This window comes from Coptis chinensis, chromosome 5 (assembly GCF_015680905.1).
Source record: "Coptis chinensis isolate HL-2020 chromosome 5, ASM1568090v1, whole genome shotgun sequence".
NCBI lineage: Eukaryota > Viridiplantae > Streptophyta > Magnoliopsida > Ranunculales > Ranunculaceae > Coptis > Coptis chinensis.
Window position 1 is genome coordinate 8950596 of NC_141460.1, and position 72089 is coordinate 9022684.

General features: G+C 36.1%; 3 protein-coding genes and 2 long non-coding RNA genes across 6 annotated transcripts; 2 read left to right on the forward strand and 3 right to left on the reverse strand.

Annotated features, from left to right (window-relative positions):
• Positions 1–33900: 33900 nt before the first annotated feature.
• Positions 33901–36253, reverse strand: LOC147496546 (nuclear polyadenylated RNA-binding protein). The gene is made up of 3 exons (XM_086559535.1): positions 35309–36253; positions 34902–34966; positions 33901–34321 (listed from the first exon to the last, which is right to left on the reverse strand). Exons 1-3 carry the CDS (start codon positions 36123–36125, stop codon positions 34124–34126), a joined length of 1080 nt encoding a protein of 359 aa, XP_086415661.1. The 5' UTR covers positions 36126–36253; the 3' UTR covers positions 33901–34123.
• A 66-nt stretch (positions 36254–36319) lies between these two features.
• On the forward strand, positions 36320–41525 carry LOC147496547 (uncharacterized). 2 transcript variants are annotated; one of them, XR_015194821.1, is made up of 3 exons: positions 36520–36676; positions 39138–39292; positions 41126–41525. It is a non-coding gene; the product is annotated as an uncharacterized LOC147496547 (long non-coding RNA). The 2 variants fall into 2 exon arrangements; XR_015194820.1 differs by lacking the exon at positions 41126–41525 and having other exon boundaries at positions 36320–36676; positions 39138–39579.
• Positions 41526–44721: 3196 nt separating this feature from the next.
• Positions 44722–46029, reverse strand: LOC147496548 (NAC domain-containing protein 83-like). The gene is made up of 3 exons (XM_086559537.1): positions 45554–46029; positions 45189–45457; positions 44722–45084 (listed from the first exon to the last, which is right to left on the reverse strand). Exons 1-3 carry the CDS (start codon positions 45738–45740, stop codon positions 44794–44796), a joined length of 747 nt encoding a protein of 248 aa, XP_086415663.1. The 5' UTR covers positions 45741–46029; the 3' UTR covers positions 44722–44793.
• Positions 46030–56069: 10040 nt separating this feature from the next.
• Positions 56070–57103, forward strand: LOC147496549 (uncharacterized). Its single transcript, XR_015196604.1, has 2 exons — positions 56070–56348; positions 56671–57103. It is a non-coding gene; the product is annotated as an uncharacterized LOC147496549 (long non-coding RNA).
• Positions 57104–66827: 9724 nt separating this feature from the next.
• Positions 66828–69562, reverse strand: LOC147496550 (glycerophosphodiester phosphodiesterase GDPD2-like). Its single transcript, XM_086559538.1, has 8 exons — positions 69276–69562; positions 69008–69180; positions 68528–68587; positions 68341–68421; positions 68045–68245; positions 67848–67943; positions 67532–67728; positions 66828–67303 (listed from the first exon to the last, which is right to left on the reverse strand). The coding sequence occupies exons 1-8, from the start codon at positions 69367–69369 to the stop codon at positions 67081–67083; spliced, it is 1125 nt and encodes a 374-aa protein (XP_086415664.1). The 5' UTR covers positions 69370–69562; the 3' UTR covers positions 66828–67080.
• Between the last annotated feature and the right edge of the window lie 2527 nt (positions 69563–72089).

Genomic DNA, 72089 nt, shown 5'->3' on the forward strand with positions numbered 1-72089 from the left:
CCTCACCAAATAAACAAGTTACTAACAAATAAACAAACTAAACGTTTGAAAACATGAAACTGGCAATTTTCTAGAAAACGAACAATAGTTAGTTTACCTCTAGAAAACTCAAACAAAACGGATAAGATGAAGGTAAAATTTAATCTGCATAACAACTCAATCAGATGTTGAATGCTTTAGTTTACCTCTAATTGCATCCGTGAATGATCTTCTAAACTTCGGTAATTTACAACTGAAATTGAACATCGAAAAGTTGCAAATTTCCTATTCATACCAATAAATTTCAACTTTCAAAGAACATCAAAATGTTAGAGTAACACACGATTATGATTAGCATCAACTAACTTATGAATACCTTCAATAGCTTCTCTAGGAGTCTTGAAACCCAAACCAATACTCTTAAAGAACCGGTTTCGGGCCTCTTTCATTTCCCGGACTTCTTCAAGCTATATATATCTCTCACATTGAGAGAGATAAATCAAAACAATTCTTATCGCAAGATCAAATTGCATTCCACGATCCATACATATATTCATGCTCTATGCTTTACTCAAGCGGTTTAGGTATGTAATTTTTATTTCTTGCCACATTGCATTATATCCATTCCATATCTTGTAGTTTCTTATATTGCTAATAACACGTAACCAAGAAATCAACCTAAAAATTATTAATAGGATGTTTTCACATTTAAGACAGAGAATGCAATATAAATAACTTTTAAGTTTATAATGCATACCAAGTAAAGCTTGCTAGACTTCGGTGCAATGTTGAATAATTAGCTTTGCTTTCTCCGAGTCGAGCTAAGCTTAAAGAGCACAAAGCCTCTATTCCCTCTCGGTTGAAATTTGATTCAATGGGCCGGGACTATTTGTGAGATTTTACCAACTAATTTTATCAACTACTTACACATTGCATGATGTACCTGCAGTAATGGTTCACGTTATAATGGATTATTTGATTGATCTCTCTAATTGCGGACGATGAAAGAGAGACAAAGGAGGCGCACACTATTTGGGAGGGAAGAGAGAACGAAAGGAGAAGCTAAGCATAGTACACGAAAAGTTTTCTGCCGTTTATTGCCACGATTCGTTTCTAATTAACATTCAAATTAATTTCTATCTCTATTCGGCTTCCATAATTAAGGGGGGAGAAGTAGCGAAAGGGTTTGCACTATAAAGGGTTTTCACAATTAATACCTTTAATTAATTTCTAATCCATATCCTAATCCACATGGCGGAATGGTAGCCCTTGATTTATACTCTCTCAAAGTGAATCCCAGCCGCGAGTCAGGAAAGCGAGCTATTTTGTTAAGTTGATATTCAAACGCCTGCTAAATGAGGGTGTTCTCTTTTGCAGTGCACCATTATGAAAGAAAATCTTTGTGTTGTTTCTCAAGGAAGAAGAAGGTGGACTTGTGTTGTTCTCGTCGGTTATATTTCTCTTTTTGGTTTTCTCAATTTTGTGTGTTTGTTTTTCTTTATTTTTTAGTTATTGCCACCTCATTCTTTTTTAGCCAATCAGGATGGACTTCGCAAGTTTTTAGGGTGCTAGGCCATGTGTTGTAGTCGCAAACTAGAAAGTGACGTCTTTTGTAACAAATGATTGATTCAACTAGATTTTTCTCTTCTTGATTTCTTCAACAACCGAAATATTTAACGAAATTCGGAGATTCCATTCCAAATCACAAATGAAGCGACTAGCAATTTGTGCACGGCGCTTGTTTTACGCATCAACCTTGCACAACGATTCTTGTACTGCTACTTCACTTAGCACGTCAGGCTCGCACAATGGTTTTTATATTGTATTGCTACTTCTCTACATGAGTATGTGTTCGGTTACCTCTTGCTAATTGTTTACATACTAGATAATTAAACTTTTGGCAAGCTTACTACAAACGTGTAAAAGTTTTTTGGTGGGATAGAAATTAGAGTAACCAAACTAATTGGTTTATTTAGCGATAGAAATTATAGCAACCAAGCTCATGTGCTTAATCTCGTGAGCTCGCCGTTATGGAATCAAGTAGATTTAGATGGGCGGTAAGTGAACTGAATTACTAAACTAAAGCAAATTGAGAGTACGTGGTACTAATAGGCGAGAAAAAAAATTCGGGTAGCATTTAGGAAAAAAATAAAAAAGTTTGTGGTACTTAATAGTTATAAACTCATGTTGCATACCATATGTAAATACCAAAATGAGTTTATTTATTACTCACTTTAATATCACACCAAATGAGATTAGGATTAGGCTAATCATCTAAGATGATTGGGGGAGGTTTTAGGTGTTTGTTAATAATTGATATCTTTGGTGGAAGATGTTCATGTATCCGTTATAATAAGAGTCCGAATTTGTGGACAGACTTGTCCACAAACAACAAAATTCTATTGATTAACAGTTTTTTCGGTCAGTTTAACAGTTTTTTCGGGCAATAGCACAGTTTTTTTTGGGCAGCCACTCCACCAATAAGAAGATGAGGCCTTGTGGACAGCAAACAGTTGCTTGTCCACAAATTTATTCTGTTAGAATAAAGAATCCGAAATCAAGCCAACGTAGTTCTAGGGTTGATTTATATATATATATATATGGTGTGAAGGTATGAGTCATGATGGCAAAGAGTAGGCTCTGATCGAGAGAGTGGTTGAGAAATACGGAATTACGGCATGGCTTAACAGTGTAGATAGTGTAAATGTATGGTTGTTGTAGTTGGCAAGAAGGGTGATAATGGTAGTTTGTGAGGCAATGGTGTTGTGATGCAGAGATGAATGATGATGGTATGTACTTGGTGTGCGTGGATGGATGTGGTGCTGACGGAATGGAGTAGGTTATAGAGTGTAGTATCTGATTGTAGTCCAGCTGGTCCGAGTAAGATATATTCTGCTAGTATGGTAGTGTTAAGTTTAGAGCGTAGTACCTGGATTATAGTCATGTCGGTTCAAGCGAGACATCTTCTGCTAGTACAGCGGTGTTAAGTATAGAGTGTAGTACCTTCCACGTTTCTTCCTGTGACTGGTAGTGCTTGGGGTTGGATGTGCTTACACCATATCGCAGTTTAACAATCTATTGTTGCATCTGCATTTTTCCTACCTTCATTGAATTGTAATTATAAAGGAAAAAATATAGGAATTTTACATTGCAAAATTGAAATTTAATTACAACGAAAAATAGAGAGAGAGAGAGAGAAAGAAGAGGTGGAGAATAAGAATGTACTTTTTTTAGTACTTGATTGCAACTAGGGCGTTGTCAATGGGTTTCAATAACCTGATAACTAACCCGAACTAAACCGATAAAAATGGTTTGGGTTTTGGAAATTTGGTTTGCCCTCCGCCAACCCGAAACTAAACCGAACCAATAAGATATTGGTTTGAATTGGTTTTGGGTTTGCCCTCCACCAAACTGATATGAACCCAAACCGATAAATTACATTTTAGTAATATTTATGATTAATTTTGTATATGTTTATCAATTGTGTGGCTGAAATTAATCGATTTAATTTTAGATTTAATTGATTTTATAGTTTTTGGTTCGGGTTGGTTAGGTTTTGGTTTGTAATATATCTTATCAGTTCGGTTTGATTTTGGGTTCCCAATTTTCTTATTGGTTTGGGTTCAGATTTTCCAAAATCCAACCCAAACCAATCCATTGACAGCGCTAATTGCAACACATGATTTGGTGTTAATCGCGTTACTACATTAGCAGTATATGCTTCAAATATGTACCTTATTTGTGACATGTGTAATGCCCGTTTGGTGGCTCTTTAGTAGCCGCAAAGGCCAAATACTTTTTTTTTTATTTGTCATTTGGGCTACTCATGAATGCATTTTCTCTTTAGAGATTACTGTCCAAGGACAAACCCCAATAATAATTTCTCTATAAGTCCATCTTGACTTTTCATTTCGTCATCCAAACCAGGCTAACGTCATCATTTTTTACTTATAATTTCGACTTAAGGACACATTTTCAATTTTAATTTCACCATAAGTCCTATGAAAATTTAAATTTATATAGTTTCATATGTAAATTTAAATTTGCATATGAAAATATAATTTTTTTTTTCGATAACGTGTAATGTGGGGAGTTGAACCTAACACCTAAACAAGATAGTCCAAGCTCCGAACCAACATGCTTGAAAATATAAATTTACATGTAGTAGTAATTTACATATGTAAATTTAAATTTCCATCAAATTTGCATGTGTTAGAATTAAATAGACTTAGAGAGAACACCGCACTAACTTAAGTAGATTGAATCATGGAGAGAATAAGATAAAGAGAAATCTTATTAATTGAGGTAAGTGATAAGTGCTCAAAAAGTGCAATTTAACCCTCGATTATGCCTCTTGTTTAGCCATCTTAATAGACTAATAGTGTTTGTAAGTTATGTTTTATGATTCTACAGGTGAAAAAGAGAGTTTTGTGGAATATTAGAGAAAAAGGGGTAAAACGGAGCAATTCAGAACATTAAGGATCACATGGGAAGCCCGTGGACAATCATGGAGAAAGCCAAGGAATTGAAGCTATTAAATATGCGACTTGGACCTATTTTAAAGCCTATTTGGAAGCCCAAGGTCAAAGGATTCGTTGTTTGGACCAAATCCCGCAAAAGAGGATAGAAGGATAGAAGCAGAAGAGACAAAATAGACTTCCGCGTCTGGGACGCATGGATCGCGCGTCCAGACTTATTTCTTGCGTCTGGGACACATGGATCGAGCGTCTAGATGCATTGCTTGCATCTGAGACGCATGAATAGTGCGTCTAGACGCATGGATCGACACTGTAGCTAATTCCTTCTTAGTTTTGGAGACGAAGTTAGACTCTGAAAGAAGTTTATTTGCATTAGGAAACAAATGACGGTTTGGAATGCTTCTAGAACTCATTGTAACCTCTATAAATAGAGGACCTAAGTGCCCATGTAATTGGCCAATTCACTTATATTCTTGTCTCCAGAACTTGAGGCAGAGAGAGATTAATAATAAAATATCGATTTTAACTAGCTGAGTCTTAATAAATTAGTCTTTCTAGTCTTATGTTCTTCGACTCTTCTTCTTCTCGTTCTTCATGTTCTTTCTTCTTTATGGAAAGTTAATATTCTCCTTCAATGGAGGAAATGAAGCTAGTGCTTAAGGTTTAATGATTATTCTGGTTCATGGTGTTCTTCAATCAGGTTAGTTCTTTATGTTTTTAGTTATTAGTTTCATTGCCCACACCAGGGGATGGAAGTATAGAATAGGGTTTATGTTTTGCAATATTAATATCATGCTAGTGTTCTTTACTTTTCTTCTAGTAGTATAGTTCTTTAGTGTTAGGGAAATATTCTTTGTGTTGCCTTAGAAGGGGTAGCTCAGGGAGTGGCTGCCTAGGGGAAGTATTCTTTGTGTTTGCCTTAAGTGGTGATTCATTGAATGGCCGCCCTATTAAGAAGTACTCCTTGATGTTGCTCTCGGTAATACATTGAATGGCTACCCGAGCTTACATAAAAGGAAAGAAGATATTAATAGCATAAACATAGGAACAACCTTAAGTAGAGTTAATTGTTAACGATGTTTAGATCGAGAGGGCATCGACACTTTCGCTTCGATTACTAATTGTAGTCTACTTGTAAGAACAACCATGAAGCAGAATGTCATAGATTAAAAGTATTGGTGGATTCTAATATTTTGAATTCTCTCTCTTATAAATTCTCAATAGTTTAGTTTAGCATTAGAATCTAAAATCTCTACAGTCATAGTTTTTAATCTTTTAAACCCCATTTCTAGTCCTGTCCTTCACATAACATACACTTAAAAGTGGAACGATACCCTACTCATCCTTTACTTATTGAGGGATAATTAGATTTTGATACGCTTCTATTTTGTTCAACGATCATACACCATTTACATACACAAAAAGAGGCAAGGTCAGTAACTCTGAATGGGAGGAGGTTACATTTATATACAACTAAGTAACCTCCTTTCCAAGATAAAGGATTACTAGGGTAAACACCCTAAGAAATACCCATACATAACTTATTTGGGAGCGACACTTGTGAGGATCTGACAAAAATCCTGAATCTGCATATCCCACAAACTTGGAACCTTTAGAATCCTTTGACTAAAACAAACCTAAATCCGTGGTTCCACGTAGATATCTTAAGACATGTTTTACGCCGTTCTAGTGTCTTTTAGTAGGTGTTGAGTTGTACCTGGCTAACAAATTTACATAAAAAGAAATGCCCGGTCCAGTGCATTGTGCTAGATACATTGATGCACCAATTGCACTCAAGTATGGTACTAGGGTACTTAATGTATGTGCCTTGTCCATATGAAAATGTTTCAAAACATTCTCGGTGTAATTAGTCTGGTGGACTAATACACCACTAGAACTTCTCTCAATTTGCAAGCCGAGACAAAGTCTTGTTTTCCTAAGGTCTTTCATCTCAAATTCCTTCTTTAGGTATTGATCAGTTATCTCGAGCTCTTCCAAAGTTCCAATCAAATTTATGTCATCCACATAAACGGTTAGTATTGCAAATCCATTTAAGGATTTTTTTTATAAAGACACATGGGCAAATTTCATTGTTTGCATACCCTTCCTTATACAAATATTCACTAAGATGATTGTACCACAATCTTCCGGATTGTTTCAAACCATACAATGACTATCTTAGTTTGATTGAGTATGTACTCCTTGATTTTGCTTCAGGCAAACCAAATCCTTTAGGGATTTCCATGTAAATATCTTTGCCTATGTCCCCATACAAGTAGGCAGGTCACTATATCCATAAGTCTCATATCTAAGCTTTCGAAAACTACTAAACTTATTAGATATCTGAAAGTTGTAGCGTCCATAACAGGAGAATATGTTTCTTCATAATCAATCCCAGGTTTCTGCTGAAAACCTTGTGCCACAAGATGTGCCTTATATCGAGAAATTTCATTTTTCTCATTTTTTTTTTCGAGAAAACACCCATTTGTAACCTATAGTGTTAACACCTTCTGGGGTTTGTATTATAGGTCCAAATACACCACATTTATTGAGAGACTCTAATTCTGCCTTGATGGCAACTTTCTATTTTGGCCAATCAGATCTTTGTCGACATTCTTTTATACTATGTGGATCAGTTTCGTCATTGCCCTTCGATATTTCAATAGCTACCGTATATGTAAATACGTCATCGATGGTCATATCCTTTCTATCCCACACTTTTCCCAAATACGCATGGAATATTGAGATCTCATCATTTTCGGGTACCAGTAGTTCCTCTTCAGGGGTTTCCATAGTTAATTCGTTCATAACCTCTACCGGGGTTTTAGAGGAAATGGGTGTTTCGTGCATAACCTCTTATAGAGTGTTTTGCACAACTTCTTCTAGAGGATTATTGGGGCATAATTTTTCAGTGGACCTCCTCTTCCGGGGAGCCGAGTATTTGGAGCCTATAGGTATGCCACGCTTCGGACATACAATAGATTCATTTGCAGCTATATTCAAATTTTGTCCAACAGGGACATTAATCTTAGCAGGTGTATTCATAACTGGAACATGTGACCTAGTCACTTTTTCTACATCATTGAATGCATCAGGCAATTTATTTGTAATTTCTTGTAGAAGAATATTCTCTTAACCTCATATTCACACTGAGGAGTTCTGGGATCTAGATGAGACAGAGTGGGAGTATTCCACTTCAATTATCGTCGTTCTTCTAGAACGGATTGTCCTGCTAGGACGGCAAGGCGTTCTTCAAGAACTTTCTTATCTCCCCCTAACAGCGGGATTACTGTCTCATCAAAATGGCAATCTGCAAAGCGTGCAGTAAGCACATCTCCAGTCATTGGTTCTAGATACCTGTTTGGACTAGAAATTCCCAAACACAGTTAGGGTTCTGAAGAGTGGATTGATTGATGAAGAAAAAGAGATTGAACCTTAGAAAGCTGCCTACGTACCCGACTCCATAAATGGGGATCAAGTTTCAGCAGTATTGCTTGCGTAGTTCTGAACTAAGAGCAGACTCTCTTATTGGAAAGATCTGAATTCTACTCTAAAATCTCTAAAGATTTGGTTTATGTTTATCTCCTGACTGAGATATTCTTTCCTACTTATTTGTTATCTGTTGACCAGAACGTGTTTAATTAAATTTGTGCCAAATGCACCTATAAACATTTGGTTATAGACCAAGTCCGAAATTATGTTGGGCCGGAGTCCGAAAATGTATTGGATTTGATCCGGAATGTTGGGCCGGAGTCCAAAAAAGGTGTTGGATTGGATCTGGAGTCATGTTGGACTGAATTCAGAGTGTTGGGCCGGAGTCCGAAAAGGTGTTGGATTGGATCCAGAATATTAGGCTGGAGTCCGGAAAGGTGTTGGATTGGATCCGAAATGTTGGGCTGGAGTCCGAAAAGGTGTTGGATTCTAAGTCTGGGAACACACCGAAGGTGGGGTTCAAACATCGCCCCCTCTTTGTCGCATGGGTGAAGCCCATGTGGCAAAGAAATAAGTAAAGTGAATCATCATATCATTAAATGGTAATGATGATGAAATCTTGATTCGGCTACCAGAATAAGTCTGGATTTCTGCAAGCGACAGTACTTGGCTTAACAAGTGTAGTTGGCTAACACTTGACCACATATTCTTTGAAACAAAACTGAAATAATGCAAGTGACTGCACTTGTCTTTTAATTAAGTGCGCGTTAGCAAACACTGATATTAGTTTTATCCGGAAACAAAACTACTATTTTGTAAGTGTCTGCACTAGGCTTTTAGAGTGCATGTTAGCAAACACTTAGGTTAGTTCTGTCCGGAAACAACACTATTTTGCAAGTGTCTACACTTGGCTTTTAAATGCGCGTTAGCAAACATTTAGGTTAGTTTTTGTCCGAAAAAAAAAAAAACTATTTTGCAAGTGACTGCACTTGCTAACTCATGACTTGTTTATCAAAATGAGTTTGGATTTGTGCAACTGTCTGCACTTGGCTTAAAAACTGCATGTTGGCTACAGTTCTGTTCATCTGAACGCCTTTAGATCTATGCAAGTGTCTGCACTTGGCTTAAAAAATGCATGTTGGCTACAAGTCTATTCATTTTTAATGACTTTGGATCTGTGCAAGTGTCTGCACTTGGCCTAAAAGCACATGTTGGCTAGTACATGACCGTTTTCATTATGAAATGAATCCGGATTTGATTCCTCTGAATGGACCAAAAATTTTGAATTGTAAGCTTTTTGGAGATATCAGAAAACTTCTAAATCTGAAACTAACTTATTTCAAGAAACATCAGTGTAGATTTTCCTTGACATTTCTTACTTCATACGCTGTCGCCCCCAAATGATGGATCCTTACTTGATATATACCTCCAAAATGATTGGTGATCAATTTGGAGTTTGTGAAAATGGCCATGTCAGTCGCCCCCAACTAACTCAGTAGTCTTCAGTTCAAATATGGGTGCTTCATTGTCGGATGCTGTAAATCATAACCAAGGTTACAGATTTTCCTATCTGCAATCCTTCAGAAGATATAAGTATACATCTAATTCCGGATTGATTACGAGAACCATTTGTGTAAAATTTCCAAGAAATTGTCAGTGAGTTGTCGCCCCCAGGAGCTGGAGTCTTCTATGCTTGGTTTGAGATAGAAGCTAGAGTCTTTTCTGCTTGGTCTGAAACAGAAGTTGGAGTCTTATCAGCAACCAGAAAGTCTGCAATTATGGATGCCAGAGTGTGTACTTTTTCTGCATATGGTTGTTCATATATGATCTTGTATGCATTGAGATAGGACTACAAAAGTGCAAATTTCCAAAGTGTGTACTATATATGAACCCGGATGGTCCTACCCTCTTCATTGACTCTTAACAGTTTTTCAACATCGAGGTTGATAATCGTGTGGCTCAACATCTTTTCTTTCTGAATAACGAGATGATGGAGAGCTTTCAAGAGTCCGGACTCCGTGTTCAGAACTAGTTCTTTACTTGAATGACGAGATTGAGAACTGATAACCGTAAAAATAGTAGAATCCAAAATATTAATGTTAACATCACTAATACGTAATCCTACCGTTCTTACGTTTAAATCAATTCTTCTTACTCTCAAAACATAATCATGCAATATAATGAGTAAGGATTCGTTCCACTCTTAACTGTCTAGACTTAAATTGAATTCAACTAATCAAACCCAAAAGGAACAATGGTGAAAGTAATGATTTGATGTGAAATTTCTATACTATCATTCCCAACACAAGAACAATAATAAGAACATGTCATTATGGAGTAAGTAATTAACTTTATAAATCTAATAGAACAATAGTTTAATACTGAATTTAAGGCAAGAATAAAAACTAATTAATTAATCTAAAACTAGATCTAAAACTAAGGTTTAATGACTACTTTTCTTCTCCTAACCTAATTTATTTTCTAACCTAACTATCTACCCCTAACAAAGAGTCAAACTTTTGTTTTTATACTTTCAGATCCAAAAATCGTGCATGGGCTTGGAGCCATGTTTTGGGCCGGAAAATCGGGCCCAAAACCCAATTCTTTCAGTCCGAAAAGGGCTCTTCAACTGGATTTGGCTTCAACAGACTTTTCGTCCACTTATGCTCCTTTGATTGGGTTAAGGCTTAGACCATTGGAAAGCTCTTTCCGAGCCGGTCATTTTGACATAAGGTAGGCCCAATTCCGAGGTCTAAGTCCAAAGATACGGCCTCCAAAAGTTCTGCTGACTTTGTGTATTGTTTCTGCCCGCGTCGACTTTTCAGCTTTTGACCGGGCTTTACAAAGGCTTTGTCTTCTTGAATCTTGGCCTTTAATCACGGAACTCCTTAGCAACCGACCTTTGCTCCTTTATCTCGCTAAAGTGGCACATTTCTGTACATAATGGACTTTAAAGCCTGAAATGCATAAAAACACGTAATCAGTATTAACTCTTAATTATTACTCACATAATTGGTCTAAAAGTATAATGGTTAAGGGGTTAAAACTACAGTTTTGGGCTCTTATAAAACCACCCCAAACAACATTTTGCTTGTCCTCAAGCAAAGATGAAAATTAGAATAAGTGACCAAAAATGGAGTTCTATCTACTCTCTCGTTTATTGAGTCGCGATTGCATTGACCATATCGCAACAAGGCCTTAAACCACTAGGAATTCCCTAGTGGACGAAGTTATAGCCTCGTGAGAGTTTTCCGATGAAGGTACTCACAAAACTTCATCTATACTACAACGACTAAGAAATAAAACTATTGTTTCCTTATTTATGTCTCAATTATCTATACATCTCACTAGCAATGAATACGAATAATCATGTCGAAACCTAAGCTAATATATGCATAATAATCAATCATCTACGAATAAACATATATACAATGAGTAATGCTATGAAATGCAGTAATAGGTCCGTTTCTGAAATTTTGGAATAACGTCCTTAAGTAGGTTCTCACATAAAAGTCAAGACAAAAATCACTCTGATTTTTCCACTCAAGTTTTACTCCGATTAATGCGATGGGCATACTTTACCTTACAATCTCAATGACACACAAGGAAGCCGAGTTGATCAAACACATCTGCCACTTACTATCCCACTAACATATTCCTAATTGAGCTAGAGGTCTTTATTAGGTGTGTTGGGGGATTAGGAGATGGTTTAAGAATGAAGGAAACGGATATTCAAAAGACAAGTCCGAGATAATAGGGTCTTCATATTACGTAACTAGAAAACCTTGTTCTTTTGCTTCTACACTTTGTTTCCATCCTTAACCTTTTTTTCTTTTGGCTTTTCGACTCCTTTTATTCTATTTTTGGAGTTTTTATTTTATTTCTATTTTTCTTTTTCTTTTTCTTTTCTTTGGATGGAAACTTCTTTTCTTTTTTTTTTTTTACGAAGCAACTAACTAATTTCTGTTTACCACGGGTTTTTCTCTTCTCTTTTCTTCACTCATCCTATTCTCAGACTTATTCTAAAATGGGTAGGTTGATTTTTTTTTTTTTTAATATTTTGTTTTGTTTTTGTAAATGGGGTAAAGGAATTGTGGTTTATGGAAGGGCTAATGAAAGGCTCGATTAGGGGCTTACTAGCGGAAAATATACTTAGGTCAATTTCTAGCTATATCGATCCAAAAAGGGCCTAAATTCTCTCTTAGGACATGATATAGTGGTCAAGCAAGTGGACGTGTGATTTCTCTATTCGGAATATACTTCTCCCTTGTGTCATTTCTCAAATGTTTCACTCATATAAGGCTTTAAACTATATTCTCACAGGATTTGTAGAATAAGTACTCTAGCCTAGATTTCAGAAACTTACTGCCAAACAATCATAGATACTCATGTAATATATTTATAGATAGATGCAAAGATTATTACCTACATATTAACCTAAGTTTCTAAAAACTATTCTAATGCAAAAGCTACGTGAGACTTCTAGATTATTAAGAGCATAGAGAAAGAAATAATATCAATATTCCTAAGTGTATAGCATAAACTTTTTATTTTTATTTTTATTTTTATTTTTATTTTTATTTTTATTTTTATTATTTTTAAGACAAATAATATGTATAATATACAACCTAATATGTGCTTAACATTTACATCGTGTTTCTATACCACCCCCAAACAATTTGGGAGAAGGGGGTTCATGAAACAATTCAATAGCACAATTAAATTATGTAACTAACTAATTTTTAACATTTTATAAATAAAATTGCGTAATTTACATTCTAAAAGTGTCTAATTTTTGCAAATGTTTCTATCCCGCCCCCAAACAATCGAACGCTTTGTCCTCAAAGTGTAAAGAGATAAGGAAAGAATTTACTATAGAAACGTGGCAAAAATTGGCAGTACCTGTAATAGAAATATTGTAAAGATGATATGATAATATGAAGCACAATTAAACCTGCGTGCACTAACTAACACAAAACTCTACTTGGAGTAAACATGACAGGCTTAGGGTGGCAACATGATTTGAAATGAATACCAAAATCATGCCACCCCAAACAAAATTGGAAAACTCTTTTAAGTTTGAAAATTTTGTTTGGCCTATAATCAAAAGTTGGTATTGTCGAAAACTTGGGTCTTTTAAAGTCGATTCCCTAGACTTACTAATATATATTTATGTTTTATTTTATTTAGTTTTTATATGTTTGATTTTTAAAAACAAAACAAAATTACGATAAAAAATAAAAATGAAACTCACTCCATAGAGAAGCACTACTCAATCCACGAAAAAGTGCAAGAGATAAATCGCGTGAGTCACATGAAACGTAGACTAAGAATTGACACTTACAACCACTCACTCCAAAAGGAGGGTCCGGTTGCCTTAATGGTGCACTCCTTAACATAAGATTGAAATGGAGTACAATCAAGAATAAAATGAGTCTTTTATAGTCAGATACTCGAGACTTTATCTAATATATATGTATTAAAATGCAGTTTACCATATATCAACAATCGAAAAAGTTGTGGGTCTTTCCACAAATAATTAACATGGAATGCACCATCAAACAGAATTAAGCACCAAGATTTCCTATGACGTAGCTTAGTGGAATGAGAGCAAAGCCTTATAGATCTAAAACCTAATCGAGCATACAGTTTCTTCTTTGTCCTCCTACGAAGGGGATGCCAAGTAAATGAACGTGAGAAAATTGATGGTTGTGGAAGATACATAGGATGTGGATAATTTTGAGAAGGAAAAAATGAAAAAGTGTCAGGTGGCTTGTCCTTGGGTGTTACTTCTTCACCAGTTGGTTTTAGATAGTTATGAAGCATATAGGAGAAACGCCAAGGTCAAGTACAAACTCAATGGTTCTTTGAAAAGGTAGAGGGCGGGAACATTAGTGATGGAAGGTGAATGAGTGACATGAGGATGTGAGGTGGGTGAATGGTGTTCAACTAGTGTTCTTAGGTCTATATCATTAGAGGCCTTAAGATATGCAAGACATTCCTCAATAGGTGGGTAAGAAGAATCAATTTGGGATAGAGGGCTAAAAATTCTTCTTCCGTCCATGGCGTCAAGAGATGAATGGATGTCAATAGGAGAGAACTCTGAGAAGCGGACAAAGAAGGGTTGCAAAAGAGTCAAAGGAAATCCTCCTTGATGTTATCTACGTCTAGGGAGTAGAAATTGTGATCCTTGTCTTCTTCCATAAGAGGGGTATCTACTAGTGTGGGGACTAAAGTGTCACCGCGACTAATGTGAGGTACAAAACTTTCAATGGACTTCACTTTCCCTTCTACAGCAAACCTAGTTGTCTTTGTTTTTGTCTAAACATGTTAACTTCTACGTAAAGATTTCCAAAAGAAATAGTCATTGAGCCATCCCGACAATTGATTTGGGCATTGGCGGTTGCCAAGAAAGGGCCCTAAGATGATGGGAATGGAATCATGAGCAACCGTGTCAAGAATAACAAAGTCGGCCGGATAGTAAAAATCCTAAACTTTAACGAGAATATTTTCAACTACACCCTTGGGATACTTAATAGAAACGATCGGCTAACTGTAAAAGTCATTTTGGTTGGTTGAAGTTTTGTTAGACCTAGTTGTTTATATAAATAAAAAGGGAGTAAGTTAACACTTCGCCCCGAGTCTAATAAAAAGCGGTTGTTATGAAGGTATCACCTAAGGTGCATTATCTGATAGGGCGACCGGGGTCCTTGTACTTAACAATTCCGTTATGTTCGGATAAAGAGATATTTGTTCGATTAAGAATGCTTCATGGGGTATGTTGGTTTTCCTCTTCTTGGTGCACAACTCTTTAGAAACTTAGCGTGCCCGGTAGACTTTTTATAGCTTCTAGAAAAGGTAGGTTTATAGTCAAATTTTTAAACACTTCCCTAATCTTATCAAAATTCTCATCCTTTTTAAACACAACTAGTCTTTGGGGATATGGTGTTTTATCGCTATTTTTAGCAAAAGGGATAAAAGTATTATTAGTCTTTGCTTTATCTCTAGCCGTTTTCCATCTAGGTGTCCATATTGGAACCTCTACAGGTGTAGGGTCTTCACTTTCTATTATTGGGTCTTGTAATGTTTTCCCTTTTGGTTGTGGTTTAACTGGTACTTCTACAGTTGTAGGGTCTTCAGTTTCTATTATAGTATTTGGTATGGTATCATTTTTAGTTTGTGGGTAATCTTTAGGCATAATCACTTGGTTATCAACTACTACATACTGAAGGAAGGGTAGAGTGAGTGCATGTAGGTCCCCTTGGTTTATATTACCATTCTGATAAATCTTTTTATTTCAAAGCGGTGTTTGTTGACTTAGGATTAGGCCTTTGCTTGACTTGGAAACACGCCGGTTTGGTTATTATTTTGGTTAGAAGACATGTCAATAACATTTTGGCACAAAAGACGCATCATTTGCATCGTTTGTTCATCATATTAGAGTTTTGATCATCTTTGATCTTTCATAAAGTTGGAGTTTTGTTGCATAATTTGATTTTGTTTCTCCAACAAGGTCACTACTACTTTGTCGTAGATGGTTGTATTGGAATTAAAGCTTGTTGGCGTTCATGTCTTGATGTTGATAGTTAAGGGTTATGGGTACTAAACCTCTATTCTGGTCACCTAAGTTCCCTTGTCTTTGATGTTGAGTTAAACTGGTTGAAGTGTGATGGTTGTGGTGGTGTTTTTTTGCATAGACAAGAGGACAATAGAAGTCGGAATGCTCAAGACTACAACAGACATTACAACGAGTAGAGTTAATGTTCATGACTGAGTGGGTTGTTATTGAGCGAGAGATGGCATTTACCTTTTTAGTGAGGGCATCGATAAGAGTTTTAAGCTTCGGGATCATATTTAACCTCAAGAGAAGAAGGAGAGAGGAGGAGGAATCGTTACCTCCCCAATTGTTGTTCTTCTTAGATTGATCTTCTAAGAATTTATAAGCCTCCAAGGCTCCTTTACTAAGAAAACTACCCTCGGTCATGATATCTAGAACCTCCTTATGATAATGTGAAAGCCCCTTGAAGAAAGCACGAACAAAGCGTGTCTTTTCGCAAGATTATGATCTTGGCATTCAATGAGAAGATCGGTGAAACGATTCCGGACCTCTGAAAAGGATTCATGAGGATTACGGCTAAAGAAATGAATCTTGTGAAGCATTTCATCATGTCTTTCGTGGTGGGTAAAACTGTTCCATGAACAATTGAACAAGTTGAGCCCATGAGTCCACAGAGTTTGGCGTTTGGGCAGTTAACCAAGACGCCGCCTTATCGGCTAAGGTGAAAGGGAATACCCTCAGTTTAATTTGTTCCGCACCAACCGTGGGATGGTGGAATGTTGTTAGGACTTGTTCAATCCTACGCGTATCGATAAGGTTTTCATAGTCTAAACCATGAAAAACGGGTAACAAATTAAAAATATTTGGGGGGGATTCGGAAATCCCCCACTGGGTCTGCTAGAATGATTTAAGATTTGGGGCTATCGCTCAAGGCTTTGTAGAAGTCAAAGAGAGGAGTCTCTCTTTCTTCAGCCATTATATCAGGTGGTGTGTGTGAAATTCTTAGATAGGCGTGTGGTATTTATGTCTACGAAAAACAAGCCTGATTATACTAGAATTAAAACTCCTCTGACAAAAGAAACGAGGAGTGGAAGAAGGGAATACCTGATTGCGTCCTTGCTTCACTTATAAATAGCGTCTTGTTCACGCGGCGTGTTCAGTGTATATAACAAGTTAGAACAACGAAAAACTTGAAAATTGAAAATTTGAATCAAACCCCGGAAATCCGACAAAATCAGCTGAGGGAGCAGTTGCGCTTCACTTAGGCGCCAGGTGCGCTCAGTGCAAATTCGAGTTCCAGTGTTTTGAGCACAGGTCACGCTCGGTATGTGCGCAGGTCGCGCTCAACTTCCAGTGTTTTGAGCGCAGGTGCGCCTCAAGGATTTTCGAATGTCCAGTGTTTTGAGCGCGGGTCGCGCTCGGTATGGGCGCAGGTCGCGCTTTAGGGTTTTCGAGTTTTAGGCCTTTTATCATACTCCAAAAAATTTGAAATGTTTACAGTAATTTTCTAAGACGTCTATCAAGTAGCCTGTAAAATTTCAGATCAATCGGAGATATGAAAGTCCCTCTACTGCCCTGAAAAGTTTGCGAAACAGTTTTCAGACACAATACAAACAACCGAATGGTTAACCCATCAAAACAAATCCAAAAATTTCCAAATTTTTACTGGAAACTCCTGACAGATCCTACTTGTTCCTATAAAAACTTTAGAGCAATTGGAGTTCTACAACCTCTCCTTATCGGCTGGTGTTCCAGATATTAAGTGTTTGCAACATTGCAGAAACACACTGGAAACACTCTACTATTTAGGAGGTCAAAACAAATCAAAAACTCGTCAAATTTTTATTACAAACTCCTGACTTAGGATAGATACTCCTGTAAAAATTATAAAATTTTTAGAACTCCTTAAGTAACCTTACTCGTCTGTTTTTCAAGAACATACGGTGTGAAAACTGAAATGCAGCACTGTAAAGATCGTATTTTTTTCACAAGGTAAACCAACTTTGAAAAATCTAAACTTCAGCATGATCTTGGTTATCAACACAGGGATAGGTGCAACAGACTTCCCTACTCCCCTAATCATGTTAAGCATAAACTCCAAGATACGAGAACTTCATTTCGCTCTGGAGTATCCATAAAATGTGGAGGCGATTCGGACCGATGTCGTTGACCTTCTCCTTTCCTAGGGCGTTCCGACCAATCCAATCGAAATTGACCCATTTGGTTGGTTCTAAGGGATGCTGGCGAACACAATCGCGAGCTTCGCATTGTAGTTCCCTTCGATAACTATCCGCGTTCATCAACGGCTCTACCCCATTATATTGGGACTCTGTAGCGTGACATCCAAATGGATTCTAGGTGGAATGCCTAGAATCTCACCAACAACCCATGTTACTTCCTTCCTCCTCTTAGCCACCATAACAAAATTATACTCCCCTCCAACTCCCTCGTGTTGTAGTGCGTCGGACTAAGTCTTCGTGGGTAAAAGGCTTCGGTCGAAAGTACCACAAGCTATTCCAGTCTCTACTAATCATTTCGTCACCGTAAAACGGCGCGAAGTGGTCGCCAGTAAATGCTTGCTCCGGCAAAATTCGACGTTGTTGAGCCATTGGAGTGTTAGGAATGTAGTGGGGTTTAAATGGGATGTGGGGTTGGAATTTAAGTCAACCGAATGAAACAAACAGTGGTGGTGGCGCGACAGCTTGAATTTGTAAATTTCGGTGGTTTTTGGTGATGTAAGTTAGTGGATTTGGTGGTTGTTTTGTTTTAGAGAAGATTTGAAGTGGATTTTTTATGGTTGGCGTGGGTTAGTTTAGGTTTCTTTTTAATTTATTATTATTTTTTTTAAGGTTTTGAAGCTTTGGTGGTCGTTAATGGCGGGTTGGAAGTGAAGAACGCGACTATTGGTGCAAAGGTAAAGAGGTGTGCGCTGGTTGTGGAGCGGTTGCGGGTTGGGCCCAATTCGAAATTTTGAATTTTTCGATTTTTAAACTTCAAACTAAAATTGCCGCTTCGTTACCGATCCGATTTTTGCGAATGAGATATGGAAATGATCAGGAGAGAATTTCCAATCCGATGATCCATAAAACACTCTATTCCGACCATGGATGACATATAAAATAGTGGAAAACGCCTCGAAGTGCGTGCATGACATACGTTATGCGAACAAATGAACTATAAATTCATAGAATATGTCAACCCGAATCGAATTACAATTAAACGGTGTATACAACTCTAATGGGGCATAAAACATTCTAGGACGGAAACACGAACACCCCACCCCCAAACAAATTTTTTACAACAAAGTTTAGAAAATTTGTTTTTTTTTTAAAGTGGGTCTTTTAAAGTCAGATTCCCGAGACTTCCTAGATTACTATGTTTATTCTTTAATATATATATATATATAAGGAAAAACAATAAGCAAGAAAGACATAATTCACCCCATAGAGAAACATGACTCAAAAATCCGAGAAAACATGCAAGAGTGAAAAACGTTAATTATGTTAAACGTGGACTTAGGATCCGGTACTTACAGCCACACACTCCATAGGGAGGGCCCAGTTACCTTAATGGTGCACTCACCAATATCTGAAAATGAAAGGAATGCACCAAACACAAAAAAAAATTGAATCATTTATAGTCAGATACTCGAGACTTTATCTAAACATATGTATGAACATGCAGTTTATCATATATCAACAACCGAAATAGTTGTGGATCATTTCATAAATAAATATCACAAAAAACATATCCAAACACAATCAAGCACCAAGATTTTATATGACGCAACCTAGTGAACTGAAAGGGAAGTCGGTTAACCCTATAACGTAACCTAGCATGCACCTTCTTTTTCATTTTTGAACGAGAGGGTGTTCTAGTGAATAAGTGTGGAAAAATGAATGGTTGTGGAAGATATGGTGGATATGGATAAGTTGTAGAAGGAAAACATGTAAACAATGAGGATGTGGGTTTAGCACAAAACTCATTCATGGTGTAGGTAGGGACTGTCTCAAGTCTGAAAATGAAGGTATCAAATGTTTTGTTCTTCTGAAGTATTTGTTTACTAGGTGGATTTAAAAAATTATGAAGCACAAAAGAAACAAAAGGATCGAATGCAAACTCGAGATTCCTTTGAAAGGGTGGAAGGAGGGGAGTCGAGGTGGATGTTGTGCAAAGTAGTTCTTGATATGGTGATTCATCCTTTACTCTAAGAAACTCATCGAATTCCTCATCTAGATTGATCATATCCACATTACTATGGTAGTCCTCTATATCTTTGAGAAAGTCATCTATCTCGTCCTCATCCATAATATATGTATCGACTAGTGTAGGGATGAAAATGTTGGAGTCTGAACTTCCAAAGGAAAGAAATTTTGGCATATGATTATTAGGGAACGTGTTGTTGAAATAATCTCAAGCGAAACTCTCGATCATGCTAACCTCTCCATCCATAGACGAATCGGGTAAATGTGACTTTGTTTTAAAAACATTTACTTCAACAGCAAGATGGCCAAAAGACATGGACATTGAACCATCCGCGACAATTAATGAGGCGCGATGGCGGTTGCTAGGAAAGGGCGCATACTAAGATGATCGGACCCAGTCGTTAGCGACTTACGTATCGAGGATGACAAAATCAGCCGGATAGTAGAAATCCTGAATTTTTACCAGCACATTTTTGACCACACCCTTAGGATACTTAATAGACCGATAAGCTAATTGCAACGTCATTTTAGTGGGTTGCATCTCGTCTAGACCTATTTGTCTATACAAATAAAACGGGAGTAAGTTAACACTAGCCCCCAGGTTTAATAACGCGGTCGTCTTATAAGAATCTTAGCAATTCCATTATGTTCAGATAGAGTTGGGAATTGTTCTGTTAAAAAGGCGTCTTTTGGTATATTGGTCTTACGCCTAGTAGTACACAACTCCTTAAGAAACTTAGCATGGTGTGGTAGCTTTTTAATAGCTTCGAGGAAGGGAAGGTTTATAGTTAGATTCTTGAAAACGCGTCCCTAATCTCCTCATAATTAGTATCCCTAGTTAACATGGCTAATTTTTGTGGAAACGGTGGCTTCGTCTATATTTAGCAATGGTATCACCGGATGTTTAACCTTGGCTTTATGTTTCTTAGGTTGTGTTGTGGCGGTACCTCTACGGTGGTAGGTTCTTCAGTTTCTATTTCGTTATCTAGTAAAATAGCGGTGTAGGGTTATCTTGGTGGGGTAACTATATGCATAGTTACTTTGTTATCAACCACTCTGCCCGAGCGGAGAGTGGTGATGGCCTTTAGCTCACCTTTTCATTTTCATATTCATTACGGTTACCTCAAAGGCTGTGTTTGTTGTTTTAGGATTAGGTATTGCGTGACACGGAAAACACACCTTTGGGTTGGGCTTTATCTTGGGCCAACTGTTGGCTTAAATTATTAACGGATTGTAGAAGTTGTTGGTTAGATTGAGCCATGGTTTGGAAAAGTTTTTGGCTCACTTGTATGAAGGTGTCAAGACGGTCCGGTTGTGTGGGTGTAGTAGTCACGGGTGGTGTGACTGGAACTATCTCGCGTGAATTATTTATGGGCGGATTTTGATATTTATTATTTACCGGGACGATACCTCTATTAACATTATAATTATTATAACTACCTTGACCTTGTACTTGACCTTGTCGAGGTTGCACTTGGTTGTTGTAATTATTAAAATTACCCCGACCACAATCCTTGTCGTGGTGGAGCTTGGATAAAAGCGTGCGTTGGCCTAACATATTGATTATTGTACCACGGAGGTGTGGCGTGTTGGTTATTTCTCCAACCGGTTAGGATTTTGTCTCCAAGAGGGGTTTAGGTTCACTATTAATGGAATAGGCCTGTTCATAGGCTATAGGGCCGATGGAAGTCGGGATGCTTTCGGGGCTCCAACCCGAAACTACATGGATTTGAATTTACATTCATGACGGGGATAGGCTTTTGTTGAACGAAATGGCATCTACCTTTTTAGTGAGTGATTCGATTAGAGTTTTAAGCTTCGGGATCGTGTTTAATTTCAAACATACCGGCGCCTTAACTGTATTAGAAGAACTAGTGGAGCGGTGGATATCGTCACTACCCCCGTTGTTATTTAAGCTTAGTTTGATCCTCTAAAATTTATAAGCCTCCGCGGATCCTTTACTTAAGAAACTACCCCATTCATTATGTCAAGGACTTCTTTATGGTGGTGTAGAAGTCCTTTGAAAAGGCAATTGAACTAACGTGTCTTTAAGCTAAGTTATGATGTGGACACTCTATAAGGAGATCGGTGAAAGCGATTCCAAGCCTCGAAAATGATTCATGAGGATTTTGTCGAAAGAAATGAATCTTGGAAAGCATCTCATCCGTCTTTAGGGGTGGGTAAAAATGTTCCATAAACAATTTGAACAAGTTTAGCCCACGAGTCCACGAATTAGGGCGTTAGGGTAGTTAACAAGACGCCGCCTTTATCGGCTAAGGTGAAAGGGAATACCCTTAGTTTAATTTGTTCCGCACCAACCGTAGGATGATGGAATGTTGTAAGGACTTGTTCAATCCTACGATGTGTCGATAAGGTTTTTCATGGTCTAAACCATGAAAAATGGGTAACAAATTAAAAATATTTGGGGGGATTCGAAAATCCCCCACTGGGTCTGCTAGAACGATGCAAGATTTGGGGCTATCGCTGAAGGCTTTATAAAAGTTCGAGAGAGGAGTCTCTCCTTCGCCGGGAATTGTGTCAGGTAGAGTATGTGGAATAGTAGCTAGAGGTGCAATGAGTGGTATACTAGATAGGCGTGCTTGTTGATGTTGCTGTGTAATTATGCTCGGTGTTTTTGTTCGACCAGATCTTAATCTCATACAAGGCTAAGACCAAACTTAGCTAATTACGTCCAACACTCCAAACAATCGATATACTAGTATAAACCTCTAACGAGGAGATCACGAGGTGTGGAAGAAAGGAATACCTGATTGCGTCCTTGCTTCTCTTATGAATAGCGTCTTGTTTACGTGTTCGGTGTATATAACTAGTTAGAACACTGAAAAACTTGAAAAATCAAAGTTGAATCAAACTTGGAAATCCGGCAAAATTCAGCTCGAGTGGGTCTGGTTTGAAGCGGTGTAACTTCAACTTCAAAATTCTGGTGTTTAAGCGTGGGTCACACTTTCGGTTGGTGGATTTAGGTCGCTTCGCGCTTCCAAAGATCCAGTAAACTTGAGCGTCGCGTCGCCTTTGCGCGAGTGCCTCCGTGCAAATTTTTCTCGGAAGTTTTCAATGCTAAAACGGACAACCACAGTATGAATCAAACAAGGGTGGGTGGGTTAATGGGACTTTAAGAAGAGTAGTTATACTACGAAAACAATGCGAAAGTGAAACTAAGATGGCAGCGGCGCCATTTGATAAAACATAAAAAGATAAAGTTACCTACGAAATGAATGATGAAACTCAAAACATAAGTAAACTAAAACTTAATTACGTGTCTAAATTTATCAAAGATTTCTACTCTCAATCCTATGAGATATAGTGGAGTAGATGATTCGTTCCACTCCTAGTTCGTCCACATGCTGTGTTCTCTACGTATAAGTAATCTTAACTAAAGTCTAATGAGAGATTTACGAATGGCAACTAGACTACGATGCAACTACCCACAAGATGCAACTAGTCGACTATTAGAACAACTATGAGAATGCTACGCCGATTCTATGATAAGGAGTTGAGGGGATTGATTCCACCTTAACTTCGACTTAATCCTACTAACGACGAATCGTCGTCCGAATCCGAATTGAATTGCTTCAGAAGAAATGCAGTTACTCCTAATCCCTAATTACACATGGCATTTCTACCAATTCATAACTAGCATATGAACGATTACACCCATTCTCATGGTGAACTAATCATTTCTAGAGTGGAAAGAAAATTACGGCGACTCTACGATAATCGGGATCAAGCTTTCCATCAAGGCTTCTCAACCCCTTAAATGGAGGTTTAGCCGAGAATCATCACGCTTATCATTCCCAATGGAATTCAAACAAGACATGATATAAAGATTTGAACTTTACTTGTTTAAACTCAATTCAAAACTACTCATGCAATAATTGAATTAAACTGATACTGACAAATAATTGAAACTACGAATTGAAACTAAACAATCAATGGAAATGAAACTAGATTATAGAGAACACTATTTTATTAATCTAATGAATAATAAAACAATGATTCAAATACTAAATTAATAATCTAACTAATCTAGGTCTAGCTATCTACGTAATAAGGGAATTTAGATCTAAACAATTGTAAATGACAAGAATCGAAATTGACAAACTAGCTATTTTATTTATCAAACTAATTAAGAACAATGATTCTAAGAGTTTAATCTAAAACAAGAATTGAATTGAAACTAAACTAAATTAAAAACAATTAAATCTAGATCTAGAATTATCTATAGTTTTAGGTCTAACTAGCTACCATTAACAAAGAGCTAAGCTTTGGTTTTTATATGTTCAGATCCAAAAATCGTGCATGGGCTTGGATCCATGTTTTGGGCCAGAGAATCAGGCCCAAAACCCAATTCTTTCAGTCCAAAAAGGCCTTTTCAGCTGCAGTTGGCTTCAACAGACTTTTCGTCCATTTATGCTCCTCTGATTGGATCAAAGCTTAGACCATTGGAAAGCTCTTTCCGAGTCGGTCGTTTTGACATAAGGTAGGCCCAATTCCGAGGTCTGAGTCCAAAGATACTGACGCCGGAGTTCTCACGACTTTGTGTCTTTGTTTACGCCCGTCAACTTTTCAGCTTTTTGGCCGGGCTTTTAGAAAAACTTTGTCTTCTTGAATCTTGGCCTTTAATCACAGAGCTCCTTAGTAACCGACCTTTGCTCTTTTATCTCGCTAAAGTGGCACATTTACGCACATAATGGACTTTGAAGCTTGAAATGCATAAAACACGTGTCGGTGTTTACTCTTAATTATTACTCACATAATTGGTCTAAAAGTATGACTGTTACAGGGTTAAAACTACAGTTTTGGGCTCTTATCATGGGTAGAGAATGGGGGATTGCCCCTTGGATTCAAGCAATTGAATTATTGTCTTGAACGAGATTAAGATGGCAGCGGCGCCATTTGATAACCGTAAAAATAGTAGAATCCAAAATATTAATGTTAACATCACTAATATGTAATCCTACCGTTCTTATGTTTAAATCAATTCTTCTTACTCTCAAAACATAATCATGCAATATAATGAGTAAGGATTCGTTCCACTCTTAACTGTCTAGACTTAAATTAAATTCAACTAATCAAACCCAAAAGGAACAATGGTGAGAGTAATGATTTGATGTGAAATTTCTATACTACCATTCCCAACACAAGAACAATAATAAGAACATGTCATTATGGAGTAAGTAATTAACTTTATAAATCTAATAGAACAATAATTTAATACTAAATTTAAGGCAAGAATAAAAACTAATTAATTAATCTAAAACTAGATCTAGAACTAAGGTTTAATGGCTACTTTTCTTCTCCTAACCTAATTTATTTTCTAACCTAACTATCTATCCTTAACAAAGAGTTAAACTTTTGTTTTTATACTTTCAGATCCAAAAATCGTGCATGGGCTTGGAGCCATGTTTTGGGCTGGAAAATCGGGCCCAAAACCCAATTCTTTCAGTCTAAAAAGGGCTCTTTAGCTGGATTTGGCTTCAACAGACTTTTCGTCCACTTCTACTCCTCTGATTGGGTCAAGGCTTAGACCATTGGAAAGCTCTTTCCGAGCCGGTCGTTTTGACATAAGGTAGGCCCAATTCCGGTGGTCCGAGTCAAAAGATACGACCTTCGGAAGTTCTCACGACTTTGTGTCTTTGTTTACGCCCGGCGTCGACTTTTCAGCTTTTGACCAGGCTTTACAAAGGCTTTGTCTTCTTGAATCTTGGCCTTTAATCACGGAACTCCTTAGCAACCGACCTTTGCTCCTTTATCTCGCTAAAGTGGCACATTTCTGTACATAATGGACTTTGAAGCCTGAAATATATAAAAACACATAATCAGTATTAACTCTTAATTATTACTCACATAATTGGTCTAAAAATATGATGGTTAAGGGGTTAAAACTACAGTTTTGGGCTCTTATCAAGAACCTAGTCTATCCCACACATTGGATTGTGTTAGAGGAATTAGATCCGGACTTATTCAAATCTGAACTTCCTCAAGTTTATCATTAGTAGGAAGCTTCTTTTGTTTCTTGTTTGAAATGGATGTGGATCCGCACTATAATTGCTATTTCTGTGGAGTGTCTCGAATGCCAATATTGGCATGAACTGCCGAAGGTTTGTAGTCATCTAGTGCTTTGTCATGACATCTGTAAGATTCCATCTGATCACTCCGGATTTTGTCATGAACTGCCGAAGTTTTGTAGTCATGTAGTACTCTCTGATCTGCTTGCTGACTTTTTGTCTAATAAATTTATTAGACCTGATATTGAATTTCACGTGTTGTAGCTGCGCTATAGACTGGCTTTTATTGCCAACTCTTAACAAACTTAGGAAAGTTCATTGATTTTGAAGAGATTTCGTGCTTTTTTTAGCATACTATGATAGAAATAATCATGTCTTGTTTTGAAACCCTCGATTACTCTGTAAAAAATTCCAGACTCTTTTTGTATGGAAAAACAAATCTGGACTAGTTTGTCCCAGACATTGGATTGTGTTCAATCTCAGTATCTCTGCTTGAAGCTCCTCGATCTTGATTTTTTTTTTTTTTTTTTTTTATCTTGTTTGTTGCTGATGTTGTGAGGCTGCTGGGATGTCTTACACAACATTTTGTGGAACATGGATAATATCTAGTACATTAGCAGATCGTCGGGGGACTACACAGTGTTGATGATTGACATTCTGACCATTGGTTTGTGATATGGTGTGCAGGATGTGGATGGCCATGGTTTCGCAAATCGGCAGACTATGCTTTCGGAAAAATTCTGGGCAGTTTGTAGAGGAAATAAATTCCAGACAAAAAAGCCGGAGCAAATTCTGAAAAAAATTCCAAATAAAAAATCTGAATAAGTCTACAACCACAGATGACTCCAAATGTTTGGACTAGAAATTCCCAAACACAATTAAGGTTGTGAAGAGTGGATTGATTGATGAAGAAGATGAGACTGGACCTTAAAAGGCTGCCTACATACCCGAGTCCGGAAATAGAGATCAAGTTTCAGCAGTATTACTTGCGTAGTTCTGAACTGAGAGCAGACTCTCTTATTGGAAAGATCCGGATTCCACTCTAACCCCAAATCTTTGAAGATTTGGTTTATGTTTATCTCCTGATTGCGATCTTCTTTCCTACTTATCTGTTATCTGTTGACCAGAACGTGTTTAATTAAATTTGTGTCAGGTGCACCTGTAAACATTTAATTATGGACCAAGTCCGAAATCATGTTGGGCCGGATCCGGAGTGTTGGACCGGAGTCCGAAAAGGTGCTGGATTGGATCCGGAATGTTGGGCTGGAGTCCGAAAAGGTGTTGGATTGGATCCGGAATGTTGGGCTGGAGTCCGGAAAGGTGTTGGATTGGATCTGGAATGTTGGGTTGGAGTTCGGAAAGGTGTTGGATTCTAAGTTTGGGAACACACCGAAAGTGGGGCCTAAACAATACCGAATAATAGATGGCGAGTCAAAACCAACATAAATCCCCAACCTTCGTTGGGGGCCCATCTTAGTGCACTGAGGTGGTGGGATGGGGACTTGAACCACACATCCAAACTTGTGCAAGTATGAGATATTCGATGGATTACCTGTGACAAGTTACGTAGGAGAAAATTTGTGATAGGCTGTAGGCCTAATCCTTATTAACATTGATGCATGCAAGATAGCATGTCCCTAAGTACTAACTGGTAATCTTGATTGCATAAGTAAGTGCCTTGCTATAAGTTGAAGGCGCTTAATGAGAGATTCAGCCAAACCATTCTGTGTGCGCACATGTGGAACGGGATGCTCAACATCTATCCCTATGGATGAATAATACTTATCAAAAACTTGAGAAGGAAACTCAGCAGCATTATCAAGCCTTATAGACTTAATAGATTGGTTATGAAATGAGCTCTAAGTTTAATGATTTGAGCCAATAGACGAGCAAAAACCATATTTCTAGAAGAAAGAATGCTAACATATGTCCAACGTGTGGAAACATCAATGAGAACCATGAAATACCAAAAGGTCCACTGTGACGATTTATAGGGCCACAAATGTCACCATGTATCATTTGAAAGAAAGTTGGTGATTCTAAAGTTATCTTAGTGAAAAAAGGTCTCGTGATGAGTTTACCTTGTGAACATGGGGTACATAAAAATCCATTTGGAAAAATAACTGATGGTTTGCTAAAGAATGCCCGTTAGAGTTATCTATTATTTTCTTTAACATATTCATCCCAGGGTGCCCTAACCTATCATGCCAAAGAATTAACGTTTTAGTATCACTAAGTTTCGGACTTAGCTTGAGTTTCTGACTAGATTTAAGCTTCTGGCTCATGACGGAGTGTGATTCCACATATAATATTTTGGTATGGTATAATCCCGAGGATAAAGCACGTAGTTTTTCAAGTGTAAGCTTCTAGCTTCCCACACTAGTGATGATGCATAAATATTCGTTGTTTTCTTCACTTATGGTTTTCATATGGTACCCATTCATTATGATGTCTTTAAAGCTAAGTAAGTTTCTTCTGGAACTACTTGAAAACAATGGTTCTTTGATGAATATATGAGTACTATTTGGTAACATGATATGGGCTCTTCCGGAGCCTTCAATGATTTGTACCGGTCCTGCTATGGTGGATACATTTTGTGGATTAAAAACCAACTCTAAGAAAAACTTATAGTTTTTCAGTATTGTGTGTGTTGTGGCACTGCCGACTAGACATAAGTTATTATCACAATCATGCATTCCACGATCCATACCTTTATAGAGAAAACCATAGAATAAAATAAATTAACGTAATTAGACAATCATAGAATAATGACTAATACCTTCTAATTCCAAACTTAAAATAATATAGAAAAAACAATAGTTACCATTACCTAATGAGGAAAAATCAAACTTAAAGACAAAAATAACTAATTTGTCTACTAATTAAACAAGTAATAGTAAAATTTAGATTTTTGGATCTAGTTTGGTAATGGTTCAAACATAGCATCAAATGCTTCATTACTGAGGGGTCGGCCATCAACATCCTCAAAGAAATCATTACAATTCAAGGGTGTAATGTCCAATGGTATTCCAGTATCAAATCCTTCCACCACATTTGTCTCCATCTCCATGGCATTAACATAGGCTCTATATGTTTCTACCAGATGTGCCGATGTACGACAAGTACGTGACCAATGCCTAGGTTCTCCACATCTGTAGCAGGTGCTCTCTAAATTTTGATTTTGATATTTCTTAGTAGGGGGTGCGGACCACCTCTTTTGCTTTTTGAATTTCGTACTATTATGTGGGCATATATAACTATCTCTTATGGAGTGGTTATGATATCCACCTCTTCTAGAGAATTTGTCTTGCCCACGTCCGCTTTTTCCTCTGTCTTTACCAAGGTTGGCATTTGCTTCAGGAATTTCCATCGTTCTAGTTGGTCTAGAGTTATGGTTCTTGATTATAAGGTTACTATTTTGCTCCGCAACATGGAGACATGTTATAAGATCAGAATATTCGGAGAATTGTCTCTCTCGATACGGCTGTTGCAGGAGCACATTCAAAGCATGAAAGGTAGAAAGAGTTTTCTCTAACATTTGCTCCTCAGTTATCTTTTCACCACACAATTTCAACCGAGAAACTATATTAAGGCCCTGTTTGGCAGCAGGAATTGCCCAACCTGTAGAAGGAATAAGGCCCTGTATATCAGGTCTTAGTGTTTGGTCCGGTCCATTTTATGAATATAATTGGGGCCACAACTAACGAGTAGGGTATAAACTGGGTTGATTGTGAAACCAGAAAAACCATGTATAGTGGATCTTTGGGTTTATGTGAGATAACATAATACACAAGAGAAATACATGAGAGAGAAAATAAAAACAGAACTCTCGAAGGAAAAAAAGAAAATGGAATTCGGTCTTCTTCTTCATGCGTTGTCTTCTCCATGTTGTTACTAACTTCTCTCCATCTTGAGACCCCCAACCATCTATTCTTTCCACAAAATCAAAATCACAATTCATACTCACCGTACCACAAGTAATCCATTCTTCTCTTCAAGTATTTTTGAATCGGTTGAAATCAATAAATCAAAATTTGTTATTAATTGTAAGTTGGGTTTTTTGTTTGTGGGTTTGAAGAAAATTCTCATTGTTTGTATTTTTATGGCGTCATGTATTCAAATAAGAAAATCTTAGAAGATTGGGTTTGTTGTCTACTTTGTGATAGGAAGATTTATTGTGCCAAACACTGATTTTGGATTAATCTTTTCAAAACTTGTTTTTAGATTTCCTATTTCAATCGTAGACAAATAGAGAAGACAACGAAAGTGAGACCAAACAGCTTCCATTCCCACTTTTTGTTGTTTGTACATCTACTGTGTTGAGCACCTAAACTAGGTTGGCTACTACACATTTTTCTACTGCCAAACAGAGCCTAAACAAAGCAAAGTTGTATTAAAAAAACTGTCTTATAGTCTTGGAACATCAGGTTGAGCCATTCACTTTGAGCATTTGGTAGTATGACCATCTTCTGGTGATCATACCTATCCTTTTAGGGATTTCCAAAGACCTGCTGGGTCTTCCTCTGTTAGGTACTAATTCTTTAAGTCGTCATGAATATGATGACGTAGGAATATGAGAGCTGTGGCCTTTTCCTCTTGACTCATTTTTTTTCCTTCTTTAATAGCATCACCAAGTTTTTTAGATTGTAAATGGATCTTAGCATCCAACTGCCATGATAAATAATTGTTGCCTCTAATTGAAAGAGCTTGAAAATCGAGTTTAGTAAGGTTTGGCATATTTCAAGTAACTGTAACAGAATAAACAAAATTTAGGCATCAAATTTTCACATTGGATCGAGATTTGGGCCAGTATTTTGAGTCACATATATAACAACCACCAAATATCACTTATCGTAACAACTATTTATGCATTGAAAACGGAATTATATAAAATGAATTATATGCATCAAAATAAGTTAAAATGGCTTCAAGAAGCTAGTGTTATGAGCTGGGTTTTATTAACTTAAAGCCCGTAACCAATAAAACATATGGGCTTTGGCCTTTAAAAGTTATTAGGCCCTGCTAACAAAAGAGATGGTGTTTATATCAGCCAAATATCTATCAGAACATAACATCATAATATTTGGATATGATGTTGAAATTTCACGTTTAGAATGAAAGAAATGTCACTCAAACAAAGGAGAACTTGAATTTTACAACGATGTTTATTTATTTTATTTTTTCCCATAATTACGATAGTATGTTCTGTGAGACTTTTCCATGATTATGCTGTCTCCATGATTACACAGTAAGACAACTCCTTGAAATGTCAGTAGAGATTTGTAAACACTTTAGATTTTCAGAAACATGGTCCCAGAAACTTGAGCAAATAAAACAATATTGCTACAGTACACTAATAATATCTCTTAATAACATACATATGTTATTCTACAGTAAAGTTAAATTCGACAGTAACGAATTTAATATGGTATCAACAGTATCGATTATGATTTAATCACAAGTTAAACACATATATACCATTGTAAGTAAAACACATACTTTTAATCCAAAGCTAGAGACTAAGAAATGTTATTAATTGAGGTAAGTCTGAATGGGAGGAGATTACCTTTATATACAACTAGGTAACTTCCTTTCCAAGATAAAAGATTACTAGGATAAACACAAAGATAGAGGATTACCAGGATAAACACAAAGATAAATGATTATCAGGATAAACACATGATAGAGGATTACCATAATAAACACATATGAGGAGGTGTCCCATATGGGCTCAATGGCGGGCATTCATATAAGCCCACGGATTTCATAACAATATGTAAATTGTAAATTGAAATTTTCATATGTAATTATTTTTTTTTTTTTTTCATATGCAAATTTAAATTTACATATGACTTATGGTGAAATTAAAATTGAAGTGGACTTAAGGCGAAAATATTTGGGAAAATTGGGCTCTCAGCCTAATTACTTTTTTTTTAACGATAAATCCACTAGATCTAACTAATTGTTACATTTTCAGAATAGCTTATTCGCTTTATTGTAAATAATTTTTCCTACTTTTCTCTTGCTTGATATTCGAACTATTGTATGCCATAGTACAAAATATTGCAATTTATCATGAAATATCACGATAAATATCGGGATTTTAGCAAAAGATATGTAAATATCGCGATAAGTTTAGAGATATATACAGCTGCAAATATTAGCGATATTTCAACGATATTTATAATATTTTTGATATTTTAGGATATATTGCGATATTTGGCGATATTTTGTTTAGTTAACAATTTTATTTAATGTTTACCATTATATTTCAAATAAATATAAATGATATATCATGATATATCAAAAAATATCCACAATATTTGTCGATATTTTATATATATCTACAATATTTGCATATCAAACAATGTAAAATATCCATAAAGAGAGAGATATATCTACGATACATATCAAGAAATTGAGTATTGATAAACACCCATATTCTGATATTTTGTATTATACTGTATACAAACTTACAAAGGGGCCAGTACAGAAGATGAAGAATCGAAATGATCAATTCAACCAAAATTTTCTCTTCTTTTAAATATAAAAATTCAAACCAATATTGATGTTACATTTGGTGTTTGGTTGGTGTATCCTTATTTACGTAGGTTTTGGGAAAAATCTCCCTACTCCAAATTTTGGTCCTTAAAACCTCGTTTAAAAAAAAAAGGTCCTTAAAACCTCCCTCCAAGCGGACCAACCCATTGAAAACCACATCTTCATGCACAACAATGAGGAAAAATGCCCTCAAACTACTTTAATGGCAGAAAACAAACTCTTCTTCTTCTCTCTCTGATCAAAAACTTTTTTTTTATTAATAAATCTGAAAATTACAACAACAAATGAATTGAAACTCACAAAGTTAAATTGAATAGCAAATTGAAGAAAGTGTTCGATTCTTGGTCCGATGACGATGCCAGTGATGAAAAACGGGTTGAATCTTGAAAACAAGTTCGAAATGGAGGAAAGAAGCCAAACTATTCTTCTAAGAAAAAAAAATCTTAGATTTTTCATAGGTTATTAGTTGACTGCTGGCTTGTTCAATATCAAGCATACACTATGTAAATTTAAAATTTTCATATAGGTTATGTTCACTATGTGAAATGTGAAAGTAAATTTTCATATGTTTCATGTCAGTTGGTTTATTTGTTCAATTTCAAACACTAGCTACTATGCAAAAATAAATTTTCGTATACTATTTCAGTTGGCTAACCTATATATATATACCATGGTATATTGATCCCTCCCCATATATATATATATGAGTTTAAGTTTTCATAGGTTACATGCATGTCCGTTTTCAGACTTATAGAGATAACTTATCTCTAAACTTTCTTTTTGCCCCAATCTAACTTGTTAAGCTGGTTTGCCATCTGTAGTTAAGTGTGCTCCGACTGGGCGTAGTCCTAGCTTCTTAGGATAAGTGATCTCTTAGGAAGCTGCTGTTAGAGTGAAAACCCTTCACTGCCGGTTGTATGCGGCAAATCGTTTCATTATATGCCTCATACTAAATGACTGTAGATCGAGTCAATAACAAGCCTAGTCTAGACCAAATCTCGAATCAAAGGAAGAGGAGCTCCAGGATGAATGGAAGCCCAAGATTGTAATGTAACATTTGATAAGGAAAGACAAATTGTTTCTCTGCAATTGTCAGGAATCAAGATGGTTATGTGGTGGCTGCTTCAATTCAAGGAAGAAGACCTAGCTTCATTGTTATGTAGTGCTAACGCATATATATAGACTGGCTAAATGGGTCAAGAGCAATTGACCTATAAGTTTTTGCATGCATATCATCTCTAATATATGTAGGTGATAAACTTCCAAGTTCAAATTGAAACAAATCAGTGTTATGGCTGGCAGGTCAACTAAGTATCACAGAATAGATTGATGATCAATGTTGTACTCATGGTAATTAGGAACATTTTCATTCTTATGAAGTTTGAAATATTAAGAAGGGTTAACGAGTATTATCCGACTAGACGAGCCAATTAAGATTTTCTCCCACTAGATGGGAAATTAGGCCCCCCACAAATACACACAAAAAAACACGGTCAACCAAATTTGATTTTTTTTTTTTTATTTTGTATGTATTTAGTTTTAGTTTTGGGAAAGGATCTAATTGGCTCATCTAGTGGGATTAAGAATTATGTGCGTTTTGGCTCGGGGGGAGGAGCTTCTCATTTCACAACGAAATTTTGAGAGGGGTCGACTCGATCTGACAGCACCACATCTGGATTTATGAGCGACAGTGAAGTGCCCATACAGGAGTTTCAAGTACTAAATATGTTGCTACATACATTAAGAACGGAAAGGACCACAAGGTCGCATGCCCATATCTAACTGATTCAGAACAATACATGAAATCCCTGTACCTATTGCAAGAAGAAAGGAAAAAGTAATTTAGGATCAAATGTGAGGAGCAATGTTGTCTCTCTCTGCCTACGCTGATTTTTTGTCATGATTTTTGTCATGAGTTTGAGGATTGGAACAAGGTGGCGTATAACAAGACTTGACATTAAGAAGATTCTTCACGGCAACTTGCCCACCCCTGACAACTTGGCAACCTGGCAACGATACCCTCACCCTCCTGAATCTCCTCCCTCTTCGCTCTTTCTTCACCAATACGGTAACCGATCCCTGCCAAATTACAAAGAAGAATTAAACGAAAAACAAAACACAGAACGCAGTCTAACAGTCATTTTTTTTTGGAGGGGTGGAACCAGCACACTCTTCAGAGGATAGCTCCTTAACTTTCCACCATCAAGGCATCCTTGTAGTCAATGCCTTTGAGTTAGATGTATATGAATTTCTCAGGTGGAAGTTTTTAAATAACTAAGACTCCAGGGAGATTGCAGATATATCTAGTCAAGTATGAACCTCCAATTTTGTATCCACTGGAAAATGAACTCCTCTAAACAAAACTTCAAGGCAATAAATAAAAAAATGTTTCTAATACAGTAACTTGAAGAAAAGCATCGCCACTTTATCCTACATTTTAAGGAAAGATATGTCATATGTTGTAATTCTTGTGATCCACTTCTCACCAGAAAAAAAAAACAGGAGTATACAAACCAAATGGAGGGCTTCTGTCTCTCGGTAAGATATATATAATAATCAATAATGGATAATCTGAAACTTTTCCGCAAGTTTTGTACCACTGGAATTTTATTGGTATTATCAGGCTCCCCAAACAAAGAAGAAGAAGACTGGTATGTACCTCACTTGACACAATACTGTCTTTCCTTCGACGCCTTTCTTCCCTCTTTTCTCCTTCGCTCTTACCTGCATATTTGAAGATTTGGTCAGTCATTACATGGATATCAATGGAATCTATAATGCTTATCATGAATTTATGACAATGTTCCTATTTTCCCTATTTTTCTTATGCTCCTATTTGCTCAGTGTCGCAAAACTAGAACACGATTATGATACTGCCATACTGGGAAATTAAACGTTCTCTTCCACACACAAGTTTTTTCAGCAAACTATATTTCTTCTGGGAATAGACTTTTTAAGTCCTATTTCCTTCTAGCAGAACAACCAAAAATAATAATTTTTTTTCCTACTCTAAATTTTCGAAACTGTACCAATTCTTTGTAATATAATGTCAAGGCAAGTACTCACACTCGTCTTTTCCGATTTCGCATGATTCCACAGAATTATCAGCAGACAAAATGCAATATTCTCTGAAACTTGGCGATCCAGGCCCGAAATCGCTACCATAGTCTTCCCCAAACCTACTCTCACCATCATCATCATCGTCTTCATCCTCTTCTTCTGCTTCTTCTTCCTCTTCTTCATGGTGTTCTTCTTCCTTCTTTTCATGTTCATCTTTCTTCTCCATCACCTCACCCTTTCTCTCCTCATCAATTTTCTCCACCACAAATTCCGTTGCCACTTGAGGCATTACATTCTCTGGTTCACGAGGCACATTCGCCTCTTTCACTAACATGTTTGGATAATTTACCTTGTCTACTAACTGCGGCGAAGAATGTGGTGTTACATGGATTACCCTGTCCATATTTGGCGGCGCGGGCGGCTTAAAATGTGTCACCTGGTTTCCTTTCTCCGTTACTGGCTGCATTGCCTGGTTCGGCTTCGACTGTATTCCATGGTATACCGGATGCGACGAAAGATGGTTTGCATGGTATACTGGAGGCGGGGGTGACGAGACATGAGTAGCATGGTCCGACGCCTCGTCAATACTTTCGAGTGGATAAGAAACGCTTTTACGAGGAGAATCATCCATTGTATGATGATCATCGTCGTCCACTCCATCATCAAGCAATTCTTTAGAAGAAAGATGACTTTTAGACCTCTTATGATGAGATTTTCTACTCCGTTTGATCTCCTCAATTCGACGGCGAATGGGACTTAAACCAGCTGGTGGTGGTGGTGTATGATCATCATTTATCACTGGCCTGGATACCCCACAACCCATCGAAAAGACCAAGACCGTAACGGGGTCCAGCGTCTCTTTTCGAAAGAAAACACACAGAGAATTGAAAGAAGGAAAATTTTGGACAATGATGAGACGAGTTAAAATGAAAGGTGAAACGAAGGTTTCGGTTGAAGATGACAGCAAAAGAATTAGTTGGGATTTACATTGTTGAGGATGGAAATAGGTTGTTAGGTTCTTCTTTCCTAAAACTTAGGAGCCATTTTGACGGCTAGGAATTATTTTCTATTGATGGTCAAATTTGTTTTTCACTTCTACATTCATTTTTGAGAAGAAAGGATATAACAGTCATTGACTCATTTCACGCGCCAAAATTAGTTCCACCAGACCCAGACCGTAACCAATAAATATGGATCTGACCCGACCCGACCCGACCCGGACCCATTTGAGTGATTGGCAGGTGAAAATTTGACGTGGGGGGCGGGTGAAATGGGTGCCTTTTGGGGAACAAGAGTGATGGAGATAGTGAAGAATAAAACTCACAAGTACCAGAAAAAGGCAATGCTAAAAAGAGACTTCTCCGTGTGTGGCAGGTAACTACTCTATTTCAGCGTTTTAAGGCCATGCCATATTATTCCAATTTTTAAGAAGAAAAATTTAGTGACCCATTCTTACACTGAGTCACTCAGTCGTTTTCCTATCGTGTGCTTGTTTAGTGTTTAATCTATGGTTTTAGTGAAATAGTGAATGCACGCATTTTCCTTGTCATTTATGTTTTCTGCGGATGATAATTTTCTCATCGTCAATAGAAATGTAAGATGTCTGAGAAGGGTAGCTGAGGTGCTCCAGAAATACCAATTATCATCAGAGCCGTGTACCAGCAAATCTTCATTGGTGGAAGTAGTGTTACTAGGCATAGTGGTATACAACCACAACTTCGAATTTCTATTGGTTCCTTGCTTAAAAAAATATACTGGGTTCCTTTAAGTCGAGGTATATTTACAAGCTGGTACCGGTAGAAAGTGCATTCTTGATATGATCAAGGCCATTATCGCTTGGCATGTACTACTTATGTTCTATCACCACGCCTCCTCATGATCTGGTAAATCATAAATGTCTGCCATCTTTTCAAGCTAGAGCTTTTTTAGTAATTGGCAATTTAACAGAGTGGCTTTAAACTAGTTTGCTGAATGCTTGGCAATCATAGGGAGTTTTGGAAAATGATTGAAACCGAGATTAGGATTCGGCGTGGGTGGAGTTTTTTTTTCCAGTGTTTACTGCAGCAGTGTTGGCAAACGTAAGGGATCGTCTTCCTTCCTAACTCCTTTCCAGATGGTGCTCGTATAAGAATAGTCATCAGTTTTGCATTTCTAGGGAATAAATAGAAGTCAACTTCTCTGCATATACCGCCACAAAGAAGGACTAGACTTAATTGGATCGCTAGTGTTATGTAATCTGTATGGAGAAAGACCCCGATGGTTCTATGCGTGGAAGGACCTGAATTCCGTTTATTTTGTATTTGATTCTACATAAACGTGCGGACACTCATGTTGGATTCACGGACATGTTATGCATACGTTTTCAAAGTAGGGTGGAGACTAAGAACATAATCATATCGTAATCCTAACTCCATGACAGGCCGCTTGCATATGCTCTTATTAAGGCCCAAGAAATAGTTGTGTAACTAAAGAATAGTAATAGTTTTCTTTTTCACTTAGTTGTGTCCCCTGGTCCTACTTCATCTAGATCACATTGTCAATGTGACTTAGATTTGATTAAGCTACTCTTGTGCGTTGTTGTAGTGATACAATGTTGGCATTGCCGTTTCAACATTTTGGTTTTACCAAATCAATACAATTCTTTGCTTACCTAGCCAAAAACAAAAAGGAAGATGGTGTGAAGATTCTCCATGTTTCTCTCTGGTGGAGCCAAAGTACTTTCATACTTCCAGTTTCCTATCCTCCTTGCTTAACCTCATGGTATAACTAGTTTTGAAGACCGAACCCTATTTTCATTCCCCTTTGATGCCTAAACCTGACATCACTTTCTGTCCCAACTCACAAGCCATATGCTAACCACACCTTCCATAGACCAATCCAAGATTTCTGTTGGAGTGTTGCTAACTTGGTATATATTAGCTGGACAGTTCCATAAATACAGGAAATGGGTTGCTAGTGACTACAGCTATCATAAAGATCTCTATTCACAGGTTCAGGTGTGAAACTAGGGTTCTGCAGTAGCTAATTATTCAAGCTACGAGAATTAACTATTATAGGCCAGGTTTAATACCCATCGATATGGATTGCAACTATAAGTTAGTAGAAGTAACGAATTCCATTGAACACTGCATTAAACATTGTGGGTAATTATTGTGGCATGATTGTGTTCATTCAAATCTAATGTACTCGATAGTTCTCAATACTTTTTGGTGGAATTAGTATTTATGTTTAATTTCTATTGTTATTTTTTGCATGCATTGTAGAAAGTAATTTAGGGAAAAGTTGAGTGATTGAAAGATCTCATCACTTATATTTATAGATGAATAATAGCTGGAAGAATAATAAGGTAATTACAAAGGTAATAAAGACAAAGTCCAATAATAGCCCTGCTAATATGTATATCTTTCGACCTACTTCATTTTATTCAAGCCATCACATTCCTGCATCACCTTATCCCCGCCGCCTATACTTTTTGTCTAGAACCCGTAGAACAGGTCTTATTAATCAAAATGACAGAGGTGCATTTGTTCAAGTAACAAGGGAGTACTATCTTGCATCCCCCTTTGTGTGTGTGTGTGTGTGTGTGTGTGTGTGTGTGTGTGTGTGTGTTTGGACTCAATTGGAGTACTCTAAGCATTCTAATCTTTGAGTCCATTTTTAAATGTACGGCGAATTTATGTCTTGCCAAGGGTCTTTTACTAGTAAAGCAGTTTCACATCTTTATCTTGGAACAATTGTGCATTGAAGTAAATTTAGAATAGCAGTGGTCTCTATTTTGAAGAGTTCCGTTTCTTTTGTATCAAAATTTAACTGGAGAACCTCCATTTTGTTGCAGAATGAGGCAGTTTTGAAGGCTTGTGCTGAACCACCTCCTTCAAAAAATACAGCAAGTGGTGCTGTTGTCACGGCCGAAAACAATGACAACAAAGCAAACTCTTAGGAAAAAAACGAGCACTAAGTACAATTGCAAACTAAAGCTTTGTGATGCAAGTATGCAACAACCTTTTTGTCCCTTTATTTATATTAATACTTAATATCATATTAAATTGACTGTTGTTTTTCATTTGTTTAATTCTTTCTATATTTTTGAATAATATTTTGGAGATTCTTATTGGTGTATTTAGCTTTCCATAGGGTGAGAATTGTTTTCTCCTGTTGTTGAGCAATAGTCCTATCTTGTATTTCTCTGGTCATTTTTGTTGAAACTTGTGGAGAAGTAGTACATTTTGCTATTTCTTTTAGATGTTCCTAAATTTTTTGATTCCGTTTATTCATAATATTTATGTCCAATGAGATCTTTGATTACCCTTTCATTCTCGTATAAGTTGAGTTTTCACACACCTCCAAACAACCTTCTTTTGGAAATAGTTTGAAGGTGCTACCCCACTTCAACAAGTGGATGATACTGCCTTCTCTATGCTACATGTCTAATTTAGCTAAACCATAAGCCATGCTAGCCTGAGTGAGTGCATGCCATATATTTTGAGGGATACTTGTGTTCAAGGTTATGTCGTAAGCAGGATATTTTTTCCTTCCGCTCATTGAGAGAAGGATGGTCCCTTGTTAGTAGTGTTTTATTATTATTGTAACTATATATCATTTTTGTGTCTATTGAATTATTTGGTTTTCGTTCGTCAAGCCCCAAGTGTTGATCGACATTATGCTGGACTAGACTTTCTAAGGTTTTTTGGAGCAAACGGTTCATTCTCATTCTCGATGTTTTGAGTCCGTGCATGGCTTGATAAATTGTTTATTAAGTAAAAGCACCATAAGGATTTGAAAGCAAATTACAAGGAGAATATTAGACATAGTTCTTTTACTTTTAGCCATAATTTTGCGGGTGATAAATTGTTTCCCCAAGCGACGAATGTTCGTCATCTTGATTGAGATGGATCTTGATGGCATCTTTGATAACAGTGGCAGAGGGAGAGGATAGTGATAAATTGTCGCAAGAGGTAAGAACAAAAATGGAAACAAAAAGGAAATTTGGATAAGTGGAAGAAATGAATGAGCTGGTGAATGCCTCAATGGTACTGTCAAGCATACCAATCAAGGAAAAATTGTAGTGACCCGATAGCCTTTTGGCAATAAAGAAATTCCATGGACAGATGGAAGGGTTTGGCATTCCCAGGTAGGCAAACTGGATTAGAGTTGTGGAGAATTGGAACATTTAATTGCATCTGATAAATAAAGCCTATCATGAATAGAATTATTTGATGCAACTTGGTCTTGGGCAAATATCTCCAACTTGGCAGGCTAATTTTTTTTGAATGGAAGGGAATCTTTGCTCATTCCACATTCAGCCATAGAAGGATCATGCAGAATTCCCTGATGTTGCAGTCTATTTTGGCATTGTGGACCACAGGGTTTGATAGAAGTTAAACACGAAAACTACTGAAAAAATGGCCTACAACAGAAGTTGTGATCTGAAAGTAAACGATGTAGAAAGATCGATTATGACGGAGACGAAAATGAAGTGAACACCACGACCACTCTTTTTGCTTTTTGGTGGTGTAAAATGCAAATTTAGAAGTTCAAAATTTTGCTGGGAAAATTACAAGTTCAGACTGTTAGGACTTTGGTAGTGTCAAGTTGACGCTAATCCAATCAAAACTTTGTTGCCACTTCCAAACAAAACTTTTGATCAATTTCTCCTTCCATGCCTTGATTTTGGAGTGAGATATGTAGGACATGACTGCACCCAACCCTGCAGAGTAATACTTTTACAATTTAGTAAAAAATTATCTTTCACACGTAGTATGGTTGTGGTTACTCTTTACCTTTTGTCTTTCTGAGTTAGGTTCCTAATTTACATTTCTGCAGATGATCCTAGAATTCAGATGTGCTTGGTACTGGAGCTCTACTAAGTATGTAGGTTTTCCGCCATGAAAATCTCTATCATCCTATCTGCCAAAACGTTAAAAAATTTACTGTCCTTCAAGAATTAAAAGATTTGAGAGCATTTAGGCTAGAACTGTTGAGATTTTGGTGCTCTGTATCCCTTGGACCACCTAGTCCAATCCTAGAGAGCAAAGGTTTGCTACGATTTGCTATGCAAACTAGCAGGGCGCAGGAAGTCAATGTACCCCTGGCAAGAGTTGTCTTCTAATGTCTACTTATCCCAAATTCTGATAGTTTAAGCATCTTAAGACTAAGATTTTCTTTCACCATTTTAACCCATGTAATCCCTGCGAATCTTTTAAGTGCCTTTCCTGTTGCTTCATATTGCACATCACTGTAACTAATGTTGATGCTTACTTTATGTTACTAGTATTAGCTCTATTGCATATATAAAGTAGGGGACCTTATGTCCTGTTGAAAGTTATAATAAGCTCTTTATATGCTCAATAAAATTATGTTATGTTGCTAATATATAAGAAAATTTAGAGAGAAAAGAGAATACGGCTTAATTAGTTTTGGGTTTTTCTCACACTTCTTATATATGAAAATAGTCTGTTTACAATATGGAAAACCCCAAAAAAAAATCCTAGTCGTGAGGATTAAGACCTCCCACAACCTGGGGGACACTTCTCCGCCACCTATCTAATGACTCTGACTAATTCCCTACTCTGTTGGATGCCTAACTCATTGAATTAAGTTGTGTGTATGTGTTTTTATATAGATATATAAACATGACCTCTAAAGTAGTAATTGTGCATGCTTAGTAACATGACATGTTCATGCAGTTACGTAGCAATATTAAAGTCGCATTGATTTTAATAACGTCTACATATAACTATTATATAAGGTATTTTCATTTATAAACAGAGGAACTCTGAAATGCAACTTCACCTAATATGACGAGTAGTCAGAGTGTCAGTGCTACACATTAAGAACCTGTAGCACACAGTTGATGATCTCAACATTTCATGGACTCATAACCGCCCATTTGTTTCATAAGCCAGATGATTCAACTGTTTAAACAACTAAACAAGTACTTCTTTTCTTCTAGAAATCCTTACGTATATTGAGATATTATTAGCGTTGCGAGTTGCGACCATTGCTCATACGGGAGATGTACTCCACGTACTCCCACCGCACCATTACGTTGCAATACCAAGTCCCATATCTATTGTCCTAATATTTCTGTAGTTTTGTGTTTTGTACTTGTTGCATTGATCACATCATATCTTGAAAAAACTATAATATTAGAAGCTGAAGTTGTTTATTTGTTGTTTGATGATATTTCTAAGATAATGACCTATGGTGTGCATACTGATAAAGTAATATCAGAACAAACCGTATAAACTATATTATTATGCTAACATAAACATCACTATTTAGGTATGTCAATATGAAGTAAATATAAACTAAAATATTGCACATGTCCTTGTTACATAGTTATGAAGCAACCCCATTAAGAGTTTGAAGTTGAAACTCAATGTTTTTCAATGAGACAGCGTTTAGAGGGTGGTTGGATCTGGAACTGGTCAGCACACATTCCTTTGTCCCTAGGTTACCTTTTTCTTTTTATTTTTCTGAAGCCAAAGATGACCGTCACCTTTGAACTTACAAAAATGACCTCCATTTCCTCCACGTTGGACCTCTTTCTTTGTGTGCTCGACTGCTTGACTTGATATTGTAGGCATGCCAAAGTTGTCCAATAAAAGTGGGTGGGTCTAAAAACATGGCAAACACACGTGATTGACAAAGCATAGCCTTAATTAGTCAGAGATCCAACCCTCCCTCTTTCTCTCAACGCTTGATTAATTAATTTTCTCGTCGAACATGAAAAGAAAATGTGTGAACAAGATGACGTGAAGAACTCCAACAACCCTTCATGGTTCAAAACCAGTGCTATAAGAAACGTTGGTCGGCAAATTTGCCCAGCTTTCTGTTTAGTTTTTGTTCTTAACCTGTGTCATCAAACACTTAATTATTAGACCCTTAATGATTATATAATCAAGTGATATTATCAACTAATGGAATTGAAGCCGTCCTACCCTTTTATGCCGAACACGTGGTTCTTTGTGAGGTGGTCTGTCCTACCAATTGATGGGTGTCCTGTTTGTGATGAGATCATATCTGTCTCGGACTGAAAATATATGATATAGTAACATATTTGTCGAATTATTAAGTCAATTCTGCGGCAATATTAATGCATTATATATTGGGAAACCTAGTAGATCATCAGAGAGAGTCCTGAGTCCTGACTGGCCTTCGATAGTGTTTTCCAATTGCACGCAACAGGCGGCGTTTCGTCGCATTTTGCCCTTTTGTTTAGATGTTACATAAGCGGACAGGCTAGTTACTACTAGTATACAACTAAATGTACCAAGTATATTTCTTTGGGCAATAACAACTCTTGTACAACATACGTGAAAAGCCTATTAAGTTAATTAGTACGGATATAGCATACGGAACTATGCTTGTTTGGCTTTAACAACTTCATTTCCATGTTCCAATACTAACATATCATCCCAGCAACTAATGGTAAAATCCCTGCTATAAGCCAGTTACATTCTCTGTTTTCATTATTTGATAATTGACTTTTTAAGATCATAATAGTATAGTTTTTGGAACTGTCGGAGGAGAGATGATACCTAAGATAATTACGATTTTGTTGGATTAGGACGGATCTATGCAGTGACTCGAAAAGTGTATTTCGTTGGGATACAGTGATGTTATGAACTAGTATTGTTTCGAAATCCAAATAATCGTTTTTCTTGTTAGCGTTTGCTTAACGGCTTTCCTTGTCGCGACACGTTCTGATGTCTGTTTTACAATAACAGTTAGACAAATTCAGAACTGAAAGAACATATCTCAAACCAGCCCCAAAAATGCTACTGGAAGTAATGATAGTCTGGGAATCTACTGGCGTTGTGCTGAAACCAAACACAATAGATTGGTTCATAATTAGAATGGGATATAGAAGGAGGAGCTGATTGACTGTGTAATGTTTTGAGTATTAGGTGTTCTTTTTCAAGTGTTTTACTTTTCCCATATGAATGAGTGGAGAAGTGGTGCTCCATGTGCAGTTATTCTTTACTAACATGGAATCCTTATTCGTCTGCTTGCTCAAAAGGGATATCTTTTTTGACATGTTCATCATATATATTCCTTTTCTTTCCCACTCTTTCCTCCCACTTTCCTCGACTCTTTGCTCCCTTGGATACCCCTGTTTCTCTATCATTTCAAGCATCTTTTTTATAAAATCATTGGCCTTTTGACAATTAAAGCTCTAGATGCTAAACTTCAGTAAGTGTTACATCTTCAATCTCAATGTGCTTAGTCGTGTTTTATACTAAGAGTTGTTATTAATTAAAAAAGGGTTAAATCATCAAAATATATTGTTCAGACTCAGAGTTTCATACTTCCATGCACAAGCCTAGCATATTCACCCAATTTTTTTTTCATTTTATGTTAATTTTTTATTTTATTTCTTTTGCGCGAAAATTTGAACATACAAGGCAGGAAAGTGAGTTAACTACTTGGAGGGTTATTCTGATGATTGAATTTCCAAAACCAGACATCTGATAAGATTACAGGACTCAAGTGAAAAAATTATGAGGCTCTCTTCTACAATTAGATGAAGAAACACTATTGCAGCTACTACTTTCTTCATGATCAGATCCAACAGAACGGACCTCAGTGATCCCACTTGAAGCTGAAGAGGACGACGAAGGACACTTGTCAGTGTTGTCTTGCATCATGAAATTGATAAACCGGGGCTTGACTTTGTTGTCTGTACATTGTTGAGCGTCTTCATTCTCATTTTTTGCAACTCTTTTCTTCAAAAATACACGACAGAGAACCCAATCTTCTGTGTGCACCGTAGAGTTCTATGCATTGGAACAATGGAAATTATTACTGAAACTATTAGAATGTTTATAGCAATTCTCTGCATGGAAGTATTGTTTCATTTTCGATGTCAAATGCAACTTACTTGGGTAGAGTTTTTTGTCTGTGGACAAGCGCCCATAAGGCGATATTCGTGCATGATCCAATCAGTTTTAGACCCTTTTGTTGGTTTCCCTCTATAGAAAACAAGAGTTTTCTTCATCCCTACCGCTTGATTGCTTCTGGATGCTACAATTTGCTTATCTATACCAGTAGCTTTCCAGTAACCAGAACCGGTTGCTCTGTTGCATCGGTTCCCATTCAAGTACTTCACTTCTCTATTGCTGAAAAAGTACTTCTCCTTCTCCCAATCACCTGAACATCAAAATCCCACACATTTCAGAACACGGTTATTTATAAAAACTCATTTTAGTACACTAAACGGGCAGAGTGTAAGGAAATTTTACTGACCTGCTGGCAAGTCCCAAGGATCATACTTGCAAACATTAACTTCATGAATAATAGAAGCAGGCAATGGGCAAGCGAATGCTTTGCGTTTCAAGTATTGAACAACAAGCTCTTCGTCTGTAGGATGGAATCGAAATCCAGGAGGCAATCTGCTAATCACTCCATTTCTAACCAAAGTAGGCTTCTCCATATATTGAACTTGCTGTCTTTCCTCGGCAACAATTGGAGTGAAGTTAAGTAAACAAGCTTATTATGTTATGTTCTTGTTTCTAATACCTATGAAGAATGAAACAAGAACAAGAAAGAAAAAGAGGTGAAGATATGAATAGAAAGGCGAGGTGGGCTATGGAATATGGAAGAAAGAAGGGAATGGCGTGTGTTCTTTATAGTAACGGTCTTGGGTAGTGAAGGGGAGAATAAGGACGAGTTATTTGGCGTGAACGAGACTCAATCAGGCTAGCTTTGACGTATTTTAACTTAACAATACGTTTGAGAGATGGAATGTGGGTATGTACGAAAAAGTTAAGTTAGTGAACCAAATACATCTAAAAGCACCTTAGATTGCTTCGACGCTTCTATATGGGAAAAACCGCTGTTGTTACCTTTTTCCCCATTTTCTTTCTGCTCATATTTTGCTCATGTCATCTTCAGATTTTCCTCAGATACGTACTTCTCGTACAAGGCTAAAAGTATTGCCCAGCTGTATTTTGATTTTTTTCAGGGGCTGGTATTGCAACTAAACGTACGAAAAACGCATAATTATCCAAACAACGTTCTTGAGTTTGGATAATTACTCCGAAACAAGGCAATTTTTTTTGTCGTTCGCAATCCATATAGTTTCAAGTGAATTTGTTATAAGACTTCATTTTAATTTATTTACTGATCATATATAAATCCGAGTTTTGCAATTAATCATAATGGATGTTGCATCAAACTGGTTATTTTTTATATCAGTATTTTATAAGGATCTCTGCCCTTGGTTGAACAGCTCGTAATGTGGTATCATACCATATTACCATGTCATTTGAAATTGACAACATTACAACCGGGAAGTAAATGATCCAACCTCTTTTAATCATGGTAATTCGTGTCCATCAATACGTATTTAAAGTCAAAATGACATTTTAGGCTTTTATTAAGCTTGTTACCTGGGTTAATGGATAAATTGTACATATTAGACCATTTCGTGATATAGTATTCTAGGAAAACCTATTCTCCAATGTTAATACTTGATAGGTTTCCTTAGCTTTATCCGGAAATTCTAGATTGGAGATTTTGGTGATGGAACAGCATCTTTTATTAGTTTAATATTTGACTAACAGAGCTTTTATTGTCTGTTACGCACTTCCGCCAGGTTAAGTTCTGTAATAGTAGAACGTCTAGTCTTGGATTTTATCTAAGAGAAGAAGTAATATACAACTTTGTTGCTCGAACTAAGAAAGATAAGACAAGAACTTTTGAAAGAACTTTGTTGCTCGAACTAGTATTTGGAAGAATTCGAAGTCTTGCCAACAATAAGTGCGAATTCGAAGTCATGTAGTTTGAAAAATCCTTAGAATTCAAATGTTCCTAATCTTGCTTAGGTTTGTCAGAAAATATATGACTCAAACTATAGTTTTTTCCTAATCTTGACTGGAGTCGCTCCACCATAGAAAATTTGCAATGTCCTAAAGGGATATGAACAGAACCTGAGTTGGGGTGGGGGAGCATTCACTCTTAGGCCTTTCCCTCTCGCTCCATTCCTTGCCTGTGTACTCGGAGCATTAAACCTTAGGCCAATCAAAACATCGGAAATGTTTGAGGTAATTCCATCATCAAAATTTATATAATTTCATTGGATTGACCTTCACAAAGTTGTATGATTTAGTTTTTCGGAGCACCTAACGTACACAGGATGTTCTTACCTTAATACCTTCTAAAAACTTCTTAAAGGTTCCAATATTTGTTTTGATCAATAAATAAAACTTTCGAGAGAGTTAAAATCAACATTAATTAGCCTCCAACGTTGAAAACTAAAGCAGTAGAAAAAAGAAGAAATCCTTCCGTATAGAAAAGGGAACCAAATTGTACTTAGCAGATCGAAGATATCAAAATGAAAAGTTAAGATTCCTACAACATGCACCAGCACCAAATGGTCTCACACCCACTTGCACTATAAGGCTAAACAAAAGAAAATTTTGGGTTTCGTGAAGCAATATTGCGGCTGACAACCTTTACTTCTTCCTTTTGTTTGGTTTGTTTTTTAGGGTCAAATAAATTAGTTTGCGTGTGGACGTTGAAGTCATTCAACAAGGTTTTTAAAATGAGACGTCTCAAAAGGCAACAATTATTGTGTAAAATATGCTTCATTGTGGGGAAAGCCCATGTGTTTCCTGCAATGCTAAAGTTCTTCTATTGTGTTTCTTTGATTTGGTTTTTGCTGTTCATTTCTCCCAAACTCTCATTTCTTTGATGGAAGTCTTTTTGTTGTCAGTGTCATTGTTCTAGCTTTTTTGAGGTTGCCGTTGTTAGAAGCATTTGATTTTCATAAATGACATTTTACACATACAAGTCAAGTGTCCCCACTTAGTGTATGTGTATAACTATGTGACTGCCCTTCAGGCTTTCTGTTTTTCTTGTAGTTGGAGTAAAGTTGTCATTGATAGGAATTGATTGGTTACTTGGATAAGGTTTTTGATGGTCTTATTCTGAACTTTCTCTTGGTTGATAAAACTTAGTACGTACTGGATTAACAAGGTTTCACTTAGTACTGGATTAACAAAGTTCATTTCTCTGACTCCATACGTTTGGGATAAGGTTTTGTCGATGTTGATCGATATTGGTATTCTTGATGCTTATATTAGATTAAAATTATGCGTACTGCCGTACATTAATACGGATTATGATTTTGGTTTCTTTTATAGATATTAGCACAGCTGATGTATCGTGCACGTACTAGACATGTAAAAGGCTGTACGGGCAAGACGAGCTCTTTGTTTGCTGTATTACAATTTTACTGTTTTGATACTGTCGTACTGCACCTTCCATTTTTCTTATTCATCAATTACATTAAAACCAAATCGTAAAGCTTGCAATCCTTCCCAAGACTAAGATCACTAGGCTTTGCAGATCTTAATCAAGATCAATCTAAATCCTTCTGTTACGGGGGTAAATAACAACCTCGATATTTAATTTCTAATGCAAATCTAGTTTGATTAGTTCTCTCACGGAAACTAATTAACGTATCTCCAGTTCAGTATTTATTGTTTAAGACTTTAAGAGTAGAATTCAGACGCAAATTGGGTTGGTTGGTTTAGTCTAAACTCTAAAGAAACCATCAGTCCATCAATATGTATTATAATAGTATCATTGTTTCCAATTTGGATATTGCCTCTTAAAAGAAGTCTTCTTATTGATTAAGGGGTCTTCAGAAGCTTTGCCCCCTGTGACTATTGTTCTAAAAATGAAGGATGCGTCGTTTGTTGTTTTTTCGTTTGGTTTTTTTTTGTTCTTTTAACCATAAACACTTCATTATATTAAAGCAAAAAGGTACAATTCAGTCCGGATTCTACTGAAGTCTGAAACAAGCTTGAACAGACATAGGTACTACACTGTTACAGCCCAACTGAATGTTTAACTTATTACTGATTCAGCCACGATCACGATATGATGGGCATGTTGAATGAAAGCTCTTGGACAGTAGACGGATTTGCAGAAATCCAAGGACAGATTCAGAGCTATCATGTACTCCAAAGGCTGCGTCTATTTATAGCCACTTCTTTTTCTCAGTGACCCGGTATAGAGTCCAAAGGATTCATCGTGCATGTATGATTTTGCTGACCAAAATTCATAATTGGCAGCTTTTGAGTTTCATTTTCGAATTGTTACCGCACAAAGCAAACATTGCCGGCTATTTACGGCAATTGTCCGACTTGGGCATGCTATCGGGTTCGGGCTTAAAATATTATATTGACTGGTGGGAAGTCCAGTAACTTGTGAGCTGAGCCCATACATTTAATACATGTCTCTATTAGTATAGTATACCATAATTAACATGGACCTTTAAATTAGACCAACCTTTTTTCTACCATGAAATGCCCTTAATAAAAAATTAAAATCAATTATTCAATGCCTTTAAAAAAGACTATTTAGTCATCTCAAATTTTACTACCATTTATACCCTTAAGATTACATAGTATCTTAAGGATGTATGTGTAAATTCAAGTCGGAAATCAACTACACGCCACTATTCAATTGTACGCTATGTATTTATTACTCATAAATAAATATAAATGATGGCTTTAATTACCATAAATACAAATCCTTTATTTCTTTCTCTTTCCGTCTTCCTCTCCATCTCTCTCCCACTCTGCCCACTAAAAAAGAATCAAAAGGAAAAAAAGAAAATCAAAATCAAAATTTCTCCTCTTCAAAAACTCAGGTTCTAATTTTCTGTACTCATCAAATTTTGATTTGTTAGTTCTCAAATGTTCAATAATTCTTTTGTGTCAAATCAGATTTTTATTGGATTGTTGGAGCATCGAGATGTAAGTTTAGTATATGTTCGTGGGAAGCACTTGACTTCCTGTTCTGAGATTATTTGGTGGAAGGTTCCTTGCATTTAGAAGAAAGCTTTTGTGTTTGTAGTGGAGTAAAATTGTTATTCTTCACCGATTGAAAGATTGGAAATTATGTTGCAAAGGAAACCTTAAAAAATTCGGTAACTTCCTTGATCAAAGAACATTGTCAAGCCTTATAATGAAGTTCATTTGTCATTTTTGGCTATGATGATTTACTAGCAATTTTCTGCAATTTTAGAACTGTTTCGAGATAAAACGTTAATGTACAACACGTATTATACAAAGTCGAAATCATAAGCCCCGCCCATCCCACTTCCGTATATCGAAGTTACAAACGAGATTAGTGTTGAGTAAATTCTTGAATCACTTTTTCATGAGATGGGGTTTTTTTTTTTTTTGCATTATTTCCTTCCGTGTGTTTGTAATTGACTTTTTTGGGTTTGTAGTATAATAGCCGATACCACACCATCGACCGGAATCATTTCTTAAGTTTCGCATGTGGATGTTGTAATTCCTCTTAGCACGAAACAATGTTCTACACGAGAGATCGAACTACTGAGACCCTAGCATGTTAGTAAAATTATGACTAGGAGCCTTCACAATTGGCCAAAGTTGCCAACAAGAAGTTGTGGAAGCGGTTGTGACACAACCTAGGGACTGTCGATATGACAACATTGCAAATGTTCCATTGAGTGGCAATATGTACACCTTAGGTTATACAAGAACCTCTCGCACCATTATCCCAGCGACCACAATGGAAACAGACTAATTAGCCCCTCGACAAAGGTGCCACCATATCTTGAACCACCAAGATTACCACTTCGGCACCATCGGACTTTAAACGACGCCAAGAAAAATTTATCTCGATACTATAATCGATTTACAATATTCATTACTATGGGCATAACCCAAAATTCACGTGGATGGTTAATAAACTTTAACAACACACACACGTGGATGGTTTTCTTACACAACGCAATTTCAAAGCGATGGAAAACATGATTTGTCAAAACTTGGCCTGGGTATAATAGCACTTAAACATATGTCATTACTGTTTTCACTTTCAATTTGAACACAGTACCGTCATTATTGAGAGCACAACGGTCTTAATGGGCTTAAAGAGTCCAAATCCTAAAGCTTCATTTGGGTTCTTGGATAATGACTTATAACAATAATAGGAATTTTAAAATTTTTGTTTGTGTTCTTCTTTGGTAAGTTTTGTTTTACTAAACCTGCATTTGCTAGGTTAAGATATTGTCCTGCTAGGTTAAGAAATCAGATCGTATACAGAGCTTCTTCCTGTGTTTGTGTCTTCGAAGAACTTATAGATGGTGAAACTTTCTAGAATCAAATTGTCTATGAGACTATGATTATTGTTTGTAATTGCAAATACTTTTGGTGTGTTAGTTTGTATTATGTTTTATTGAAGGTCACCCTTGGGTTCGGGTCGATGGTGTAGCTCCTTATGAGCGAGCCTCTTGACTCAGTTGTCTTATCTCGCTTGAAGCAATGCTTTTTCATAAACTCAACACAAGCAGGTTTCTTTGCATTATTAATTGGCTAAGAAGTGACGCACATATTCTTATCCATTGTTAGTCAGGTATTATTTCATTGCGTTTATTTCTTCTCCTTTTGCAATAATTAAGCATGTTTAGCTGATACTTGATTGGTCATTGCAACTATAAGAGAACAATTTTTGTTATATACATGGTAATACTACCAATTTCTATCTTATTTTGATATTCAACTTATGCTCTCTCTCTCTCTCACTACCCTTTTTGCATTGGCAACATGAATATCAAATATTGCTGGAACAATGGCTGCTATCATAGGCACTGTTGGTGCGGATGAAGCCTATATGGAGATGAGGATTTCTTTGGATGCCATTGTGAAAGGTGTAGTTGATGTGGTATTAGGATCGGATTGGAATGGCGATGTTAAGAAGAAATTGGGGAAGATGAATGTTCAATTATCAGAGAATGTCTTATTAGAGATCTTTACTGGTAGCCGAGGACAACCTTTTAAGGCTTTATTCTTTTTCCGTTGGAGGAGGACACATGGGATATACACACAATCTTGTTACTTATAATGGTATTTTAAAGGTTCTTGATAAGCAAAATTCAATTAAAGAGTTTTGGGATGTAGTCAAGGAATTGAAGAGCACGGGTCATGATATAGATAGTGATACATATATAAAGCTCTCAAGAACTTTCCAAAGGAGGATGATGTTGACAGATGCAGTGGAACTTTATGAGTTAATGATGGATGGCCCTTATAAACCTTCAGTTTTACATTGTGGTTCACTTTTACGTGCAATCTCATTGGCCGACACCCCAAATTTGGATTTGGCCTTTAGAGTTTTCAATAAGTATGAAGCAACAGGGCAGACATTCATTAAGTCTGTATATGACGGGATCCATAGGTCTTTTTGACCTCTGTGGGTAGATTTGATGAAGCTGAAAAGTTTTTGGACAACATGAGAAATGCAGGTTTTGAACCGACCCGACAACATCACTTACAGCAACATAGTGTTTGGGTTCTGTGAAGTAGGGAGGATGTACGTCTTACCATTATTATTGGCGATTTCATTATTGAAAACTTTGTTTCATACCTAATTACTATTCTCTCATCTTCTCTTGATTTTATGATTTTTTGTCACAGAGAATAACGATATGAAGCTTTCAAGATCGATATAAGGGATTTTAATGGAATATCCCTGTTTTTGTTTATTTTCTTTGGAAAGTCGGTAATGTGTTAGTTTATCTCATTATCTTCTTCTCCATCCTTTTTTAGCTATTAATTTTCCATGTACTCCGCTATTTCCTGAACACCAACTGAATTCTCATACCAAGCAAAAAAAAAAAAATCAGAGCTTAATTTCATATTTGGAAATGCACAAAGGTTAATTTTCTTATGAGTGTTAGTCATGTTGTATGTTTAGCAAGTATGCACTCTTTTCTCGAGGTAATATTTACTTAACACTTGAAGTTTTTGTTCTTTTTTAATAAGCACATTTCTTCCTATATGTTCACTGCAAAAAACTAGAAGAATTTGTACTGCAAAGCTTTGGTTATGATACAAAATAGTGTTTGAAGGGGTCGTGTTGTTGTCTTGGTTTAGGGTCTCACTACGATGCAACATCTGGAGGTGATATACTAATTAGGAATCAATATAATTAAATGCCTCAACATTAATTGGAATTCAAATTAATATACATAGTTAAAAGCATATTGATATAGCTTCCTATAGCTTAGACGGTGGAAACAAGAGCGCATGAAAGGATGGAAAAAGAGAAGGCTAGAGAGCACATACAAAGCTATTATTTTCTTCACTTCTTCTCGCTTGCTTTATCCCCAAATCTCCCTACTTTATTTTGGTACACCCTGACTTGCGGGCAAAGTTTAACGCCACTGCAGCATGGGCTTATGCTCGGAGCATGACGGGAAAACCTTATGGCTACCATAACATGATATTCAGTTGGATTGATACCATAACTGACAACTGTCCACCTCCTCTGGACTCTCACTTGGTAAGTTGCTATACAGTCTTAGATGTGTCGAGTTTCTCTAGAGGATTTTTGTGTTTATATATGATTCATGAACTACTATATGGATTTTAGACCCTTTTCGTGTTTTTCAGTTCTTCACCCAAATAGAGGCAGCCGCTTATTTCAGTACAAAGGCTAATAAAAATGGAGGCATATCTCATATAAGACTTTCAATGGGTTACAATCATGGGACCGTTCTTCAGTTGAAATTCAACTCTCATAATTCACTTTCCAAGAATGGGTTCATAATGTTCCTAGCTCTGGTAAGTAACCATTCATTCTTTTTTAGATAGTTAGAGTAAATTTTGGGTTGAAAGACAGTGGCTCTTGCTTTTGGCAGCCATTCATTCTAATTCATTCTAATTATCTTGATTTACATATGCATTTGGCAGACATTCATTCTAATTATCTTCTGACCTCATCTGGACAGCAATTTTTATAGGAGATACTTCATTTAGGCCTATGGCTGTCACTATTGAATACAGCGTAAGTGATATGTATATCTATTGGTGACTGTTCCTAGCAAAACTATTACATCCTCTTCAAGCTCTAATATTTGCAAGATAACCTAAAAAGCATCGTGTTGATATTTATATGTTTCCCCAGAAAAACGAAAAACTTGCTTTTTGCATTTTGTAAAATAAGATACGTGTTAATATCTGGATCACATGAATGCATAATAGCAAGAAGCCATTAACGACAATTGTGCCTTTTAGGGCCTCATGAATTTGTTGAATGAGGTGTGACATTATTTGCGTAACTTCAAATATTTCTAAACTCTATATTTTTCCAAAATCCAACTGAATTATTGAATGAAACATCTATGTAAATGATTTTAATGTGATGTCAACTCATAGTTGAACTGAAGTTTCGGGATGCCTGTTTGAATTTCCTTCTATCTTTATTCTCAGCTTGGAATCAAGACAGACCAACCGCTTATGCTCTATCAGTCAATGTGATTCAAAATCTCTTTTAAATGAGGTACATCTTATCTGCTGGAAGCCTTTTCTCCTTCTCTATGCATGCTTCAGATGGTACTTCCTATATTTGTCTTACAAGTCAAGATGATCAGGCAAATCTGAAAATTACTGAAATCTGTAAAAAGAACTGGTGTTTTCCTCTCTCTCTCTCTATTTTTCTCGTGTGTGGTGCGTGCACACACAATAAAAAAACTTTTCTTAATCTTCTATTTTCTCTTTTAACTAAAGCGAACTTAATTTGATTTTGTTTGTCCCCTGAAATAAGATACCAAAACAAATTAATAGTTGCTTGATTAGTCCACGTAACCTCCTTAATGTGTTATCATAGTTTTTCTATATTCTTACGCTATAAACTGATCCTCTGCGAGGTTTAAATGGGTAACTGTTTATTGTTGTGCAGATAGCAAGAGCATCCTTAACACCAAAAACAAATTACATTGCTAAGCCCCATATTTTTTGGCGACATCATGGCTCGATGATTATCTTGTGTGGACGTCTCCGAAAGCTTTTGGTTGCTTCTCTGGAAGTTTACTGAATGAGAGTTCTTGCCACTTTGATGATCAGTCCACGAATTATAGTGTGCTTACATGTATTTCAAACTAAGACTTAATCAATTATGTTGTCGTCATGCTATGAGCAGAGCAGTTTTTTTATTCATAATGGAACTGGCTAGAGTCGCATAGTATACATTTTCTAAACTGAGATCAACCTATGCCCTCATGATAATGTGCTGCATGTCAGTTGAGGGAGTCCTTATGATCTACTAAAAGAGATTTTTTTTTTTCGTTTTTTCCTCTTTTCTCTAGAATGGCACATAGGTAAACTGGTCTTTAGATTCTTCCTTCTTTCCTTATAGTAAGTTTAGAACTTTTATGTGGTGTTGTATGTGCCCTCAAGTGTCTTAAGAATTTTAGAGTTGTAAGAATATTCTGTTTTTCACTGTTTTTTTTTTTTTAATACCCCAACAAATATTGATAGTTCAAACTATTATGACCCTCCCAAGTAAGTGAGCATGACTTTAGAACTGCTTTGCTCATATTTTGTCCGTAAGGCTTTAGCCTACTTTGCTCATACTTGGGCCATAAACAAAAATATTCATTAAAATGACCAATTGTATAACATAATATAGTTAAATTTTCAGAACTCCAATTGTAAATTATCGGGTGTTTATTATTTACCAAAGTTGAATTTCCTTTATCTGCTCAAGAAACAAGATGGATTCGATTAAATTTTCAAACTCCAATTGTAAATTATCGTGATGTGATGAAGCTTATTGGCCATTTGGAGATTGTTGGAATAGTTAATATGCAAGTGTTGGTGGGTTTAGGTACTACTTTTTCTTTAGCGAGATTTTGATTAGACATTCTATTAGTATGATCATTCATGATTGATGTAGGCCCCTCATCCTAGCATAAATTATTAATTGATGTAAGATCTGCGTGTGTTCCATTTGGAGATGAAAGATCTAATGAGGACGTGTTTGAAGCTATATCAAGTGCAGTTTTTAATCCATCACTTCTAGCAGTTCCAGAAATTTTTGCATGTACAGTTGGGCAGAAGCCAAGCAAGGCCAAATATACTATTTAAATGGCCCAGTTCAGGAGTATGCTTTAAGTGATTTGCAACCGACCTACCAGTTCTACACTCAAATTGCATCACTTGAGAGTCGAGGCTTCAAAAGGGTTTCATCTCTCACTGTACTTAGCAACCGGGTAAGCTCTCTTCTCCCCGTTCTCGATTTCAATTAATTTAATTTTCAATTCAATTAAGAGGAAGAAGTACTACAATAAGATTTTAGAAGATTTGTATTGTAAGCACACACTTAACTAACTTTGGATACAAAGTGCTTTAGTATATTGTAGACCTAAGCCATCTCTCTTAATAAACTCGGATAACATGTCTATTTTTAATGAGCATTTTTTTTTGCTTGATTAATGATTATTTGTCACAGATATCAAACACATTTGAAATTGATGAGCAAGCACTATATAGTGATTGGTCTGCAATATATATTTTGATGGGTTCTTATGCTAGGGTACAAACAGCGGAGCAACGACAACCTTATGTAAAGGACATGATGGACGACTTCTAGGTGCAATTTACAGCAAGTTCAAGTGTCATAATGCTATGCAAGCAGAGTTTAAGGGAGGAGAATTAGCAGTACTGTTAGCAAAAATATTACATGCAGCCAACACAGTGGTAATAGGTGATAACCAAAAGCTCATGAAGGCTTTTGCAGTAAGGGATGGCAATCTGACATGGAGATTAGAATACCACTGTAATAGCATTCAAAAAGCTATTGAAGAGCATTTTTCAAGTGATTTTATGGTTTTGAGTTTTTTGGGTTCAAAGTAAATCTAATTATTAACCCTCATAGTATAGCTAAATGGGTAGCTGGGTATGTAACTCTGTACAGCCTATGTTTAATTTAAGTTTAAAGCATCAATGCAAATTTCCTGATTTCATATCTGTGCTCTTAAGACGTGCATACACGTGCATATTGCTAGTATTGATAATTGATGTATAGTTCGGCATGTATAATCGGGCCTTTTATAAGTAAATCTTTTTTCCAAACTCCGGAGTATGTAACATTTTGTTTGTAAAAATGGATGATAACAGAAACCAAACTCCACTTATACGAATTCTAAAAAAATTCCACCATGAAAAACAATGAATTAGAAGTTAATTTTTGGTAGAGAAGTTCTCCCCACAATATAGATTAGGGGTGTATAAGAAACCAAACAAATCGACTAACCCAACCGAACCGACCCGAGCGGTTTTGGTCGGTTATTTGTGCTTAATTGGTTTGGTTCGGTTTGGAAATATGTAAAACTGACCCCTCGGTTCGGTCCTCGGTTAAAAACAATTAAAACCTGAGATAACCGACCCGAACTGGAATTTTAATTAGGTTAAGTATGAGCATTCTATTTATGACCGTTAGATGTAACATTTGTTCTTGAACCGTTGGATCTAATCTAGTATAAAAGAAAACTTAACCTAATGTAATTCATTATCTTTTACCCTACATACCTCCTCTTCCTCTCTCTTTCACCAAGCCACCACTTCTCCAAACATCACCAGTTCACCAACTTCTAATCTCCCCACTGCAATTCAACTTTGATCCCTCCTCTTTCTATCTTCTTAAATTTTCTTTGAGTGGTTATAAATCAAAAAATGGAAAAATTTATAGTTGAAGAGTGTGTGGTCTTTGAAGATTCGATGATTTAAGGGAAAATCTAGATGGGAATTACATGTATTAGAGTTTAAATGAGATGGATCTACTCTTATATATCATATTCGAGATGTAAAATTTCGTTTTTTGTTTGGTTCACATGTTTAATGTTTGTGTTTTTTGAGTTAGTGTAAAATTTGTATTTGATTTAATCAAGTATATGAACATTTCATTTTCCTTTTCTGTTTGGGTATTGGATCTCCTCCTCTTTTTCTTCCATATTTTGATTCGAAATAAAAAACTCGATCTAACATTTCGGTTTGGTTTAGGATCGGTTGATACTTAATATCGGTTCGGTTTCGGTTATGCTTTTGTTCAAACCGAAGATGTCGGTTTGGTGGTCGGTTTGACCTGAAACCCGACCCAAACCGACCTGTGCACACCCATAATATAGATCATCCTTAGAAAAAATCAGCATATTTGAAGATGTCTAGACGTATCAAAATTTGCTTACAATATTATAAACTTATCTAACGGTTCAGATTTTTCAAATTTCAAAATAACTTTTGACAAGGTTAAACATTTGTGTTTGGGCTGATTTTTTGTAGGAAGATTCTCTGCTATGAGAATACTGTCTTCACAAAAAATTAGCCATCAATTCATCTTATAAATCCATTTTTGGTGGTGTAATTTTTTTGAAGTTCATATAAGGTGGAGTTCACATAATGGGCTCAATATTTGCATTCTTTAGTTATTGCTTCTATGTTTCTGGATTTCCTGACTACTTCCATGTTGGAACTTGGAAGTCTGTAATCCTAACCCGGGATCTTATATGTCCACCCGTGCATGAATTGTTGGATGCCACTTGGATATATAAATATTTTATTCCCCTAACTCATACAAAGTTATTTTAGGCAAATGTTTTGTCTATTTCTGTTACGATTACAGACTTTCAAGTTCTAACATTGGAAGGAGTCAGGAAATTCGAAAACATAGAAGCAGTAACTGAAGAATACAAACATAGAAGAAGTAACTGAATCCGGAAACATGGAAGGGCAGTCATAATTTATTATTGGAAAAAAAAATAGATTGGATGCTTTCGGGGACCATGCAACATGTTGTACATATTTTCCAGGTTTCAAATATCGATCAACATGATCATGTCAGAGACATTTTATGTGATGCATTTTGGAGGGCTGGAGTACAAGTGAAGAAGGAGGCTCCTGTTAATTTTCTCACTGATCCGAATGAAGGTAGATCGACATTTTGGCCTGCGAATATATTGATCTATAGTTTGTCTGAGGGGAAACATGCGTGTGTTGATATAACTGGAGCATCTCCGTTGGTAGGGCTTGAGAATGGAGTCTTTGAGGTGGCTAGGAGAATCAGCTAATAGAGTAGCAACAAAGAAGATTGAGAAACACGAGGATGCTTGTAGGGCTAATCAACATTGTTTCATTCCGTTAAGTTTCAACATTTTCGGTTTCTTGGCACAACAGTCTGTTGAGCTCCTTAAGAGATTGCAGAAAGTTATGGACAATAACATAATTATAAATGGTTCTAACGAGTTTAATTTGTATTTAGGATGATATAGTTTGCTATTCAGAAATGACTTGCAGCGTAGTTTGTTGCACACCTTTCTTAATCATTTGTAAAACTCGTTATCATTATCAATAAAATTTCTACTAAAAAAAAAAAAAAAAACCAACCTGGAGAACGCTTGATTTGGCTATATATATATATGTAGGATTAATTTGATTTGATTCCATTCAATTCGTCTTAATATTGTGCTTATGAAGTTAAGAACACTTAATTAGGACTTAATTAAGACCATATTGGGCTTCGATATACAAGTACCAACCGAGGTCCAAACCAAATTAGATTATTTCTTCAAAGTAAGCCCAACCAATTGTTATATGAATCCAGCCCAAACCTAAAAAACCTGAACAACTTTTGAAGTGATTTGGATTTTCGCTTTTCAATCATCCAGTTTGTTCAAAAAAAGTGAAAAACTGCTTGGATCAAACTTTAAAGCTGCAATCAAATTCAAAGTCGATCCATGTACAAGAAATTCGAAATAGGAAGGGGTCGTGGTCCTTTATAAATTACAGGGATTACGGCTCAAGGACAAATCCCAACAATAGTTTCATAATAAGTCCAAGACTGAACTGAATTTCGGCTCAAGGACAAAGCCGGGCTGACATTACCAAACTTCATTAATGATAATCGTACTTTTGCATGAGTAAAGATCCGGTTTCTCACACACACTCGAATATAACTGTTTAAATACCTCGCTCACGTGCATGTTTCAATATACTTGGAGTGAAGGTTTCGTTCCAGACCTAAAGGCTAAAACTCAAATTGAAAACCAAGCGGAAATTTTTCTAAGAGAAACTTATGTGAGCAAGATTTTACTTCTGATTTCAACCTACTTACTAAGTTACTTGACATGCGAGTAGTCCAAGTACTAATCTTAACAAGAGAAATAGAGAAAACTATAAGTGGAGAGTTTTTAGCTCATCTTCCTAAATCAACTTATCATGATATAAGAATGTGAAATATATTAAGTGAAAAACAGATTCTACTTTATATTTAGGTGTTGTTTGTTTTAGACTTTTCAGCATTCAGAGCTTCTGAATCATAAGTTTTAAGCATTAAGAGGTGTAAAAGCTATTTGTTTTTTTAAGTTGTTTCAGTGATCAGTAGCTAAAAGTGTCTTCAACGTTTCATGCCTAAGGTCTCGCTGAATGCTGAAATTAGAGATGTTAAAGTTCGGTTCCCTTTTTGCCCTCACATTTGTCTCTCCAACTTTGAATTGAAAAATCAAAATTTTCTTCAATGTCCACCAATAGTGGACATGTATAATAACCTCATCTCATATTTAAAAGTTAAAACAATCATTTTTCTTAATAAATAATAAATAGATAAATGATTTATTATTAGCCGAAATAATTAAATAGATAAATGATTTATTATAACCTCATCTCATTTTTCTAACTAATTAGCCGAAAAAATAATAAATAGATAAATGTATTTATTTTCGCTTCTATAATAATAACATATAATTTAATTTAACTTGGTATTTTCATATCTTTTGTTTTTATAAACAATTAAGTTGTGCTCAAAATAGATAACAACGGGTGAAATTGTCCGAATGATTTATATTCAAGATTCGCGGATCATTCCGACGAAAAACAAACATGTATTTCAGAGTTCAAAGAATCAAAGATTCAAAGATTCGTAAGATGTGTCATTTAGCATTCAGCATTTAGCATTCAGAGGCTCAGAAAAACAAACGACCCCTTAGAAATATTTTTTATTATCAACTACATTTTGAAAACACATTACAAGATTAATTTAAACAAAACTACAAAAAATACAAATATAAAAACTTTCTACTCCGGACTAAACTTAACTAAGGAGCAAAAGTTATTTCTTGATCATGAAGCCTTCTTTTAATAGAAAATGAGAGTGCTCATTTTCTTTCATCCTACGTAAATTTCCAACTTTCAACTGCATCCTTTAATGTCTATTTGAATTTTTCCATGCCACCACATCATTTGCCAACCAATTAAGACTTTGTTGCCAAAGCTTAATCGTTTTCCACCTAATCAAGCCCAAAACTTAATTTGCATCCACCTAATCAAGACTTTGTCTCCAAAATCAACTTTCAAGCCACCTTATCAAATTTGATGATTTTTGTGCCAAGTTATGCACAAAAGTCTTTTATTCATTTCAATGCAACTTGACTTATGCGGAAGCTTGACGTGTGAACTTGGTAACCAAATTATGTGGGTCCGCGTAGTGGGTCCCTCATGCTTCAACCAGTGGTGGGTTCAAAAATTGACTTTTTACAAAGTCTCGCCTATGTATAGAGCTCGTCGCAGTGATCGTTATGATGGTTCATTTTCCACTATTGGAGTCCAGGTTCAGAAGATATGGGCTTCTAAAGTTTGATGTTTTTCGGCACGTTCATCCTGTTCTGACTTGTAATTGTCCTTTTTGCTTCCCTGGGCTTTAGTTGGGCTTCAAGTGGGCTGAATTGGAAACTTCATGAAACACCCTGTTCCGTGCTTAAATACTGGTTTTTATTCTCATTTTCACGTTGATTACTCAAACTTGCAAAAGCCCGAAAATACGATTATTTTATGATTATTAAACACATAATTAACCAAAATATTATGTCTCTACGGGGTTTTATATTACAGTTTTGGGTGCTTATCAAATAATTCCGGTTTAAGGACAAGTCAGGCTGATGTCACCATATGTAAATATGACAATGTAAATTTACACAGTTTTCTTTACCCATGTAAATTTAAATTTGCATATGAAAATGTAAAGTTAATTACACAGTATTTTACATATAGTTGTTTTGTGTAAATTTAAATTTCCATATGTAAATTTTTATATGTAAATTTAAATTTACATTGCTTACGTCACCTCGTGTTTTTGTCGTAGTATAGAAAGAGTTATGTGAGCTCACAAGTACATGATGGTCAAGAGGTTCAAATCCCATTCCAATGTCCATGCGCTAGGTTACATATCAAATATAAGTGTGATTAGAAAAGATTGCAGTGATGGGCGTGCAAAAAAATAAATTAAAGTTTTTCAGTGATAACTGAGCTGGATATACAGACCATGGCCTGCGGAAAGAGAAAAAAGGAAATAGTTTAACTATTGAAGATGAACAATCTTGGTAACTGTGAAACAAACTTATGTAGTTTTACAGAGGACATTGCATAACAACCCCAAGAATGAGCCAAACGCTCCACGCAACATTGCTACTTAGAATAAGAGCCGACCCTTTGATCCAATCATCTTTTTGGTGCCTCAATCCAGCTGAACTTATCCTTTGAATGGTGGATATGAATCAATGGCCTCTTCACGAAGCCTTTGAACAGGTACCCTCCTTTCCAAAAGGTAAATGTGAGTGCTCCCCCTATACATATAATAGCACCTATAACCTTTGCTAGATCTTCAACCTTGTGAAATGTGACTTTCTCCATCCTAGATGAGTGAGTTAGCTATGTTCAGTAGTCTATAGTAATATGGTGGAGTTCTTGTATATATAGGTAATGAGGTGATAAGTTCTGTGAATGTAGAAAAGTAAATTAACACCTGTAAAGCATTATGGCAATGCGGAATTAATGTTTGGACATTACCGAAACAGAACTGTCAATAGAAACCTCAGACCAGGAATTACATTGCTCAAGTGAGGCACTTGCAACAATTGCAGAAGTGTAATTGAGTCCAACATAGTCGACATTAAGATGGATAATGATTCCAAGTGATGCAAGCACAAAAATCCTTCATGGTAGTTGCAAATGATACAGGAGGGTGTCGTTTCGTGCAGGGTATTATCATCTTTCGGAAATGGTAAAATGGTAGAGAGACTCCCCAACAATGAATGCCACATAAAACCTTCAAAGGATTAATATTCTAACTCAGGCCTTGAGCACAAGAACTGGTTGTAACTTTCTGGTGGCATTGCCACATATTAGATTCCTAAATGCAAACTGGTTAGCAGTATATGCAAATAACGATACACACAATCAGAAATATGTAGACTGTAGCAGTTTTAGACTTCTTAAAGTTGTTAAGCTTGTATAACTGTTGTTACTTCTCCGGGAGTCTGTTCAGTCTTAAGTGGTTGTTGTCTCCACATTTCCAGAGACCACAAACACTAACACGATCTAAACGATAATTAAGATATTGTTTTTAACACTTGCTCAGTTCTTAATAAGTTTTCTCTTTTATTTCTTTTCATCCGTTTTTTCTTCTTTAGTAATAATCATAGTATACAACCAGCCAAGTTAAGCATCCTTGTCTCTCGGAAATCTGAATGCTTTCAGAATAATCAGATTATCCAAATATAGTTATATAGATTTACCACAAACATAGCATATAGAGCAATCATATTTTAAAATTACGGTTATACTAGTAATCATAGATGGATATAGGGGGTGCGTGGTATTGGGCGGTCGCACCCTCTGAGATTAGAAAAGCTCCACTACCACAACTAATTGTCTAGAAAAATCTTCAAACTATAAGAACTCGCATCCCCTAATTTTTTTTAGTAAACTTCAACTACGACACCCCCAAAATTTTCAGTGAGAATATAATCAACAAAAAAAAAATAGTATAAAAAAAAAACTAATAAAAAACATTCCAATAAACCAATTTTTTTTTTTTTTTTTTTCTTTTTGCCCTTACAAAATTATCATTTATCATTTATTTTGAGTTCAAAACAATTAAAGAGGGAAAAATGTGTCTTTGAATGTTTGATAAGTTGATGAGACCAAAACAAATAATCAAATGCTCAAAGCCCAACCGGTTAGTTTGTATAAAATTAATCACCCATAACAAACCCCATAAACTCTCTATAATTTCTTTTGCTCTCAATTCTTAAACAAGTGTTAGAGCTCAACCCAAAAAAAAAAAAAAAAAAAAAAAATTCAAAAAAGACTTGCGGCTGCACGCTTGTCCTAATTATTTGTAAAACTCATTATCATTATCAATAATAATAAATAATAAAAACCAAGGTAATTTTTTACTTTCAATGTTAATCTTTTATAGTTTTCTCCACATGATAGTAGAGTTATATAGACTATTAATATTATAAGAAATTAACAACTTGTTGAATTGTTGTAGACTTGTAGACTGGATTATGTAGATATATATAGACATAGTAGTATCAATTAAGTGCTTAAGTAGTTAACTTCATCAATCCATATTAAATTCTTAGTAGTCAATACACTCTAGTTTTGTAAATTGAAATAAATGCATAATTTTATTGATCTTTATTGTTTAAACCTTCTGACAAAAAAAATAAAATAAAATTGTATATCTCTGTTTTGGGGTGTGCACATAATCTCGCAACCCTTGACTTAGAATCCTAGCTCGGTCCCTATATGTATTACATCCACATTTACATTACCCTCACTTCCCATTGCAACGGTAGGTGTTGGTTGCTCAATTACTTCAGTAACACTTGCATTCGTTTCCTCCACATGATCTATTTCAATCACTGTATTATTTTCCTCACCTTGGTTCTCACCATTACCGCTTATTTCTCCTTCTACTGTGTTCCTCTCCACTGTTTAATTATTCTTTTTCATATATCTCTTTCTCTGATTCTTGTTCATGGCATCTATAGTTGTGGCCTTATCTCCAGCAGGTTCTTTTTCGTTGTTCTTACTTAAGTCATCTTTCAAAATTCGGCACTCAGTAACTAGATGACCAAACTTTCTTGCAATGGTTACAAAATTTTGGTAACTTCCCAGGTTCTACATTCTACCAAAATTTAATATCTCTACCTTCCACCTCACCCCAAATTTTGTATGGTATTTTTTGAGTGGGTTAACCAATATTACCCCCACTAGATGAGCCAATTAGGATTTCCCCCCTACTAGATGGATGAAATTAGGGTCTCTCCCCTAACAAAAAAAAAAAATCAAATTGGGTTGACCAAATTTTTTGTGTGTGTATTTAGAGAGGAGACCCTAATTTCACATCTAGTGGGGAAAATCCTAATTGGCTCATTTAGTCGGGGGTAACACTAGTTCACCTTTTTTGAGTTAAGTCCAAGGAACAAAATATTGCCGATATATATTGTTTTTTTTTGTATATCGATATCGATATATCCGATATATACCAACCGAATATTGAATTCTTTTTTTTTCGATATATATCAGAATTTCCGATATAATGATATATATCGACCAATATATACGATATATTTGATGTAAATTGTTGACTTTGACTGATATTGTTGACTTTGACCAAATATTGTTAACTTTGACCGATATATTATCGATATTTCTGATATAATCGATGATATTTTCAATATATCGACATACAAAACAAGACACAAAAAAAACTGGATATATCCGATATATATCGGTTTTTGGGTACACCCATATAATGATCGAATTCGATATTTTAATCGTTGGTTAAGTCTAGGTCAACCAAGACTTTGCTGTGTTTTCATCTGTATGAATCGGTCGACGTACAGCTCTAGCAAGTGAGAATAGAGTTTTCCAGCTCCCAGTACTCAAGACTAAGGCCAGGGATTCAGGGAACCTGATCCAAACTAGAGCATCCTTTCTGGTGGAAAAATTTGGGGTCCATTTGTTCAAGCGCAGGATTTGATCATCGAAAACCCATGTATCTTTGCTAATCACTTTCATCGGTGAAACAGAACATAATGTAGCCTCTACCAAGCGGAGTAGCTTGCCATCCATGCTTAGGTTTCCATAATTCTCTGATTTTGTCATTGACATTATTCATATTGAGTTTCGACATGCATGCCCAATCTCCCTACAAGAGCAAGTTTGCAAAAGTCGATACCTTTATTTACCTCCTCTGCTTGAATCATGATTGTTGGGTACTCACCTTGGCGTCCTGGAACTGGGAGGGAGGTCTGTTGTATCCACATCCCTTCCATAAGTTGCGCTTCAACAGTCTCTGCTTGCTGTGTTGTTGTAGTAGAAACACCAAGAAATCCCCAAGGACAAAAGGCATTATCTTTAGGCCTTAAACTAATCGAAACAATCGCTGGTGGTTCTGCCATGTTTGTGGAGTTCTCCATCGATCAGAAAAGTCAACCCATTTGAAGGGGAAAGTTTCCCTCCACAAAGAAAAACTTGTCTACGAAATGAAAAAGAAGAAAAGAGGGAAAAAGAAGAAAAAGACACTAATGCCCTTAAACCTCCCAATCGTGTGGAATATTTGGAATATTTCTCTTATGCAAAAGTAGTTCTCTTGGTATGAATGTATGATCACAAGAATAGGTTTCTTTTAAAGCTAGCGTATAGGACAAATGAGATTGTCAAATTTCAGGTTAATGATTCGCAAATATAGATGCAGTTGCTAGGGGTGAGGCTGTATGAGAGTTGCTAACATAGGGGGTTGAGTTCAAAGCTTGTCTGATGCTTTGGCAGCATAATCAGTATATGGTTGACGGTTAAGTTAAGTGCTTATCACTTTCCTAAAACTTGTTCTCTTTACACATAGAACAAGAAGTAGAAGCTTAACCTGTAACTTTAGTAACCATAACCAGAAACAAGTGAATATACCTTTTCTACACAAGTGAGGTTTCATCATTGCTTATCAACAGAAAGACTAAAGACCAACCTATGAATGTGAAAAAGCCACCCCCAACTAATTTTTTAAAAGGGGGAAAATTGAAAACTACAGGGCCTTCTTCATACTATCGCATTATGTTTCATGAAAGTTGCCTAAGGGCCTTTTTTCGACCTCCTATAATCACCTTAATATTGTACCAGTTCAGGAATAAGCTTCAATAAGAATGAGAGTTCAAGTTGGGAGAACTTTGGCCTTTTAGTCACCATCTCTTCACCGATGTTCTCTTCTTCGCCAACTTGAATGGGATTCGTGATATCAGAAACTGCCTCAGCAATTTCTTTAACAAAATCAACAATAACGCCATTAACGCCCATCAGATGTTGCATGTAAACCGCCTCTGGGACATTACTGAAACATGATATAAGAACGTCAGCACTATGAAGAAATTCTTATCACTGTAGACCATACTCATTCTTATTGTTTAATTAAACACGAGATGCTATACAATGTTACTATCTATTGTATAGTTCTTGCAGTCCACCCAAACCAACTTAAATTTCTTTCACTTTAACACCTAGGAATGATTTGGCCACATAGTACTAGATTTGCAAATGTAGAATGAAAGAGGAAACTTACTTCAATTGCCCATAGGTTAAGAGTGATAGATTTGACTCTTTAATTCTAATTATTTCTCCTGGATTTCTGAAAATGGCCTTTACTTCGGATACAATCCCTTGTAAGCCATTGGCCAAGCAGAGTTTTATGGCTTCATCTAAGGAATTCCTTCTGACATCCTTGTAAACTTCCAATCCTCCATTTGTTAAGAAGAACACCTGGTTTCAACAAACAAGCAGTTAGCAAGTTACTAACATTAACAGCAATCACTTGGCATGTGTTAAATCTATAATGTGAGCATACAATGCATCAAAGGACTAATGGATTTCAGACTTACAGGATAAGTACTCTGTAGTTTTCTGATTACTTGTGCGACATCAGGTTGAAATGTAGAAAAGATTATTGGCCTTCCCTTTGCATACTCAAACACCACCTGCACAGAATATTTTCAGATAAGTATATAACAAATTAACAATCACAAAACTTGACACACAATCCAGAGATCTAAATGATCAAATGCTTAACAAGGCATACCCCCAATATCACTTGAAGAACATGGACAAGCTTGTGTTCTTGATATTCAATGTAATCATCAAACTTCAATTCAATGTTGAAGCCTAATGAAGAATCGACCTTTTGAAATGCTTCTTGTAGGGTACAATGAGAATCATCATTCTCAACCATCCAGCTCAAAATCCTCCCGTCTTTAGCTTTTCTATACAGAGATTTTCCTACCTGAGCATAAAGATCGACAAAAACCATCATGATGTTAACATCAGTTCATGAGACCAATATGAAGTTAAGTCCTATATTTTAGTTCATGCAATTACGTTTCCAAGCTCATGTTGCCGTCCACAAGAGAGAAATTCAGCTAAAGTGAGCTCGGTAATTCTCCTCTCATTTACAATATCCTGTAAAATATATGAGTGCAAACAATCAGTAATTAGAACATGAATTTAGAGAATATTCGAAACTCTGTCAAGAAAGGTAACACAAAACAAAAGGAGTGTCACTTACGTTCTCTTTAGTCAAAATGAAATCGTCGTGGAAAATGATTGGGAAGTCATCTTTTGTCACCTATCAAAATCAATATTGTCTGTTCTGGTCAGTCTCTTGTAAAATCTTCACTTGAGAGGCTAATATTGGGAACAGAAAAATGAACTACAGAGATTAATAAAACAAGCAGTTTTGTTGATTTGTCTCAAAATTAAGACCATATCTACTACCAAAAACTTTGCAAGACTTTTAATTATATGGCATTAAGAATTTCTAGTCTTTGCTAGTTAAGCAATTCACAATTATCACAATTATTCAAATACAATTATCCGCGGCTGAAATTATCATAAATTTAAGCACAGAGTTGGCCAGTGTATTTCATTGAGATTCAGAGTTCATATCGCAACTAAAAACTAGCAAAACAATCATGTCTTAGATATTCTAAGTTACAGATTTAGAGAAACAACAAAAAAACAGGAATTCAAGAATGAGATATCTAACCTGAACATCAAACTCAACATAATCGACGTTAAACTTAGCGGCAGTATTGAAAGACAGAATAGAGTTCTCCTTGATGGCTTTCATTCTCCCATCAGAAGAACTAAGCATATTCATTCCATTCCCTCTGTGGCCAATCACAGCAAACTTAGGCGGCAAGAAAGAAGTAGCTCTACCTGCAATAACAAGAAAAAACATCAATATATTATATCAACTACTAAATCAAACAAATCTACGTAAAGTCACACCAAACAATCTAAACTCAATTTACCTTTAGGAACCAACTGAGTTGAATATAAACTGGGATTGTCATGAACTTGGTCAAGATTAGGGACATCAGACATGTGCACAGCTTTGAGTGCCATCTTAATAATGATCAAGAGACAAGAACACCAAAAGAATGAAGAAACTAGGATAAGGGTGGTAGTGTAAATATATAGAATGAGTACGTACGTATTTATTTAGGAAAGGCGAATATTGGAGGGCTTTGGATTGGATTATGCTTTTGAATATTCTTTTGAAGTTGCCTTCCGTAACATTGAATTCATTGTCACTTTTGGTGTCTTAAACGAATATGCTTGGTTATATCCATTGTAGATTTTCGAGAAAGAATTTGTTTTTACCTTATTCTAACGCGGAGAATCGTAGTAGGTTCCTTACTTTGAGGAAAATTCATTATTTCTTTCCTTTTGGGTGGGAAAATATTATGAACGTGTCTTCCTATTAGACGCAACTTGCAAAAGTTAAACATGTCCAGAGGTTTTGATGACTGGATTCCTACGCAGCACATTGACCATAGAACAAAAAAACATATTCATCATATGGCCTGTTTTTAATGTTTTACTTGGCTATTCATTACTTGGTGGATAATTAAGACGCATAATGGATGATGAAATGTAGCCAGTTGTATATCTCAATAAACAATTTCTGGATCACATTTTATATCCACTCTATGATTAATGATACATTGCATTGATCAAAATTTAGCGGACAACCCACCAGGCCACCACGCCTTAATTTCCTACCAACATAAAGGAATTCAAGGCTTCGTACAATGAATTCTTTGAACTGGTCCTTTAATAAAATTTTGGAAATACACACATGAACATGGAAATCTATGTGTTTTTTAGTCAGCATGTTGTTGTATCTAAAAGAGAAGAGGTAAAGGAAACAAGCAATTGCCTAATTGGGCTATGAGAGCCCAATTTTCAAAAAAAAAAAAAATCGCCCCAAGTCCATTTTAATTTTAATTTCGCCATAAGTCCAAAAATACATGACTGACATCAGCATATAAATTAAAATGTTCACTATGTAAAATACTATGTAAATTTATATTTTCATATGAAAATTTAATTTTGCATATGTAACTAAAAAATAGGCCCGTGCATATGCACCAACTCTTTTGAAAACTTGCTAAACAATCATAACTATACATATAGAAATTTTCTAACAAATTGTGATTCATGTTTTAGTCACTAACCCGTTTTAATTTCATAACAAATTGTTTTAATTAAGTTTTAAAAATCCATTTTAATTTCCTAACAAATTGTTTTAATTAAGTTTTAAAAACCCGTTTTTTAATTGGGAAAAAATTCCGTTTTAATAGTTGACTTAATTTAGATGATTCCCGTTTTAATAGGAGAATGATTTTTTTTTTTTTTTTTATTTTTCCTAAAGGGTAATTTTGATTATAACTGGAAAAATGAATAGAGAGAGATGCATAAGGAAAATAAAAAGGGGAAGAGTTGCAGTTTGTATTTTAGGTCCTTGGAATGGATTTCCAGGAGCTACTACACTTAAGCTATAAAACTTGTCTATAGTAGGTTGCCACTGCGTCTTCTGTTCGCGTAAGGAAGAGTGGTTTGTCATTCCACCAAGCTTTAGTCCCTATTGCCAGCATGCATCCTTCTCGAGCACTTGCCTCCATATCTGCTGAGAAATTAATCTCCTTCCAAGTATGAGTGATGTTCAACCATTCCATTTTACTCTTTGCTTTGTGCCATGCTGTCACACCCCAACTTTCCAGAAAAATTAAAAACTAATATTCAATCATCTGGAAACCCAGGGTGAAACAAAACCCACTAACATATTATCAACCACGATATTAAAATCTGAGATCAAATTAAAACTGAAAGAACAACACTTCATTTACAAATAAATTTTTTTACTAGCCAACTCTATTACATCTGTTTCAATTCAAAACCGTACACTTTAGTAAAACTTAAATCAGAATACCCCAAGAGCAAATCCAAGTCACGTGCCTTCATCCACTGCACTCCACCATCTATGTTCCCAAGAACACACCCACGTTGCAAAACAAAGTAAACATGGGTCAGCAAATTGAATTTGATGGTATGAGTAGACTAACAACAAAATATATATAATAATCTTTCAAATGAATAAATATAACATTACCAACTATTTCAATTTGGAAGACAATATAGTTCCGTTTTCCTAAAACGACGTGTAGTTTCTTCCCAAGTAAGATTTCACCTCTAATATAAAATTCCAAGAATCTCATATAACAATACTCATTATATCCACTTTTCAAAATAGCTCACAACATAAATACCACTTACATTCCATTTATTAAATGCACATATGATAACCTAATTAACTATGAGTTTGGTATACCTTACCTTTAAGCCAACACGTCGTCTTAGGGTAGGATATTTACGTCCCTGCATAAAAGATTAATAGATCCTACCCTCCTGCAAAATAGAGTTAGACATCACAATAAAATGATTTATCTCAGTCAGTCAAATTTTCATTCATAATCAAACCTCATTTAAGACATTGAAGTCTAATTAATTCAACATAGTTCGTCCCGTATATTCGGGGAATACCACTTATCATAATACCTATATCAATGGTAGTCATTCATATGACATCATTACGTCATAAAGTTTCTGCGTGCATAACCATAGATCTCAGACTATCACAAGTCATTAATATTTTCTTAATAACATATCAAGTTATAGTCATTTCGCAGTCACGTAGAAATCACAATCCTTTACTAATATTATTTACAGTCACACTTCACATCCATAACATCACACAATTCATATACTTTTACTTAAAAATC

What these genes read in the sequence shown, in the direction of transcription:
- LOC147496546 (XM_086559535.1), bottom strand. Translation starts at nt 36,125, where the DNA reads ATGGGTTGTGGGGTATCCAGGCCAGTGATAAATGATGATCATACACCA. An exon ending in CGAAATCGGAAAAGACGAGT is followed by an intron (nt 34,967 to 35,308) that starts GTGAGTACTTGC and finishes TCAAATATGCAG; the next exon opens with GTAAGAGCGAAGGAGAAAAG. An exon ending in ACAGTATTGTGTCAAGTGAG is followed by an intron (nt 34,322 to 34,901) that starts GTACATACCAGT and finishes GTAATTTGGCAG; the next exon opens with GGATCGGTTACCGTATTGGT.
- LOC147496548 (XM_086559537.1), bottom strand. Translation starts at nt 45,740, where the DNA reads ATGGAGAAGCCTACTTTGGTTAGAAATGGAGTGATTAGCAGATTGCCT. An exon ending in TCCTTGGGACTTGCCAGCAG is followed by an intron (nt 45,458 to 45,553) that starts GTCAGTAAAATT and finishes TTTGATGTTCAG; the next exon opens with GTGATTGGGAGAAGGAGAAG. An exon ending in AGACAAAAAACTCTACCCAA is followed by an intron (nt 45,085 to 45,188) that starts GTAAGTTGCATT and finishes TCCAATGCATAG; the next exon opens with AACTCTACGGTGCACACAGA.
- LOC147496550 (XM_086559538.1), bottom strand. Translation starts at nt 69,369, where the DNA reads ATGGCACTCAAAGCTGTGCACATGTCTGATGTCCCTAATCTTGACCAA. An exon ending in TTCTTCAAGTGATATTGGGG is followed by an intron (nt 67,944 to 68,044) that starts GTATGCCTTGTT and finishes TATTCTGTGCAG; the next exon opens with GTGGTGTTTGAGTATGCAAA. An exon ending in AACTACAGAGTACTTATCCT is followed by an intron (nt 67,729 to 67,847) that starts GTAAGTCTGAAA and finishes TGTTGAAACCAG; the next exon opens with GTGTTCTTCTTAACAAATGG.